At 38.5% G+C, this 67,500-nt stretch overlaps 3 protein-coding genes and 2 pseudogenes across 4 annotated transcripts in view; 1 reads left to right on the top strand and 4 right to left on the bottom strand.

Annotated features, from left to right (window-relative positions):
* The window catches only part of LOC149048758 (uncharacterized), a 9,592-nt gene extending 4,630 nt beyond the window's left edge, over positions 1 to 4,962 (bottom strand). The window contains exon 1 of the mRNA XM_089202138.1: positions 2,236 to 4,962. Coding sequence (XP_089058264.1) covers positions 3,963 to 4,814 — 852 coding nt within the window. The 5' untranslated portion in view covers positions 4,815 to 4,962 and the 3' untranslated portion in view covers positions 2,236 to 3,962. The remainder of the gene's footprint in view (positions 1 to 2,235) is intronic.
* Positions 639 to 1,679, bottom strand: LOC149048759 (uncharacterized). The gene has a single exon (XM_089199546.1). It carries the CDS (start codon positions 1,677 to 1,679, stop codon positions 639 to 641), a length of 1,041 nt encoding a protein of 346 aa, XP_089055672.1.
* Positions 4,963 to 5,707: 745 nt separating the features above from the next.
* Positions 5,708 to 15,681, bottom strand: LOC149048757 (uncharacterized; annotated as a pseudogene). The gene has a single exon (XR_016185358.1). The product of XR_016185358.1 is annotated as an uncharacterized LOC149048757 (transcript).
* Positions 15,682 to 24,119: 8,438 nt separating this feature from the next.
* On the top strand, positions 24,120 to 28,334 carry LOC149048756 (uncharacterized; annotated as a pseudogene).
* Positions 28,335 to 33,988: 5,654 nt separating this feature from the next.
* Positions 33,989 to 44,708, bottom strand: LOC113667592 (uncharacterized). Its single transcript, XM_089199545.1, has 18 exons — positions 44,656 to 44,708; positions 43,903 to 43,974; positions 43,127 to 43,201; positions 42,237 to 42,308; positions 41,684 to 41,755; positions 41,436 to 41,507; positions 41,002 to 41,073; positions 40,404 to 40,475; positions 39,245 to 40,241; positions 38,946 to 39,027; positions 38,234 to 38,296; positions 38,016 to 38,096; positions 37,469 to 37,513; positions 37,079 to 37,114; positions 36,148 to 36,204; positions 35,878 to 35,940; positions 35,293 to 35,344; positions 33,989 to 34,895 (listed from the first exon to the last, which is right to left on the bottom strand). The coding sequence occupies exons 1-17, from the start codon at positions 44,706 to 44,708 to the stop codon at positions 35,313 to 35,315; spliced, it is 2,016 nt and encodes a 671-aa protein (XP_089055671.1). The 3' UTR covers positions 33,989 to 34,895; positions 35,293 to 35,312.
* Between the last annotated feature and the right edge of the window lie 22,792 nt (positions 44,709 to 67,500).

Here is a 67,500-nt window from a genome sequence, read left to right as displayed (position 1 = left end):
TAGGATATGCAGGGTTTTTTCGCTATGACGAACTTAGTAACATCGCGCCCGAGCATCTTGGATTTTTTCCTGATCATCTTAGGGTGTTTGTTCCTACGGCTAAAAATGATATTTATCGCGAAGGTAACTATGTTTATATTAAGAGGTTAGCTAGTAAGTATTGCCCGGTTGCACTTTTAGAGAGGTATATTTCCATGGGTAACGTTGAACTTTCCAGTTCGGTTGCCCTTTTCCGTCCAGTAAGATTGTTTAAATCCACCAATTCTTATAAGTTATATGGAGTTAAATTATCATATACCAGATGTAGGGAAATCTTTAAAGAGTGCCTTAAGACAATAGGGGTAGATCATAACTTGTACGGTCTTCATAGTTTAAGGTCTGGTGGAGCAACCTCTGCCGTTAGTTGTAATCCTAATCTTTCAGAAAGAATACTTAAGCTACTTACTTACTTACTTACTTACTTGGGGGGGTGCAAGAAAAATCTTCTTGGGGGGGGGGGTAAGGAAATGTAATGGAACTACACAATACTAAGAGGCAAGTTATAGTTTCAATATAGTGGCCCTCTAAAGTTTGTAAGAAGGCAGCAAATTGTCCATATTTGGTTTACTGAACCAGCCAACGAAAGTGGCAAAACTTTTTCAAAAATTTTGGTATTCTTTGATTTGTCTGATTGCTCGCTCGACGTGAATACGGAGGCGGGCAATTTGTTGTGTTTCTGTTACTTCTTTTGAGGTGAACTGCAAAGACTTTGTCTTAGACAGGAAAGGAGGGATTGTCAATGTAGCTTTTTGGGGTTGTAATAAATCTTGAATCAGAAAACCCTTATCTGCCATGACCTCGTTTCCTTCTTCCATAAGTGACAAAATTCCACTACGCCTTGTTATCTCTTTGTCTGATATACTTCCCTGATATAAAGAACTTACAAATGTTACTGCACCATTAGGAGCTATTCCCATGAGGCATTTAAGGGTGGTATGCGACTTGTATGCAGAGTAAAATTCTGAGTTCAGAACCTTAGAGCTAGGCCTTTGGACTTTGATCTCAGTGCAGTCTAGGATAACCCTTGTTTTAGGGTATGTGATTTTGAAGCACTGAGGCATACTATTTTTTATCTGAGCAGTTGTGGACCAAATTGGCACTTGGCCAAGCATTGTATACAGAAAATTTGCCCAAGTTAAAATGATTCTGCTGACAGTACTTGTGCTAATATTGAATCTTACTCCTAGGTCTGTCTCCAGCAATCCCAACCTTAGTCTGATCATAAATAAAAACAGTTCGTCATAGAGTGACAATGCAAAATTGCCACTGCTGCACCTCCGCTTGTAGTTTTCTTTGCCTCGTTCCCGCTGAATCTGGGACCATTTTATCATGGTTTTAGCATAAGGTTCAACCCAGCTATAAAAGCTGTCAAATCGTTCCTTTGATACAAAGCCTGTGTAAAATGTCAGCAATTCAGAATCTTTGGAAATGTTTTCAGCTCCAAACCTGGTCCCTTTTAGATCTTCCACCTGTTGCTCTAAATCACTGATTTGTGCTTTAAGGATTTCAATTTGTTTCACTGCACTCAATTCGGCGGGTTCTATGTTTTCGTTTTCCGGTTCGTCCGTAGCCATTTCTTCCATTTGCTCATCACTAGCAATGGTTCCCTGGCCTCCTGATCCAGTCTCCCCTTCCTCCATTTTGACATCCTGCTGGAATGAATCGACAAAAGATTGTCATCGCTCCTCTTGTTCTTGCTGTTCTGCCATAGTTTTTAACTCTTGTAGTTTATTTTGTGGGCGGTCTTGGCTGGACTTTGTCCATTGAAACTGCGAAGGCACAACTCCTGGTTTCAGACGTATAAGCCCTGTTATAGTTTTAAACATATCGCTTGGCTTGAAGTGAGCAGAACACACTAGAGTAGAGCCTTTCTTGATCTAGGAAACGAGTTTAACACTCTGAATTAAATCGCTGATAACAAGGGAGAATCTCATGGAATATTAATAATCATATTCGAGTCAATGAAAACAAACAAACCGGTGCCATGTGCGTTTGACAGTTTCGGCCAAAATCGACCAAAATCTAATGTAATGAGTCTATAGTTCCTCTGGATATGAATCGAGTACGCAATTCACGTGTAAGAAGCAAGTAAGACGGGAACTAACTGAGTCTTAAATCGAAAAACTTCCCGAACATATATATCAAAAGTGCACACGTGCGTTTGACAGCTCGCTGTAGTCACGACTCGACACTCACCTGAAAAAGCGTCCCTTCATCTCGCTTTATCGCGGCAATCCACTTCGATCTCTGTGAAGAATTTTTAGGAAAGTTGAAAAACGACAAATTCTGACCACTTTCGTTTCGTTTGTCGTTCGTACAGTAATTTACACAGCAATGATCGTGAGCCATATTTGCGAGTTATTTCCACTCAAACTCCATGTAACGCGACCCTCCAAATGACCGCATGCCCGTCCAGCCTTGTTTTGGTGCGGCACTCGATCCAAGATGGTGGTGCGTGATATCGGAGTATTAGATAATTACGTCATTTATAATACGCGAAATCTCCATAAAGGGTGGTTGGGTTGATACCTTTTAGGGAATGTAATCGTTCATCAACGACTTAATTTGTCCAACAATTCCAACATTTGACATATTTTACTCTGTAATACAGTAGCTCTTACACATTTCAAGGGGCCAGGATGTGTTCTTTAATTTATATTAAGTTTTGCACAGATTTTTACATGATAGAAGAAATTATGTGTGCACTAAAACTGGTCTGAAAAAAGATTATACATAGGTTTTATGTCAAGCCTGTGCATTAATAATCAAGTTATAAGAAAATAGTCCAAGGGTAGGGTGACTCCTGATGTAATTTTAATAAATTCATTTGAACCTGTTAGCCCTTTAACCAAACAAAAAATGACTAGTTTCCAAACCCTGGGCCTTTTAAAACACTTCAAAAAGTTGAATTCCAGCCCTTTCAAATACCTGAAGCCTGAAAAATGGTACCCCTAAGCAGATCCTCCAATTGTGTATAAAGCAGATATCGTTCATTTCTCCCCTGTCTGCTCCATTCCTTTATCAGAGGCAATTGGAGTATTGTTCTGGCACCCATCCACAATGCACGGAGTACATGCCACCCTTTTTCAGTTAAAATGTATGTGGGTTTATTTCATTCTTGACTGAAAATAGATTAATATGAGCAGGGTATTTTTTTTACCAAGATCACCTAATTGGATTTGAGTAAGATAGAAGCAAGCTAGGTTTCAAGAACTGAAAATCGTTCCAAACCCACAATTTAGCCACATCATCAGGCCAGGCAACTATAAACTATCCTTCCTGAAATGACCAACTGTTTCAAAATATTATTGTTACCCTTAAAGCTGCTTTTCGCTAACAGAGTCACAGTCAGAGTCATAATCAGAAGTGTGAAAACAGCGTTCTAATTCCACTTACGACTCCATCACTTACCAACTAGTGAAAACCCAATTGAGAGCAGAAGCAGAATTAAACTCATCACAATGCCTTTGAATGGATTGTTTTTTCACCAGATCGAGTCTTACATGATGTATGACTCTGATTATGACTCCGATTTTTGATTGTCACTGAGTCATAAGTGCTCTTACACGCCTATAAAAGTTTTTAAAAACTAAAGTTAAAAATACATTAATCATAAAAAGTTTATTTATAATGGTTCAAAAAGTGGAGTCCTTTTCCAGAAATGAAATTTAGCCACAAAATAGAAACACAGTCTTCGTTCAAAGGAGACTTTTCAATTACTCTGTTTAAATTTTTTTTTTTAAATTTCAAATTCTGTAACTCATTGCAGAGTCCAACATTTAACAGATTAAAAACGTTAACAGTGTAGTTTGCGTGGAAGAGGACAAACTACTAACACATGCTCCCATTGAATGACACCAAATACTGGCACAAACCTTCCATGTACTCTCTTAACAGGAATGAAAGTAGCCTCGCCTTCCAATTCAGAGATCCTTGCACCACACCTCCACTGGAGCACCTAAGGAGTACCGTGAAGGATGTGATTGAAACCAGCGCACAAAAGCAAGTATGCACGGAACAGGCTGTCCATTGACTTTGATTGTCTGTTCCATGAAAAACTGAATGATTCCAGGTAGTTTTGCTGTAAGTAGGTAATTCCTATTCCAGATAGGTTTAAAATGTTCATGAAACTTGCTAGGCAATGGCAAGTCTTTTACAAATTGATTGGAAATAAACTTTCGCATAAGCTGTATTTCAACTGACCTCTGGTTAGTCCCATAGTCTCCCACAATGCCATTATACCGTTCAAAACTGAACAACCAAAATGAATACACTGGTCCAAAGTCTAAGATACAGTCCACAAGGTGTGCGTGCAGATGCATGTTTGGAGTCACTCTGTGGTTGCCATACAATTGTTCAAAACCTTTACAGAAATTAAGCAAATAAGAGTGAGCGAGCAAGGCTCTTGTTTCAGAAATCACCGGAGAACAAATAAAAGAACACGCCAACACAAACTGACGCCACAGTTCTAAGTGTGGTTTGGGCAAAATGTCACTTAAGGCATAAATTGAGAAAAGTGTGGTAAAAGTCTTCCATTGATCAGCAGTAAAACCCCCGTAGCTGTTCAAAATCTTCCTTGGCATTCTACCAACGTCTGATGGTGCTTTAATTTTATCCAACTTTTCTTGGATGTTTATTAAATCATTTTTCTTGATCAAGGGATTTTCACCATCTAACCAAATGTTTTTCATTACATGCTTAGCTGTGCCAGTAAACAGGTTATGCATAGGGTCTATAATAGGAAATCGCACACAATCAAAGTAAGGAAGTGACATTAGTTCACTGAATCGTGTTCCAAACTGCTGTTCCAGTGATGCTCGATCTCCAGCACTGATTTGATTCAAAATCTCTTGGGCTTCCTCCCTGCGCTTATGATTGGTCCTTGGAGGAGACGGTAAATCAAATCCAGAAAAATCAATTCTAGTCGTCACTGTGCCGGGGAAATATTTTGTGCACTTTGAGCAACCTTTACAAGATGCATGTCCTGTAAAACCACATACCGTATTTACCCGCGGATAGGCCGCACCTTTTTTCCCGGAAAAATGGGACCGAAATTGGGGTTGCGGCTTATACGCGGGTACAAGCGTTTTCACACCTCATTAATATGCACGAGAACTCACGGTAGTACAGTAAGTTGGCGTTTTAATGTTCGCTTTAAATTGTTCCTAACTTACAACACATACAACTACCCGGTACTCGACCTCAACAATTTTTTTTTTTCCATGAAAACCATTGAAAGTTTGGGGTGCGGCCAATACGCGGGTGCGGCCTATCTGCGGGTAAATACGGTAAGTCAAAAGTAACAAATGTGTTCGCCTGCTTGTATTCATACAATTTCAGATGAGAAACATTTTTTCTTTTACTTGGCCTAAAAGTAGCTTTTTTATATTTTCACTTTTAGCTAGTATTTCTTACAACCTTTCTTAACCTTAATAATAATTTTTAAACAGGAGACTCAGTCACCACGGTGATTTACATAGAGGTCCTTAACGTATTATCATAGTTTTTGATGGAAAGGATTTTTTTGAATATGAAAAAAAATACTAGTGATTTAGAAATTTTCTCAACTTTGGCAAACAGACTGATTATCATTGTATATTAAAGAGGCTTGTATTCTATACTCTCTTGACATCGTACAATAAAAGAGGGAGTAAATGGTAAACTTAACGACAGAGAACATTGGTTTTAATGAACGTTTAGTTTCTGCTAGTTTGAAGGCAAACGCTAACTTTGAAAAATTTTATCCCCATTGAGAAAATCGACTTAAACGTATATTTCTGCATTTCTTTTCGACAACAAGGATTCGCGGCAAATACTCTCCTGCACGACGTATTTTGTACTGGATGTGTGAAGAAGAAGTAAAATTAAAATGATGAGCAAGAATTTTGACTGGATCAAACACGATCAAAGCGAAGCAAAAATCGTATTTGCCATCTCCGTAAATTCATCCTTTCAGGCCGTAAATTTACGCTTTTTCCTAGCATTTACTACCCCTGTAAAGTAGTCAAATGTGGATTTTTTGTCACATTTGCCACTCGGCGCAAATACGTAGTGAACGATATTTTTCACCATCTTTGCTTCAAATGTAATTACTGTACAAATATAACGTTTGCGTAGTATTTGCTACTTGGTAAATATAAATTGTCGACCGCCTATGCTTTACTTACAAATGTGATGCAAAAATGGGGTTTGCATTGCAGGTAAATGTAATCAAAACGACGTGCAGCGGAATGTTTGCTACAATTGTAAATTCATGTTTCGGTGCGGCAGATTTATCTATTTACCACATTTTTAGTTCATGTTAAATCTGATGCAAATGTGCAGTTTTTCTTCTCATTTGCTTTGGACTGTAAAGATTGAGTAAATGCGGTATTTACCATCTTTGCTTCGCGTGCAAATATTATCCAACGATGGAATTTGCCTCGGGGCAAATATAAACAAATTTGATCAAATGTGGTATTTACTTCATATTTGCATTGATTTTGCAGTTGTTGTAAATCCATTTTTCGTGCAGTGACAGGTACGTCACAAAACATCTCAAACTCCTTCACACAAACTCATTGAATTGATCCCCACAAGCTAACAACACCAATACAAGTTCCATGTCTCGCAAAATTCCAATGCCTTGTGAGGAAGGTACACATGTTCAAATTGAAATGGTCAACTAAAAGACAACAATGGCCATCGTGCCAGTTACAATTTGGTTAAACTTTGAAACAGTTGGTCACCAAGGTTATGCCAGATTCGCTGTTTTTCATTTTGTTGATCAGATACCCTGGCTTAGTAACAACATTGCCATCACCACCTCTTGATGCATGAGGTAATCTTTGTTCTCTAGCTTCTGATGCACTCTGCGCAGTCTGGAAGTCTATCTTCTTTCACATTTATCCCCACCATTGCCTCCTTAGATGATACTACCTGCCAATGCTGCAGCCATTACTGTTAGACTTTGCCTGATTGAGAACCTAGAGATCTTCCACATTGTCCTACTAGTATATCTTCCTCAGGGACCATGTGTTGCATTCCATCCCCTCGCCTTCATATTGCCTGTGACCACGGCTTCTTCCTTATGTCTTCAAGGTCATTCATTGCTTTCAGACCACTCAATGGCACCCAGAGGCTAACAAGACCACTACGAGTCTCATGCTACAACAGGTCCTCGCCTCATGAGGAGGCCACACCGAAAAAAAGAAATGCAGGCATTGCTTTCACACTTAAAAAAATGAAGTCAGTACAGACAATTACTCACTCGAGTATGCTGTTCTCTTTGAATTGTACAGAGAACTGCATTTTATTTATTTATCCCATATTACCAATGTGTCAAATATTCTCACCTGCCATGACCACTTTATCGACAGTTTAGGCTAACAGGGGCTACCAGCCTCAAAAATGGATCTGAAGAAAACAAAAGACAGAGCAGTTCAACATCCACCAAGTATGCTGTTGCTTTAGTATCGTACAGAGAACTGCATTCTACTTCTTTATCCCATATTACCAATGAGTCAGGTATTCTTAGCTGCCTCGACCACTCTATGGAAAGTCTGGGCTGACAGGGGCTAACAGGGGCTAATAGAGGCTAACATCCTCAGGAGAAAATCCAGGTTGTGAGGTCTTCCCATATCTTTCCTGCCTAGATAAAGATCTGAGGTGATGGCAGTTATCGTTGCACAAGCAATCAAAGCTTGTGCACTTTCATGTAGAGTGATGCTTCAAACCATGCCACTTTGAAGAAGTGACTTCCTGCCAGCTCCACTTCTTCTTTGATGCATCACAACTGGCTTACAGTGTTATCACCTATCTATGATTGGTTAACAACCAGGGCGATGTTCACTGCTCCTTTGTACTGGGAAAGTTTAGATTATCCCCTTAGAAAACTGTAACGATACCAAGAATAGAGTTGTCTGCTGCTGTGCTATTGACCAAATGTGGCAGACTGATTTGTGATGAAATCAAGTAACCTATAGACAGTGCTGTTTTCTCGCCTGATACTTCATATGTACTGCGTTATGTAGGAAAGATAAGAAGAGATATGAGACCTTTGCCGCTAACTGTGTATCGATGATACATGAGTAATTCTTGTCCTCTCAATGGAGGCATGTCCACACAAAGCTTAAATCTACAAATAATGCCCTGCATCGAATTTCCGCTGACCATATCATTTATTGTACGTGCTGGACACAAGGTTCTGATTTCCACTGGCTTGATGAAGCAACTTTCTCTCAGTGTTCTGGTGCTATGAATGAAGATTAGGGGAAAAAGGGCAATTTAGAACTAAACAGAGCTTCGTTTGTTAGCCTGATTCATGCTACTGCCATACCATTTAAGTTGACATTTGAACCATTCTCCAACTAGCACAAACTTAAAAGATTTGTGGGTGGATGTTAAGATTCAAGAATAGCACCCAAAATGCTGTTGCTAGGCAATAGCAAGGAGGACGTTCACCAACTTAAGGTGGGAAGAAAATCAGACCTATGGCTGTTGGACAGTTGAAGTCAGCCAAAAGAGCAATCATTGAAGTCGTTAAAGTTGGCAGCTTTCAGGATGAGCAGTAATCTTTAGAGGTTAAGAAATCAAGTCCCGAGATAAAACTTGATTCAGTCCACACATGGAGATGTGGGAACACTGTATCTGCACACTGCATAAAGTTATGAAGGCTGTCCTTAACAAGCAACTCTAAGATGAAGGTGTGGTCACCCTCGGGTGCGAAATAGAGGCTATTATAAACAGGCATCCCTTAACTAAAGTGTGCGACGACCCCAGAGATCCTGAGGCTTTGACTCCTAACCATCTTCTACTCCTGCATTTAGGATTTTCCCTTCCCCCAGCTATCTTCTTGAAAGAGGAATGCTGTTCCCAATGGAGGTGGAGACATTTTAATACCTGGATGAAGTGTACTGGTGACGGTGGATGCAGGAATACCTTCCCTCACTTCAACAAAGACAAAAGTGGTGTTACGCTACACAGAATTTTGCAGTTCACACCTAAAGGTTCCTGGCCTCTTGGAAACATACTGGAAGTTTTCCCATTCAGAGTAATGGTTTGGTGAGAGGCGTAAAGCTCAAAACTACAACTTTGTTTCTTGTGCATCCCATCAATAAGATTGAGCTGTTGACAGCTCCTTGAACAGTGATCTCCTGTTGACATTTGGCCTTTTAATCAGCTTCGCAGCATTTGATGAGCTGATGAGAGAACTTGAAATAAGAAGAGAGAAAACACCACAGAGATTTCCTGATTTTTGTAATCCTTATAATGGGAGTGGAGTTTTTTTCACAACCTTTTTATACTTCGTTATATAGTTCATGGTCAAAGAGTCATTGCCCAAAGATGTCAACTATATCTGCTTCCGTCTGGATAGGATTTCATTAGTGCCAGTCACTTTGACTTTGGTATTAGGCAACATTCATATGCCAGCCTTAAACGCACTTTGTGCTGTCTCTATGGCCCTCTTTCCAAAGCTGTGGATAGATGAGCCTGTCTTGCTTCTGGTGACAAGAGCCTCCAGTCTGTCTTGCACAGCCAACAAATAAATATCTTTTTCATTACTCTTGCCCCACGATCAAGAAGCTTCATAAAAATTAAATGAAATGTTGCAAAAGAATCAAATGGAACACAATGATCAACAATGAATTAGATTCAGAGAAGCACCCCCTTCTCTGAGTGGGAGTTGATTTTGCTGGGCCTTTTTATGTCACCTTGTTTACATGTTGCATGACCAGGGCAGTACACTTGGAACTAGTGGAGGACTTGTTGGCTGGCACATTTAGGTGTTGTTTGCGAAGGTTCTTCACTAGATATGAGGCCCCAGCTGATCGTATCAGACAATGCAAAGACCTTTCAAACGAAAGCATAAAATACGCTATTCAACCACCCCCAGATAAAAGGGGCTGAGAGTATGAGAGGATAGAGTGGAAGCTTAACCTAGAAAGGGCACTCTGGTGGGGAAGGTTTTTTGAAAGAATGGTAGCAAGTGTTAAAGATTGTTTAAGAAAGCACAACGTAACACGAGGTTGTCCTTTGACAAATTGTCGACTCTGCTCACAGGAGTGGAATCTACAACCAAGTCAAGGCCGCTCACATACAAATACAATGATATTCAAGAAGTATCAACGCCCTCACACGCCTTATGGGGGAGGGACTTCAGACAACTGGTGTTTGTGATTGAGGTACCAGAAAACCCACAAGGAATGTCCCCTGTGGATGGTTGGAAGAAATCAGAACTAATGCTTGACTCGTTATCGAGTCAAGGGGGGAATGTGTTGCCACAATCTTGTAAGCACATTGCGTGATACTTTATCTTTTAATTTAGTAATCAAGCTAAGGGTTTGATGACAGTTGCGTTACTTAAGATTTAGGTGTATAATTGAGCGTAGCACTATAATGACAAACTTGTAGCAAGAATGTTTGGATTGCGCACAGCAGAAGCGATCTAAAAAATCAATAATGGTCTGAAATAATTGGACAAGGAATTGTCTAAGGAAAGTGTGGGCATGCGTTTGGGTTAGAACATCTGGTAACATTGTAGGATGTCTCATTTAGCCAGAATTTCACAACTCTAGTTTCTGTTTGGGGAATATTCTTGGCTCTCGCTGCTCGAAAAATATATTTATTGTGAATTTTATGCATTGTGGCTGAGGGAAATAACCCATCTGTACCCAAACAATACATAGAACGAATCGAGGTCTCCAGTTCTCATTCAACATAGAAGTTCCTCAAACTCAAGAGAGCAGACTTCTTAGCATCAAAAACTGCATAAAGATGACCAAAGGGTCTTAGACTCTTAAGAAAGCAACCACAAGCACACAGAATGCAGATTTAGTGGCAGCTCTTCTGTTAGCTTTTGAAGAGAAAATTGAGGGGAAAGGACTAACATTGAGCGATCTGAGCTTATCATCAACCGGAAGTCCAAACCACTCTCTTGTTTCTACACCATCCACAACTGCATGGTTTTCAATTCTTTCAGCATTTCTTTGTCTTTCTCTGATCCTCTTTCTCTAATGTCTCCTCTACAAGCAGAGTGTATGCCACAAAGAAAGCAAATCACTGCACCTTCTGCAGGGAACATCTCTGCAGTGAAGAATCTTTGTGAACTCTGCAATCTTTTTTTTGGAATACGCTATCGACAAATTGTTGTTATTGTGGGAAACTCCTTGATTGCGAGTCAGTTGTCTTCAATTGACAGACTTATGTAGTGTCTGAGAAAATTTCATGCGTAGATGGAGATTCTTTCAATTTGCTCTCCTCCCCTAACATGAAAGAATCTCCTCCAAAGTACTACGTAAATTTGAGGTAAGCACTCTATTTTCTGCTTGAGATTTACTGAGATTTATTACCTTGGTATTCTAGACTATTTTTTTTTTGTAATTGGTCGCTTATCTATCGCTCTTTTTCATAGATTGATTATGGAGTATTGTCCTGTGACTTGACAGAGATACTGTTAAGGACACGAGCCAGAAGGCTCGTTTCTACTTAATTGGTTGTTTAGTAGTTGAAATATTTTAGAATGATCCTAGATAAGAACATAGTTACAATGTTATCTGTTTGTCTATATTTCTATTGAATTTGTAATCGGACCTTTCAGCATCACCACGCACGTATAAAAGTGAGTTTAGCAATCAGTTCTTCGCAAGTTTTTGATTGGTCTTAGTGAACTTTTGTCTTTTCATTTCTTAAACCTTTGGCACAAGCGGGACCGATATGTGAGTACCTTTGTTTTTCTAGATTAGTTTACCAGCATTAGGCGAAAGTATACAACCAGAAATTTCCTTGTATTGCCGTTCTTTCAATTGATTCGAGATTTAAAGGCCAAAATTGTTTCTTTTGCTAGTGAACGCCCACCATTTAGGTAAGAACGATAGGATGTTAACCAGTTACCAAATTCGTGTAACTTTTGTACTTTAACCTAGTTTGTATTGGTTTATTTGTATTGTTCATTGCCATTTTAATCTCGTTATTGGCGTTAAGGCCCAGCTTTTTACACGCGATTTTTGATTATGTATTTGCAACATTTCATCAGATTGATAGAACTTTGTTGCATTACTGTTTCATTTTACAATCGATCCATTGACTGATTGATTGAGAGGTTGATCGTTGATTGTGGTTCATGGATTGCTTGCAAGATTAAAGATTCGTGTAAACGGTCAACTTTGGTCTGTTATATTTCAATTTCGATCTGTAAATAGCCCCAAGCACCTCGTAAAAGGCATATTGGAGCAAAACTGCTTGGAATCTTGTGAATTAGATTTTTGGTTGCCGCAAGCGCTATTAATGGTTTTTTTTGTTTATTTTCAGGTGCAAAGTCTGTGACTATGGCAATAGATCCTTTTCAGTCACGTGATCTCATTTTAATTGGTCGCCATATCGGTGCAAACCACTTCCTGTAAACATGGAACAGCGACCACTTCCTGTAAACAGGAACAGTGACTCAAACAGAAGAGATTGAATACTTATTTTGCACCCCAGCTGTGAAACAGCCATTCAATGAAGCTTATTTTGCCCATGACAATGACAAGATCCGGTTTTACACAGGATTGCCTGCCTATGACGTGCTATCAAAGTTTCAAGAGATTGTTCTCACGCTGATGAAACTTAAGTTAAACATGCCAATGCAGGATCTTGCCTACTGCTTTGGAATTTCACTATCAACTGTTTCCAGAATATTTTGCGCTTGAATTGTGGTTCTGTCTGTTTGTTTAGCACCTTTAATAAGGTGGCCAAAATATGAGGATTCATGGAGAACCATGCCTCAATGTTTCCAGGCTGTTTTTGGCAACAAAAGTATGGTAATTATCAAATGTTATGAGGTGTTTATCACTAGACCTTCAAATCTCATGGCCCAGGCACAAACCTTCTCCACCTACAAAAATTTTGGTTGGAATAACTCCACAAGGGAGTATTTCATTCCTCTCAGACGCTTGGGGAGGAAGTACCCCAGATAAGTATTTAACTGAGAGGTGTGGCATTTAGAAAAGCTAGTACCTGGTGATGGCAGACCGTGGCTTTACTTTTCAGGAAAGCCTTATGTACCACAGAGCTGAGCTTGCTATACCGGCATTCACAAAAGGAAAAGATCAGCTAGACCCAATACATGTTGAGGGAACCTGTGGAATTGCAAATGTCCGAATACAAGTGGAAAGGATGATTGGCTTACTAAGCAGAAAGTACTCCATTCTTTCTGGAATTTTACCTATTTATTTCTTACAGTGTGACCCTAATGGTTCCCACGAGGCTCAAATTCCAATGATTGACAGAATTATTACCATGAGTGCAACTTTGACAAACCTTTCCAATCGTATTGTACCTTTGGATTAAAGTATCAGTGTATTTAGAGATCTTTCTTGTTATGTGTTGTCATTGTTGTTATTGAGTGCCGTAAGGTGAACAGTGTGAAAAGTTTTTCCAGGATGATTGACAAACTTTCTTGTACCTTGGTTGGGACCACTGACTTTGCCAATATATATCACATTATAAGAGGTTTTTACCTAAGGAATGTTATCAGTTAGGTAAAATCATTAATTATAACTTTAAACATTGATCAGAGAGGACCGTACATTGTAGATATTTATTTTACGTTCATACATTCAATTGGATTTTCAGCCTTATTTTAAAACTATTGTCTATGCAACTATCCTTTCATTTATCTATTTGTACATGACCCCACAAGCTGCAAAGCTAAAATCCTTATCTTGTATAAAGAGAGGTAATTATTACTATTATTATTATTGTTAGAAACTCTTTATGCTTAACAAAGTTAGCAAGGGTCATTGTCCTGAGTATTTCACCTCACATTTGAAACATGTTACCTCTACACATGGTTATCGAACTAGATCTGCTCTCTGTAATGACGTTTTGACACCATCATGTAAAAGAAACTCAGGGCTTAGGACTTTCCACTTAAGTGCAAGTTGTCTATGGAATAATCTAGGTGACCATATGGAAACATAATTTTTATCAAAGAAAACTCTTCACAAGAACATTTAAGATTAGTAGGACTTTTTGATTTTTATGATAAATTCTAATAATTTAGTTGGAAGTGTAATAATTAGTAGGATCAGTAAGATTTCTTTTTTTGTGTTTTGTTTTTGTTGAGGGCCACTATGTAAACTACCGGGCTATCGGTAATAATGTATTTCACCCTTGATAAATAAAGTATTTGTATTTGTATTATTGTCACTACAACCCACTACTGAGTGTAGAGAGAATGACATGGTACTTAACATTTACTTGTTTTCTGACATTTTGTATGTAAGTCTGATAAGACAGACTCTGTATGATTGCAAAGGATTTTACTGTACAGTCCATGTCCTAAAAAATTGAGTATTTTTGTCTAACAACTTCGGTCATGCCACGATTATGTCCCAACCATGCCACATATTTTTTCCCCTCTAATCATGACATTGCTCTGTAAAAGAAGTTCAAGTGGTAGGGAAAGGATTCATAACTCCTCCTCTTAGACAGTGCAGTAAATGTGGATGCATCTGACTGATAATGTATGTTACATTCGCAAGATTTTGTCCATAAACCAAGCTTGTTGCAAAAGCTATTGAAAATAAACCACAGTCAGAACCATTTGCCTGTTGTTGCACTGGAACACAATGAATTCCCTTAAAGGCTGGTCCAGTCAAATCAAAAGCTATTTCCCTTAACTCTTGAATCACAGGAGATGAGAGACAGACATCAACCTAACCAGGAGGACTATATATGTAACCAGTACATACCCAGTGATTGTTATTAATGTGGACTATTTGAATAAATGGTGCAGTCACAATATTAAATTGCCGAACTGAGCCAAGAGTAGGCCGCTGAAATCCTTATATGAGTTTACTGATTCTCCTCAGTATTATGTGGGCCTCGTGTATAATTACACAGTCTAGCCATCCATTTGGGGAAGCAATTAGGCCATATTCATGATGTCCCAGTTTTCCTTCTGGCTCATGCTTGTCACAAGGAGGCCTGTACATAATGACAGTTTTCAGAGTTGTTACTTCTTCAGCGCCAGAACTGACTGGGTTTAGTGACTGTTTTGTTGGTGTTTGTTGTGACATGTGTGACTGTTTGGTTGTTTTTTGTTGTAACATGTGTGACTGTTGGCCTGGTGTTGGTTGAGATGTGTGTGGTTGTTTGCTTGGTGTGTACTGTGTTATGTGTGACTGTTTGCTTAGAGTGTGATGTGACATGTGTGACTGATTGGTGTTTGTGGTGACATGTGTGACGGTTTGACTTAATGTTTGTTGAGGTTTGTGTGATTCTTTGCTTGGTGTGTGTTGAGACATGTGTGAGTTTTGGCTTAGTATTTGCTGAGTAGTGCTTAGAGCCTCTTTTCTTAGATTTCTGGTAAAGCTTTACATCTGGGGCAATACCAGGTTTTGGGAATAGTGTTGATACCCAAACAAGACAAGTGAAATTGCTGAATAGCACAACTCGGATTACAACACTTGACAGTATCCTCATCAGTTTCTTGTCTGCAATAGCACACTGCATCAGCCAGTGGAGCCCCATTCTCTGCAAGACTCTCTCTTCTTGTGTACCATCGAGCAAGTACTTCAGGCACAACACAAATTCTCCAAAATTTTTGTGGCCTGGGTACAACTTTACTTCAGTGGTCTCTATCTGGAAGAATTCTTTGTGATAGTAGCCTAAGTTCATTTGAGGAAACAGCACAAACAACAAAGTAACAGTAGTTCAACTTAGTTGAAAACAGTTGTTGCTGAGCCTGCTAATAATATTCGTGTGTGCTGAGCAGTATGAATTCCCCAGCACTGTTCTTTTTTAAACAAGAGGAGGGCTTTAAAATGTAAGAATTAAAATCACTGTTCTCTAAACAGAGGGGAGCACCTAATCTCTCCACAACCTTTCCCACAGCAACCACATGAGCATACAAAATCTGAGGTAGCACGCAACCAAGGATACTCTTGACTAACAAAGAGACCACATTTGAATTTGGAACTCTGTGTTAATAGATAGCAGTCAGTTTTGTAAGTGCGCCAGTATTCTTCGTAAGCATTAAAAATCGAATTATCAAGTCTTTAGAACATAACCAAGGAAAGGTATCGGAAAGACTTACACAAGCCCCTCTACATCACATGAAACTCCAAAAAGTACTCTAACTCCACAGTTTGGCCACAGTTTAAAGTATCTTACTGACTGCTTCATTTTCACAAACACCCGAAAAGAGGGCTGTCTGACAAAATCTACATATTCCCAGCAGCTTTACCCACTTAGATCCAAAACAGACAGCTGGTAAAGAGAATTGGGTGGATCTTCGTAAAGACAGACTCACAAAGAAAACTCTTCAAGCTAAGTACTGGCCTGACAAGAAAGGGAAACAAAAGATAGAAAGCAGCAAGAAGGTGAAATTCAAACTGGTTTTACTTGTAATATCTTTAAGCCAAGGAACAAATTGAAACCACAACATGTAATAGGCTCAAAGAAAGTGGATACCTCTCCCTGAAGGCCTAAATGAGTTGTTTCCTATTACCTCATGCCATGTATCAGCCAAGTTGTAGGTAGTCTTATCTCAGTGATCTCAAGACAATTATAACCTTCAAAATTATACTTGTAATAGTCAGTTTTATTTTTCACTTCTTTGCTCAGCCCAGTAATGTGATTACACTTCTAGTTTCAAAGTTCTTACAATGAATTTCAATATCTCATTTCTTTTTAACTGACTGACTGACTTTAACTGCAACCACTGACTGACAAATCAAGACGTAAACTACAATCAACTGAGAACTTTATTGACGCTATCAAAGACGTACAGATACCTGACGACTACAAACTTGTGTCTTTTGATGTGAAATCACTGTTCACCAGTATTCCAATTCAATTGGCTCTACAGTGTACTGAAACCGCCATCCAACAGTCTACTGATGCACTACCATTACCGACAGAAGACGTTATGGACCTACTTAACCTCTGCCTTACATCGACTTACTTTCAGTACAACGGGAAACACTACAAGCAGTTGCACGGAACAGCTATGGGGTCGCCGGTCTCCGTTGTTGTCGCAGAAATTGTGATGCAAAACATCGAGGAACGCGCCCTTGCAACTTGCCGACAAACCATACCGCTTTGGTTACGCTACGTAGACGACACATTTACCGCCGTACACAAAGACGAAATTGACGCTTTTCACAATCACCTTCACGAACAAAACACCGACATTCAGTTTACCAGGGAGATCGAAGAAGACGGCAAGCTTCCTTTTCTCCACTGTTTGGTAGGCCGAAACAACAACGAACTACGAACAACAATATACAGAAAATCGACGCATACCGACAGACTTCTTGACGAATCATCCTACAACCCGACTTCCCACAAAGCTACGACTATCAAGACATTGACAAGACGAGCGCAACTTGTTTGCAACACACCGGACAGTTTATCTGACGAAAACAAGTACCTTGACCGTGTTTTTGACAAAAACAACTACAACACTGACTTCATTAGACGAAACACTCACAGGGTGACCGACACTACAGAAACTAACAGGGACTCCACATCTATCACGACTACAGCTACTATACCCTACATCAAAGGCACTTCTGAGGCTATCGCGCGGATCCTACAACCTTACAACATTCGCGTAGCTCACAGGCCTATAACTACTTTACGACATTTGCTGACCAACGTTAAAGACAAAGACGAACCCAACAACAGACAGGGAGCGATTTATAAGATCGAATGCTCCGACTGCCAGGTCTCCTACATTGGTGAGACTGGTAGAAACCTTAACACGCGACTAACTGAACACAAACGATCTACTAGAAATGGCGATGTAAACAATCACATTTCTGAACATCACCGACAAACTAATCACAGAATCGACTGGGACTCTGCTAAATGCTTAACCTACAGTACAAACTATTTTCAACGACTGACTCTGGAAAGCTGGTTCACTAACTTAGAACAGACGCCTCTCAACAGATGTCAACAATTACCAGCACCTTACAAACAACTCATTAACGACGTTAACAAACCGACAAACAGACCGACAAACAACAGACGGATCGAAACCGACCAATGACTGTTAACAAACTCTACATGAGTCTTCCAGCCAATCACATCACGGCTAAACAGACCAATCACGTTCAACAGACCAGACTTTATAACATCATCGACTGACAACTACTCCTTACTTGACTCTGAAGATGACTATCGCACAGATAGTCGAAACGTCAGTCACCAACAACAGTTCTTTTCAGAACTACACTCACCCGGACGATCACACTACACAAACTACTTTTTAAACACTGCTAGAGTAACAGCAGTGTGTTCATTAAGCTTAGTGAATTCTTCTTCTAAATACCAGAATAATCTCAATTCTCAAAATTAACTTTCCTAGCCTTAGCTTTACTATTTCAGATTATATTACTGTTACTCTACTCTTTTACTATACAATTGTCTTTAATGAACAAACTGAATGCAGTCTTAGAACTGAGAAATAATCCAAAAAATACAGTAAAATAATCAAGCTAGTGAAATAAATCTTTAGGTCAACAGCTCCAGCATCATAAAGGTTTTGTAAAATGCAGTCAATCTTTGTACGATTGCTTTCCAAAAGGCACCATCAAACTCCACCTCAGTCATTAAGATTCCCTTACTTGTGCATATCGTCACATTCTCAGGGCTCTCTCGCCAATAAAAAATAGCCTTATATACAAAAAGCCATTTACAAAGGATCATTATCTGGGCATAGAGAGATTATGACATTATTGAAAACAAAGACATGAAGGTCGTGTTGAAAATGGCTATATGAATCTCTCACATGTACAGTGTATTTGGAAGTGTCAAAAGTTACTTCACTAAACATCATACATCTTTACAAAAGTTTAATTGATTGTCTCATGGAGCAGTAAGAAATTAAGAATACCACATTTTTTAAAAAAACATTGAAAAATATTCCAATCTTTAGAGCAACATGACTTTAAGAAACATTTTGTAATATTTGAGCAATTAAAAAACGCAATTTTTGTTTAAAACGTGTCCATTTTTATTTCATATTCAATTTCACCCCTAAAGGCTTTTGTTTAATCACTCCAAATGCCTTCTTGTGAATAATTTGTCAGGAAATAGTGATAAAGTGCAATTTCTAAGGCACTGTTGTTCTGTTGCCATGGAAATACATTTTATAATGCATCTTTTAGAACCTGGAAGTGTAATTTTACTCAAGCCAAAGCAAGCTGTTTGTATCTTAAGTAACCTATTAGGAGACTGGGGGCCAACATTAACTTTAAGCCCCATTCTGATGTGTTTCAGTCAACAGCCATTACTTTCGATCATTTAGTTAGGAATCTTCACAAGTGAGAGAGGTTCAATCACCAAAATGCTGAAATTTTTGTCTCAGAGATCCAAGAAGCCACAATTTTATGGGAATCGCTTAACAGATAGCCAAAGAATTTACAAAGAAGAGTTGATTGCTGTCGAAAGTACTTCAAGTGGGATATTTGAATCCTCAGACAACATTCCACATGATCAGAGCAAAGCTAAGGAATATACTACTTCATATCAACAGCTTCAATCAACTTCCCAAGAAAACAAACCCAAACGTAAGCTAATGGAGGTAGATACCGAGGAAACCAGACCATCCCTTAGAGGGTTCAGGTTCTGTGATATGAAGGTACTATTGCCCATTTTTTCTGTGTTACCTTGTGGCAAATGCGGTAATTTCAGTCTTTTGTTGAAGGAAGGTAATGAAACAGAAGGGATGTGCATCAACTTTGCATTTGCTGTGCAAGCAGTGTGGATGGAAACATTCATTTTGCATATCAAAGAAGCAAGGAAAGAGTTTTGAAGTAAATTGGCAATTTTGTTTATGGCATGAGAACTCTTGAAAAGGGTTGTGCTGGTGCAAGGAAATTCTGCACAATTGAGGACATGCCTCCAACTCTAACTGAGAAAGCTTTCCTCAGCCACTTCAGCATAATCGGTGGTCACATGAAAGTGACTGGAAAGGAAACAATGAAAAAGGCGGGATAAGAAGTCTTATCTCTCAAGAAGGATAGAAACTCTTCATGTGGCTAAAATGTAATTTAGGCAAAGTTAAATTGCAAACCAATGCAGCGGCGGTCTCCTCCTCAAGCGTACGTGATCTGTGGGGTGACCACGAAGGACTTTTGCTTATCTTGTGACTTACATTGCATGCCACGCTAGTATTTTTTAGCTATCTTTGCAGATCTATTGCTTAAGCGAATGTTTGAAGATTCTGGCTTTTAATTGCAAGACACATCTAGCTCTCGAGGCACTCAAAGCACCTGTATGGGCCACAATGCTACCTTTTTTCGTGGCCAGTGCAATAGATAGTTTGTTCACATCGGCAATTTCTTTGCATCCTGCTGTCAGCTCTTCACAACCTGTGACTGGTTCCACACACAGTGCATCAACTGCTGTTGCAGGTACCACCACTCCATCATCTCCTGAATTTCTTAACGCTGTGGTTCAAGCTGTCAAACCTCCGTTAGCTGCAAATCAAGCCTCCATTTCTCACCTAGATTCAAGATTCATGATTCAAGGATTTAAGTTTCTCAAGCTTCAGCTTTGTGGACTGCAAGGACTGGATTTCAATGCATTCTTCCCTGGCCCAGGTATCTTTATCACAGGGTAGGCCTGCCTTTATTGTGCTGTCATTTGTTTGTATATTTGTTTGGAGGTCTACCTGTGAACTGTGGTGTTCTACTTGTGATGTACAGGGAAAAAGAGAGGTTACTTATCAAACAGTGGCTGTGTCACGGCCATGTCCATGGACACAGGAAAGGTTCTTTATGAAAGGGCCCTAAATCATGGATGCAAACAGTGTGAAATGGATAAGACTTTTTTTGAATATCAGATGTGAGAACTGATCACACTACACACAAGTCAAATTTCCAGGGATCAGCACACCTGCTGTAGAACCGGAGGGAGCAGAGCACAAATTTCAAAGGTCTGTTGAGCTGCACAATCTCAAGTACACTGAATTTTATGGGGACGGAGACAGCAAGAGTTTTTCCATGATAAAGAAAGTTTATCAAGATGCTGGAATTTCAGAGGAAAAGAAAGAATGCATCAGTCACTTACAGAAGAGGGTTAGAGCTGCACTTCATAAATTAAAGCATGACAATCAAGGCCTTGGAGGTAGAGGTATACCTACCAACAGTCTAATTGATTAACTGCAGAACTATTATGGCATTGCCATAAGGTCCAATGTTGGAAATTTTGCTGGATGAAGAAAGCCATCTATGCTAGCCTCATGCATCATGCCTCAAATGAGGCACACCTAGTACAAAGTTTTTTTAGAAGCCGGGTCCTAGGTGCGGCCATCCACTTACTTTGAACAGAGTACCTAGGTACTTAAAGTAAAAAATTTAAAAAAAGAAATCATCTAGAAAAAAAATTATCAACCTCTTCCCTGTAAGTTTAAAAATCATCAGATTGTGTAGATAAAATTTACTTCATAGAGGAAGGTGCTGCGCAACAATCATGTTCTTGGTATCTTAGCAAGCAAACAAAAAAACTCTAGGCATCCTGGATTCTTTCTAGCTATTTGCATAAAAGAAGTCAAAAGGTTAGTTTCTAGCTTTTTTACACTTATATTATTTACACATTCCTTGGAACGAGACAGGCAAGCACTCATTTGCACATGAAAAGTCAAGTGCAATGACCCAGAAAACTAAATTTATGTTTCTGGTTTTAATTGGACTACAGCTGATGAAATGGATTTTTGAAAACTTACATACACTTTCTGTGCTTTCCATTATTTAAGTGTTCATAAAACACTGACCAAAAGTAGTTTTCCTCACTACACTAATACAATGATTTTAATCTAACTGCCTGGCTTTTGAATAGATGTTTCAAATGAAGCCACATCAGGTGATTTTCACACAATGGCAGACACAGATGATTCACATACAGCCACAGTGGATGATTCACACATGGCCACAGATGATTCAAACATGGCCACAGTTTCAGCACTGCTTGAGCCTGAGAGAGAAAATTTGGCAAAAACAGGTGTGCCAAAAAGGCACTATCAGATGTGATGTTTGCTGAAATAGAACAACTGAAGTTAGAGAACCTCCATAATTTCTATAACTGCAAAGATAAAAGCTGTAGAGAGTTTTCTGAAGGGGAAAAGGCCAGACCGAAGTTATTAAAGAAGACGAGGATGCATCACAAATGGTTAAAAGGGAAAGATCTTGTGTACTGCAAAACCATAGGGATTTGGTGGTTGCTGTTCTCAGAAAACTATCCTGGTTGGCAGCTAAACCTCATTGCAAGTGCCCTTCAAAGATTTCCAAGACAGTACCACCACCTTTGGCTAGTTCAGGATCAACAAAATGGAATAACTGGGTGTCATCACCAGTTGCCTGTACACTGACATCAAGTACAATTACCACAGGAACACCCTCACTTGCAGACAAAGAAGTAGAGGAAACCTCCAAAGCCTTAGAGCTGCCAGATTTAGATGCTGAAGATTCTGATTATGGCTCTGACTTCGAGTTTTCATAAATGACAAAAAGTGTTGTCAGTTTCACTCTTTATCAGTTTGTAAGTTAAAGTTAACTAGCAACTGTAAGCTTAGGAGATTCTGAGAACAACAGCAGTGTTTTGATGTAGCTATAGCTGTGTAGTGAAATAAACAAACTCTCCCAGAGTACCATTCTATTTTACTCTAATTAGATTAAATATGTGTCTTTGCAAGAAGACTTATTTTCCAGATTGCAGGAAAATGCACTTCTGGGAGACTTTGAGTTTTAATAAAATTCCCAGAGGAGCATGCCCCTGTACACCTGCTTACTCACAAGGCAGTGCCCTTCTACTTCTAAAGTTAATGAAAACCCTGCCAGTAGTGCAAGTTGATGCAAGTATCAAAAGGACAAAGCCAACCATACAAATCTCTTTAAGTATGGACCTGGCCTTCCTCTAGCTGTTATTGTCAAGCTAAAGCTAAACATACCCAACTTAGTGAGAAAACTTGCCGCAGAAGTGCTTGCATGGCAAGATGTAAAATCAAAATGAGTCTTTGAATAGGATGGTGTGACAAAGGATTCCAAAGAAATTTACAATGAAAGGAAGATGGAATTAGAACTGCATAATGCTATTTCTAATTTTGACATTGGTGCAGTTACTATTATTAAGTAAATATACCCAAGAGGCTTGCAGACTTCAAGATCAGCATAGAGTTGATATTGTGCAACTTACAAGCAAATCAAGTACCAGAAGGAGATGCCAAGTGATCAGGGCCCTTAAAAAGGAAAAAGATGATCAAAATAAGCAAGCTGAAGGTTTCAACTACGGCCCTGGTCAGTTTTGAACAGTTCAATTCTTGGAAACTATTTTAAAGTCTTGAAAAAAATCAGTTTAGAAACTTTCAACCAGTTTTCTATCAATTTGCAATTTTATGAAACTACCAACATGCTAGCAAAGATAACTTTCCAGGGTTTTATTCCATTCTTCTCATTTTTGGAGAGAGATATTTCGGTATATTTTTGCATTCAATGAACTAGAAACATACACCTTAATGAACCTTTTTGTTGTTAAATAACAAAAATGAGATTGCTAATCTCATCCATTTCTGAAAGTTATTGTGTATTCTCTAAGATTTTCCAGTCTATTTGACTGAGAGGTGTTTCTATAGTTTATTACATGCAGGTACATGTGAAGATTATAGTCTTTAAATTTTGTAAACTTTTAATCTAATGTTAGAGATATAACTGTTCTTGTTTGGATGCCCATCAGAGGGCATTATTTGCCCAGTCTTGGTGGCAATAGTAAAATATCAAGTCAAAAACTGCAAAAATATAGTTGTCTTCAAGTGTTACTTCAGGTGACATCGATAACCTTTTTTAAAACAACATGAAGAAATATTGATTTTTTGAAGGTTATACCACTTATTTAATGACCATCTAATAATTTTCCCTTTGAAATTTTTTTGCCTCAAATGTAAAGAATAAATCATGATCGTATTATCATCAACTGCAGCAGTAACATTAAATATCACCTGAGTTGGAAAAAGAGCAATGACCATTACTCCCCCTTCAGGCCTAGATCTGTGAAGACATTTTTGACCACTGGCAACCACAATGCTATCAGAGCAGCTGCCAGATGCCTTCATTCTGGGGAGAGGTGGCCTCTCCCATAAGCCCTATGGTTTCTTGAGGGTCTCCTCCCCTTTAAATTATGCTGTACACTGCCAGGGGTCCATTACTTGGAGTGTTTCACTCTCGTGGTGAGCAGAATTTTCACAGAACAGTTTATGTCTAGCCTATCTTTTCTCAAAAATAGGCGACTCGAGTTCAATAAGGTAATACAATCCATGGAACCCAAAGATAAAAATTTACACAAAACCACAAAAATTCCATCTTTCTTTTTCTGTATTCCAGTCTTCCATTCCTCCTTTCTTTGCCTTGCCTATCCCACTATCTTTTGCAACTTTTTCACCCTTTCAGCTTGCAGAGTTAAAGCAAAAAATTAGCAGGGGAGGAGAGAATTGCTATATTTTTTTAAAATTTTGTGTCTATCAAAGGTTGTCCATCTTCTGATTCTGTCCCTTGTGAAAAGATTTTATGAAAAGAGTTTTAAAACAATGAAGAGGTGCAATCCAAGCAATGGTAGAGAATGTGGAAACACAAAATTGCATGAGCAAGTCATCTTCATCTCAACAATCTTCATTCACACTGTCCATAAAGGAAATTTGCAATGCAGGATTGAACAGAAGCAGTCCCAAGAGAATAAAGAGCTTGTTTCTGGATCGCAAGATAATACTACCCTTTTTTTCCTTCATCGTTTTTGTGAGGTGCAGTCAAAGGAGAGTGCTTTATTGCTGCATTGGGCAGAATTCATGGTGCCTTCTATCACTTTGAATATTGAACTGTCAAAAAAATTCAGTTTTCCTTACGAGGCTGATAATTTATGCAGAAGGTCGGTGGTGGCTGAACAGCCCAATTTTGGAACATCAGAAAATAGCAGATGGATGATTGAGCTGTCTGGTTGACTCCACAGAACCAGTGAATTTAACCCAGATATGGCTTTCAGGAACAAGACTTGCAGAAAGACCAAGGTGACATTCCCAAAAACACTCACACTTTAAATGGCATTTGCTTGAACTCAAGAAGCTGCAAAATGTGGCATGTCCCTGACAGTCATTACTGCAAGTCAGAATTAGACCAAAAGCACAGAATGTGCAAGGATTGTCTTGTCTATGAACAATATGTGGAAAGTGCACTCAACAATAAACAATCCTTGGATGCCACGAAACGAGAGCAGCAAACCTCCAGTAACAATAACCCAATCCAATATTTGTAGCCCAAAAGCAAGTCTCTTTGTCTTATCATAAGTCGCCAATTTTGATTGCATATAACCAAGAAGGTGAGAAAATTGTATACACAGAAAAGAATTCCAAATGGCCAATGTGGGGAAATTTTATAAATGGACTAGAATTTAACTGCCTCAAGAACAGCTTTACCAACTCAAAGAGGCCACTGAAAAATCCAATGAAGAGCTTTGTAGGATTTTTAAAGAATGGAACCAGGAAAAAGATAGAAAAGAAAGAAAAAAAGCTGGAAACTCCATGAAAGACAAATGGGAGAATGATGGAAGGAAGGAGTTTACTGAAGATCAGAGGAAGAATGGTGAGCTTTGTTATAACTGGAGCCCATCACTCCTGACTGAAGGCAATTTTTAAGGCATGTTAGCCAATATATGTATAAACATGCAAATATCCTGTACATGGAGACTTCAGAGCCTCTTGCTTAAAATGAAGTCTTATGCCAATTTTGAATTCTTCAGTGAAGTCTTGCTCCAGTCAACAATAATTTCCACTGGCAAACTGTCTTTTTTTTTTCAATTTTGATAGTGAATGGAAATAATGGCGATCACTGGTTTTCAGTTACTGTTTGTGTTGGTAGGTAAAATTTTTAGACCAAACAAAAGATATGGCAGCAATGGTCTCTTAGTATGCATTACAGCCCTTCAACTAAGACAATTGTTGGTAGTAAGGAAGATGAAAACTCAGGACTTCTGTGAATTTGACAAAGTTTCAATATAGAATGTTATATTTGTACTAGTGACACTGATATAGTCCCAATCAAATGCCTTTTCTTTTACCAAATTTCTGTTGGTTGTATCATTTAGGGTTAGATTCAAAGTTTCTTGGTATTTATTATTCAATAACTGTGAACATGCCATCTGTTCTAGTTCAATTACTCAAAAGAAAGTTCATGTATTAAATGTTATACATGTACTTGTGACACTGATGTAGTCCTGATTAAAACAGATGCCTTTTCTTACCAAATTTCTGTTGGTTGCATCAGTTAGGGTTAGATTCAAAGTTTCTTGGTATTTATTATTTAATAACTGTGGACATGCCATCTATTTCAGTTCAAATACTTAAAATACAATAATTCTCTTTGTCCAATCATTGAGCACCTCTCACTGTGTACAACAGAAGCCCATCAGATTATGAAGCTTTACATGGCTTGAGGATTTTACAGCTGCCAAATTCCAAAAGCCTGAGGCAGGCAATCAAAGACGACTCAGTAAATCCTAGTATTGATGAAGAGTACCTCCTTGGCCAAAGTAAAATCTATGCCAACTTCCAAAAGAACAGAGAAGAAGAAGGACACCACAAATCATTAGCACTTCAAGTCCTGATGTGGAATGAAGTCAAGGTGAACACGTAATTGGAAATTAGTGTAACATCTTGAAGTTAAGAGTAAGTAAATGTTTATCTGTGAAAGAATAACTTTAACCACAGTGTGTTAAATCAATATATTAGAGATCCTTAGTGGAATGATGGACTCCTAACACAAGATAATAACTTCACTAATAATGACTTATTTAGTTGCTTATGAGCATTATTCTCTTAAACATTAGAACCTTCAGAAATAAGGTACATGACTCTTATGAGTAATTTAAAATTTCTATTTGTTATAATATAGATTCAAATGAAAGTTACACAGAACCTGAAAGGAGCTGGCATATGACTGGCCTCAGTGCACCTGAAGATGAGTTAAAGGTGCCCCATGATGTATTCAGTGCAACAGTCCAGCCTGGTGCACAAAAAGCTTCATTTATAGTTCAATTTCTTTGGTAAGACCTAACATCAGGCTGTGATGTGATTGGACCTCACTTTGCTATAGGAAGCTCAATGAATTCCAATGTCCTGCAAAAATTTTGTAATGCTTACACTGAAAGCATTAACAAGTTACAGTTTGAAAGTCTCATTACTTCTGTGTGATGAAGCATCATCAAACCTTACCCTGCTGAAGCTTCTTTCTGAGCACCCCAGAACACAGTTTCCTTCAATACCTTACACTGAAACACTTAGGGAATGTTATTTTGTTGATGTGTCACTAATCTTGAGGACCCACCTGGCAACCCTATTTTCCCACCAGGTAATGTTTTGATAATCCAGGTTCATTTAGTAATGAGTTCATGAATAATCTGGTATTGATGTATGTTAGGTACAAAATGTATTTTACATGTTTACCACAGATTTATTTCATTTTTGTTTGAATATTTCTAATGCACACCATTAATTTTTCTCTTTTGAAATTATATTTTTAATTTGTTAAAATTTTGTTTAGACAGCTTAAGAACATGATAGCTGCCCTCTATGGCTCCAGGCAACTGGGTACAAAGGAGCTCACATAAGACAACCACCAATTTGGTTGGAAATCAATTGAGGAGATATTTGCACAAGAAATAGAACAAGCAGTAAATGGGCTCAGTCAAAGGTGCCAGGACTGAAACATGGTTTTGTTTATCAGGACAACTAAACCAGTCTGAGTGGGTGGCCAGCCAAAATAATGCAGTATCACATTGCCCTTCTGATGGTATTATGAACATGTATAGCCACATTACAGGTTTGCACTCACTAACAGTGCTTCATTATTTGCCACAACACTGAATTATCTTTTAAAAAACCAGCGTCTTCTCTCTTTCTTTTTAGCAACAATTTGCTGCTATTGAAGACCTTGCCAGAGAGCCCAACCATTTTGTTGGAAATTAACTACAGGTTAATTGTGATTGGTCAATGGGCTTCAGTGGGGAATCCCATATTGTGGTAAATTCAATGGTAGACGTCTGTGAAAACACCGTGGCATGAATACAGGGTAGCTGAACACTCCAAGTAATAGGCTCCACACTCTGTAAATTTATTTATCGTTATTGTTTAAAAAAGGCAAATTAATGATGATGATGACACAATTTTTCTTAAAGGCAACCCAAGTGTAAGAGCTGAAAGGGGACGGGTCCAACCTCCAATTCTTCTTTTTCTTTGAATAACCAAGAGAGGAGATGGGAGGTCTCTACCAACACCAGTAACTAAAGAGGGGATCTGAGAACCAAGAGTAAGTTTTAAAGGCCAAATAAAATCCAAATTTTTAAGCATCCATTCCATTGAGTATTGCACCCATTAGCAATGAAATAGACTTGTTTTCCTATTGTTAGGGCAAGATTCAGAGCAGTGCTTTCTCACTGAGAATTGGTATACTTTGATTTCCTTTGGGTGGAAAATTCAGAGAAATATCCAGTTATTTAGTTACTTCCCATGCATTTTCTTTTCCTTACAATTCCAATTTCAGCATACATGTAATTCATTTATCATTGGATTGCAGGAGATTAATACAATTGATTTTTCTTTGAACAACAAAAGCTTACTTAATAAAAGCAAAATAATGTAAGTAGCTCACTGTACTAATATATCCATCCTCCTCATGAATATTAATTCAAGTGCAAAACCCTTACATCTAGAAATCAATTTTAATTTGCATTGTCTGCTCAGTTTGCTTTGATCACCTGTAGTAAACAACTGTAAAATCATTCATAAATACTGTATATACAACTGAAAATTATGCTTAAATATCTTATTATGTCTTTCATATAGAGTTTACACATTTTAATCCTTTTATAGAGAGCCCCATGGTCAACAGTTTTATTGCAGGCATTTGCTACCCTCTTAAAATTTATAGCATTGTTTTTCTTCTGATTTGCATTGTATCTCAGTTCATATTTTCATAAATAATTTTGAGTAAATTAGTTGTAAGATGAATTCACCAAGGTTTATTATTGGTTTATATTAGTGCATCTATCATGTTCAACATTCTATATGCTTTTTAACATGTACCATATCTGCATTATTTCACAGTGGACTTTTTCCTCACAGGAAAAATACCAGACATCCTTAGATCATATTTTCTTCCCAAAATTCAGTTTGAAATTATAAGTATCATTCTTAGTATATTCACAGTGTAATTTCTTAGTTATTGAATCACTTTTCTGTATTGACATATATTTGTGATATATCAATGCTATGAGTATTATTTTATCTTTAGTGTAACCATGTTCCTTACAGAAAACTCCTTCAAAAGTCACTGAAAATCAAGACATCCATTCAACAAAAGACTTCAGAGAAATTATGCAGACACTGACAATGAAAGATTGCTTGCTGATACATGGGAAGAGGCAAGCTTTCATTCTATATTCAGTGTATTCTGAAAGCTGTGAATTCATCCCAGTGCTGAGGAATGCCCAGATGACTCTGATTTAAAGGCAGAAAATAGGATGGAAATGATAAATTAAGTAACCAACAGTGAAGGTGTCTCTTTTTCTGATGTTGAGGACTGGTTCATTGTTGATGATCAAGATTTGAGAATATGCATTAATTCTTGCATTATACAAGCATTAATGAAATGATATGCATTCTCTTTTTAGTTATTCAGGTTAATTTTTTGCTCATTTATATTTATAATTATTATTATTATTTACAGTAGTCCAGATGATTGAGGCTCAACTGTATTAATGTTGCTCTTTTTTAACAACAGAGAATCCCTTAATACATTTTGAAACTTGGCAGGACCATCATTTGATATTTTAAGAACATCCTCAAACTCGAGAACCCCAAGAAAATATGTCCTACCTTGAATTCAATAAAATATCATATATCTGTAAGCACTGTCAGTTCTTACATGTACTTTGTGCTTGGTGAGTGTCCTCATCTCACATAGCAAGGGATATCATGGGCTTCAGCTCCACTATGCAACAATGCAATTCATATTGTGGTTTTTAGGATGCCATTCAAAGCAGTCCTGGTGGCACTATGTGCACAACATGCTTGTTAACATCACCTGGAGAGAAGCAAAGAGAATGGCCAAAAATGGAGTCTGGTGGAGGTCTATGGATGATACCCGGGGCTTCTTGGCAGGAGCAAGGATAGTCTAATCAGTCAATCTTGTGCCTCAGACCAATGGCAGGAAAGAATGTGCCACACTAATTTTGCAGACTACAATATAACAAATGCTGTAAAACATGACACCCTAAGACATGAGAAACCAAAAGAAATTAAGTAGAAAACTGTAGCACTATGCAGTGCCTCACAACCTTCAGGGTTCCACCTGTATCTGGTTTCAAACAAATTTTTATGAAAATATATTCAAAGTAAAATAAACCAGTATTTTGATTAAAAGTGTGTTGCAGGCCAAGCATACTCCACTGCTCAACAAACCAGACCTTTGTAAACAATGAGGTACTCATCTTATCACCCAATTCTATCAGTCATACCAGAGCCCTCCTATTTTCTTGCTTTAGAACTTTCCATTTCTACCAAATTAATTCACTCAAACCACCTGAAATGGTACATTTAACCTCTTCACAGCTAGATGTAAAATCCATTTGGAATGTTTTGGTTAGTTTAAGTCCGCAACAATACTAAACATTGGAACTTTTAAGATAAAAACATCACACAACAGCCTATAATAAGATCAATTGTGACAAAAAATTTGACAATGCCTCTAAAAATACCTTTCAGGCATGCCAGTGGTGTTACTGAGAACAAAAGCTGCACTGTTATAAGTGCCACATACAGTGTATATATAAGTGAAAGTCAAGTCCTTCAAGTATTTTGTGTGATATCTTGACGTATTATTAGAAGCAGATTACTTTTTGAGAGCTGACAAGCATGACCCATTACTCCTAATTTACTACCAGAGTATGATTGCTTTTAAGCAGAGATCAATATTACACCTTGCTCAAAATTCTCTCATATCCTGAGCTTTTTTGGAAAACATACCAATCAACCAGTCAAGATAACTGTGGCTGATTTGTTTCAAAAACAAAATAATTTAAATTATTGATTCAGCTCTGTTAGTTTAGTTTATCTTTCATGTCTTTTGGGAAAAAGGAAAGAAAAATGCATGAAGAGCATAGCCTTTTTGTCTTGTTATAATCAAATTCATACCCAAGTTTGAAATCTTGATACAGGACTAGTACCCACCCCTTCATTATTCTACCTTAGTGTTAAATGTCAATATTTTGGGTATTTTCTTCAACAAAAAACCAAGAATTAAATTTTCACAGCCTTTCTAGTTACACTGCAAGCTAATTTTCCTTAATTACTTGTCCAAAGAACCATTAACCCTTTAACTCCCAAGTTCTGATTGTTCTGTCCTCTCTACATGTAAATGCTACACATTTCTGTGTCAATTAGAAACAGGAATTTGGTGTTACATCACAATAACAACTTCTATCTGATAAGTTTGAGCGTTCTCGTTACCCGTTTATTGGATAACATGAGGATACCACAGTGAGAAGTTACATGTTCATCAGTAGTTCTGAGAGTTAAAGGGTAATTTCTCATCTTAGTTATTCAAGTAACACTTCATCTGGTTTTGAATTAACTTCAGCGGTGAAATAAAGGCACAATTTGACCTTAAAATCAGTTAAACAGCTAAACAAGACTTTCTATTAGTCCACGGTACACTTATAAAACTAACACATATCCATGACTCGACTTTACACCGATAGATAAATTTAAAACGACAACCCAAACTGTCACATGTTCTGAACGCGACTTCTCTTCGACTGATCGCAATTCAATGCGGCGGAAAACAAAAATAGGATACGAGAACTGAAGCTACAAGCTTTAATTTCTCTGAACTAGGCAGAAAAAATTAGCGAGCGTACATCTGAAACCTTTAGTATCAAAACTCCATTCGGCGGTCCTGTTCTTTGCAAACACACGTTCGGTGAAACACATACGGAGTTTATCTAATGTACGATTCGAAACCGTCAACATCTACTCTCTACTCTTATAGCATGGAGCTCTTTGTTCATAGAAATTAGAAAGAAAGAATCCTTTACCTTGAATAAAAGTGAGTCTTTTCTTGCGTTCCACAAGAGCGCACCATCTTGAAGCTCGCTTGCGTAGTTTCAGACCGCTGATCACGTTGAGTGCCTGCACAGACAACTCACGTGACACAAAGCTTGCCCATTCTGGCGGGACGGCGAGACTCCCTCATAAACGTACCCCTCTCGCGATTACTATCGTAGTTAGAGAAGGAGTGGGAAATTAAATGAGATTCTCAGCTTATATGTCTTCATTTCTCTCGTGTTCTTTAGAGTAACTAAAGAATGTTTCCTAGCCTCCCGGAAATATATATTGGTAACCCCTTATTTCACATCGGCGGTGACCAAAACCCCTCAAGACAGTCGCGTAAAGAAGAAACATTACGGTGACAAAAGAAAACGGCTCCCTGTTTGGGAAAAATGCGAACTGAATAGTTCATCAAAACAAAAAGTTCAACATTAAGTAATTCAAGGCCATTTCAAGGCCATTAACCTACCCTTCCCCCACCCCTCCCCCCCCCTGCGTACGATCAAGGCTCGTGTAAGACGAGAGACAAAGAAAGCAAGTATCAGTTCACTTGACAGAGGTCTTGTGGCACATAATCCACATTGTGGATGAAGTTGAAGCGAGACTTAGAAACCTTTACAGATTAAACTGAGAACGGACTCATGTGTAAGGTCTTAAAGATGTTTTATTGAAGTCTTCGTTTTACAGTAGATCTGGAACCCTTGTTTGTAACTCTGTGTGACTTTCCACAAAAAGCCACTTACACATTCAAGTTATTCTTACTGTAGAAGCCATGTTGATGAGTACGTGTGAACAAAGTTATCAAAAAATACCACATACTACAATGAACTAGAATTCTCGATTTGAGTTGAAAAAAATTTAGAGATGAGCTACAGAATTAGACTTAAACACTACCAAATATCTAAGTTAGTGGTATTCTAAGACCTTTTTTTTTCCTTATTTTTCTATTTTCAGGTTAATGTTAATAATAATGACGAATTATGTAGAGAATAGGCTTCAGTCATGACATAAGTCACGAGTGACTATAATGCTCGCAAACGAGTTATAAAAACTCTAAGAAATGACCTACTTAGATCGTTTGCGTTCTACAAAATCTCTAACAAACGAATTGTGACCCAGAGTATTTTCCTCTAACAATTTTAAACGCAGTCTGCGTGCAAAGCAATCGCAAGCTTGTTGTAGAAGTGAAATACTCAAATTGTTGTTGTACCACTTAACGTCCTTTATCTGTCTTGCTACTCTTTATCACAACATCTTTCTAATTTTTTTTGTCATGTAATTTGCGCTGATAACGTATGTAGTACCATAGTGAAAATAGATGTCACTCCACCTCTCATACGACGTTGTAAAAATTCTAGAAATGAGCTACCCAGGTCATTCAACATACTGTTAAATCTCTAGTAAGTGGCTTCTTATCCAGCAATAGTTTCTTTTTTTGTATATGTGACATTTTTACCCTTTCTTTCAACTAGAGATACTAACGAAATTAAACAACTCGACAAGTACTCTGAATACTTGCTGGACGAGTTGTGCGATTGAACTCTTCAGATTTTTCTGTATTGCCTAATGTCTAGTAACTGAGATCCTAACTGTAAGTCCAAGCTCTTTGATATAAAATGCAACCCAAAATTAACGTCACTTTAACTCCTTGTGACTTCAATGCTCGCGGATGAGTTTAAAATGTTACGAAATGAATTACTTAGTTACCAGCTTACTACCAAATATCTAGTAAGTGGACTTCTTATACCCGTACATTCGTCTACGTTTTTCTTGTCAAATTTTGGATGATTTTTCGAGTTTAAACAAATTTTAGAAATGAGAAATGCTGTCTAAATAGTTGTCACACAAAACAATCTCTGATAATTCTTATTAAAACTCGTTAGTGTTCTATTGTTATTATCACATTATTAACCTTTTTGCTCTTTCCTATATTATGAACTCTAAAAGGAAGTTATTCATGGAAATCAAATCTCTCTTAACTACGAGTTAGTTCTGAATAATCTCAACAATTTCCGTGGAAATGAGCTTAAACAGTACTTTTAAAACCAGTGAGGCATTCCAAATCAAGGCATTCACTCAGTTATATTGTAATTAATGATGGCAAGATCAGCATGTAGACTAAAGTGTCTTATCATATAAGAAGCCAGCTTTTCGACTTGTCATGGGCCTATACCCTAAGAAAGTTCTCTCACAAATAATCTTTTATTCTCCCCATTGAATTTGGAGAAATTTTGGCTCATTTCCATTACCACGGCACTTCAATCTTTGTATCCATAAGAGTGACTTCGCAATTAGCCTCGTCCTCGCGTCGTAATTTCGGCAACTTCGCACTTAGCCGCGTTCTCGCGCCGTAATTTCGGCATAGGATCACTGAACCGCGAGTCTTTGGAAGTGGTCTAATTACAAAAAAACAAATAGGCAAACAAAACCGGAGAAGACAAAACAAAAGGAAGATAAACTGCCGCTACATCCCTACTCAGATACAGCGCAATATGTTCTACTCCAACTATAGCTTGTTACCACATAATGATTCAGTCAACAAGTTTACTAAGTAATGTTGACATTAAATTTAAGAAAAAGAAATTAAAATCAGATTTTTCTGACTAAGATGATATCATTGACAGTGTGTATTGATTACTAGAATTATTTTTCTCCTCTTCCTTGAACTTTTTTTAGTTATTCTCTAACCCTCACGGTCTTCATACTAACGGCAATGTTTTTGGCTCTTGAAATCTGTCTGAGGTAAAGGAAAAACGCACGCTAATCAGTGAATGCAAAAATTACTTATCGATTAGTTGTTTGTTTGATTTACCGACCCTACTGAGTTACCAAGGGGTTAAAAAATTTAGGATAGAGCGACGCTGTGTGAATGACATCACAAAAGTCGCTCTTGATTCAGAATATTTCACAGGTTCAAGAAACTAATAGTTGAAGTGATCAGGAGTCAGCTATTCATGCATCAACACGGTATTTCATCAGAGATTTTCAACCTTCATCTCAAATCTTACACTAATTCTATAAAATTAGAAAGATACATGTGACAATCAAAACACAAGTTCTTCAGAGGGATTTGCTTTCCCTCACCCCTTTAGTCGGCGGTATTTAGTATAAAAGCAAACATAATAAGCATTTACCTTGGTTCGAAAACAAAGAACTAAAGCCTGGTATCAAACACCTCTTCTTCCCCTGGATGGAATAAGAAAAGAGAAAGAAATACAACGCGATCATTTTTTTTAAGCGATACAGTAATAATTTGCACAAATACAGAAAACAGAGGTGCCACTTATTAGAGCTCATTGAATTTTTGCATATCTGTGTTGAAGTGTTTTGAAAACTGAGGTACACAACATTACAGTCACTATTTCCATCCAATGAGCTGTGGTAAGTGGCGGCTATGTTTTCTGTATTTGAGAAAATTATTAGTGTGTCGCTTTAAAAAAACAAACAAAAAAACACGTAAAACGGCTTCATAAACTCATAAATTTTGGATTTTAGCATTGTATAAAAAGTTATGGCTCTTCGTTACGAGAAGGTGTAATAATTCTCAAGTGGTATGGTTTTTTTTCAATAACGTCACCTCCCGATGTGAATCGCGACCTTTCGACTGAGCACTTCAAGTGTTCTTCTAGTGATAGAGCGGAATAATTATGCGTCACCTTATGAAGCATTGTGTGGACCAATTTAAGTTTATCTCTTCTGATTTGTAAAAAAAAAATTACCTTCTTCTGCGACATCCGTGCCAGGCTCATGCACCTTCTCTTCTTCTTCAGCTTTTCTAGCTTCTTTATAAAATGATTCATTTGATATAAAAAAAGTTTGTATTCAGTCATTAAATCTTGTCTTTGTACCTAGGAATTAAAATCGTTAATGTTTCCCCAATTTCTAAACCAGAATTTTTCCAGTGACTACCAAGGTAAAACAGATGTTTTACTATTCATAAAATGCCTTAATCTCTTCAGTAACTAATCAAAAACTATTATCTCCTTTACCTTTGTTACTAGGAACTGAAATCTCTTCAATCTCCACCTGCTCCTCAGATTCACCAGCTTTGTGAAATCAGATTCATTGTTAAAATCTATGAGGTTAGATAACGCAGCCCACTGCCCGCTATCAAGCCAGCAAATTAGTCCAGGTGCTACTTACACTGTAGTCTGAAATAAATGAGACCCTTGGGGGACAAATTTTCAGTTCCTAAAAAGCATTTCATTGTTTTTACCTTTCTCAGTTGGCTTTTTAGGTTCAGGCTTACTTCCTCCTTCTTGATCTGCACCCAGATATTTAAGATATATTGTATTCAATTTTTGTCCTTGCATTGGACAAAGTGATTGATATTTTGGAAGGATCACCAGGGACAGGGCACAACTTGAATATGCGAGATTTTTGAAACAGTCAGCCGTGCACTTTTATCACCTCTTAAAAACCTTGGTTGGAGGCCACCAATTTACCCTATCATTAGCTTCTTTTTTTCCTCCGTTACCTTACAGGATGAGTGAGTCCCTATAGCTTACAAGTAGCTACCCCTGAACTTTACAAAAATGTAATTCTATCAAAGCAATGAACCAAAAATGATTAAAATCAGGCTGGTGCTGGCTTTGTATCAGAAATGTTTCACAAGTTTCCATTAAATGTATCTTGACGATAAAGAAAGTGAAATATTGTACATATTGAAATCTGCAACAATCGCTCTATATTTCAACTATTGTATCAGAAGCTATAAGTTACACTGAAGAGGAGTGTCCATTGTTACAAAGGTTCTTGTAAGTACCTAAATCTTCGATCAATACCGGTAATTTTTTAGACCTGTTTTCAAGTCAATTTCAATTGGAACTAATGGTTTCATAAAACTAGGCAATTCTCAACACAAGAAACTTCTATTAGTGTGTAGAGATACTCCTACTTACACAAGATGTCAACTATTACCTTCTTTTTGCTGGCTCTCGCCCTGATCAACAGTTACTGCAATGAAGAATACTATTCATTTAAATAAACTACTAAATTTCTCTACAAACCTACTTTACTTACATTAGATGTCCATATGTATTCAATTATTCATTGATTGATGAAATATCTCTGAGTTATAAAGCTCACATTTAAATCTGCAAGCTAATTTATGCGCTTGAAAATCTACCAAATACAATTATTAAGATGCATTGCCTTTCTTCCTTTTGGCGATTCTTATGACCGGTTGTAAAGTGCAATATGTAGTTGAAGTCACATGGTATAACTGTGACTTTTGCAGTACTACTCTTGTAAATAAAGCGGTTGTCTCTGCCTTCTTTTTGTTTTTCGTTCATAAATAGATTTTTTTACCTGAGGAAGATGAACTCGCATCCCTTCCACAGGCTTGTTCAATTGCTGTCAACAGAGCAAAGAGTTATTATTCATACAATATAACTGAAAACTGGAAACAATGAATGATCATTGTCAATATATACGCTTCATTTATTTACTACAATCTTGTCATATGGGAGATGGTGGTATCTACCTTCCATAATACACTGTACAAGTTTCTAATGTAAAGGAATGGGGATCTTATGAGTGGAGGTGGTAAAAGTGCATAAGGCAATTTATCACCAGAATGTCTGAAATAACTTATCAACCAAAAGTAATACAACCGAATATCATCACATTTGTGGCATATGGAAAACCCTTCCTAAATCTCTCCTTTCTCAAAATGCAGCTTCAGAAACTATCAGAGCAGAAAATGAATGCTGAGGTTTCCAGGTATTTTAATTTGAAAGAGCTAATATGTGGTAGATTTATTGATTAGGCTATACATACCTGGCAAGAGAGTTGAATTACAAAGTCAATTACAGCATTGCCGCTAGCATCTAAAATTCTATATTTATTTTCTGACCTGGTTGCTGAGCAGGCAACTCAGGGGCTTCCACTTCTGGTATTTCGTTGTGTTCTATTACCTGCATTTCAATTTGTTCTCCTATGGGGAAGGAAATGAAAAAAAGGAATTAAGAATGGAAAAAAGAAGGGAAAGAAAAGCATTACACACAGAACCCTACAGAGGCGTAGTGAAGATACTTTGCATGTGATTTACACTGAGAAGCACTATATTTTTACCCTCTTCGTCGTTAGCATGTTCATCTCCATTTCCAATCTGTCCCTCCCGATCATTGTCTGCTTCTTTTATATGAAAAAGAATCACCAATAAAAAATGTTTTGGCCATTGTAAGGTTTACCACAAAAAATACATTCTACAATTTAGATTGGGACCTTTACCTCATAATTTAAGACACAAGTATACCCTTCATATTTTGAGAATTGTTAACAAAATGAGATTTGGCTAATATCTTACTTTAAACAATTTGTTGCAAATGGCACCCGTTTAACTCAACGTTCCTACTGCATAGCTTTAGAGATAATAACTTTGAAAAAAATCGAACTGAAATCATGATTTCTGGTTGCGTCGTTGCCTTCATGAAACTTGATTATTTATAACATTGATCCCATCTCTATTTAGAATCACTCTCTTGATTACTTTTCTCTTTTACGTCTGCTACAACTCTACATATTGCCAGTTGCACCTTTGTGATTTCAATAATTTGCTCAGTTTCTTATCCTAAAAAATTAAAAGATACATGAAGTTATTAAAATTTCAAGCTAGTTCCACCCTTTCCCCCTTCAAAGCACTAGGAGTAAAATTGACATAAGCTACTTAAAGAAAAATGAGTCGCTAAAACTCAATTTGGTAAACCTTATAGTTTGTTCATTTCAAGGTTTGGGATATAATCAATGTTATCATGGTATTTTTGAATGGAGCTTAAAACTGTACCTTCCTGACCTTGTCCTCTGCTGAAAATGGATCGAGCATTGGACCACAGCTTCCTCAGTTTTGCTTTCAACACAGCCTGCACCTAGAAATTCGAAATATATGGGATAGTTTATTTCAGACTTTCAAGTAACGTCTTTCAAAGTCACTCTGGTTAAAGTCAACGATGAAGAAGCTAAAAAAATCTGTCCGACCATTTACTTTTTTCATGCTTGTTTTGTACGTCAATCGTTACAATTTCAAAATTAACAAAAATTCACATAGCAGTAGGTGCTATTCCAAAGGAAGAAAAAAACTGTTACCTGTGGAGTAGAAAGCGTATACAGCAATGGGTTGATAGCTGAGTTGATTGGCAGAGCGAACACTGCTATCCACACTGCCAGATCACCAGGAGGATCAAATGTTTTCTCGACGTGGGAACGGATGCCGATAGAAATGATTGGCATCCAACACAAGAAATCGGTCAGAATAATAAAAAAGACTCTTTTGGCAAGTGCTCTTTCTCTTTTGGCCTGTGCACTTTGTGCTCTTGCTCGTATTTCACGGATTGTTCCATGCCCACCGAGTCGTCTGCTCGACGACCATGATTTCCACAAAATGGCAACATAAGCAACCATGATGAAGATGAAAAGGAAAAAATTCAAAACGATAAAAATGGAAGTGGAGTATTCCCAGCCTTCTTCTAATCGCGGGGAAAGTTGCAGGGGCAGGCACACTACATTATTTCCATAATACCTCTCACTGAAATAGTGCATTCCAGACAAGGGAAGGAATGCCATAATGCCTCCCACCAGCCAGATAACTACGCACATTATGCAAGTCTGCCTTGGTGTAATTCTTGCAAAGGTGCAAGGAAACACGATGTTCTTGAGTCTGTCCCATGCGATCAGAGAAATCATCATCACTGATACCTCACTTGAAAAGACAGACATGGCACCATTTAAATGGCAAAACCAACCGGTGCGCCACTCATAGTCATGCAGGTAGTATTCCCCTGACCATTGCAGGTCTTTAATACCTATGATGATAAGGTATATACCTATGATGCCGTCAGATACACCCAGATTCACCAACATGATAGACTGGACCACATTGTTATCAGGGAAGAAATACTGCCACCCAACTACAAACAAAGACCCTAACAACGACAGAGGACCGACAACCCATAGAGTTCTCCTCGGGGCACGGTTGCGGAACATGGAGTGGCAGCTTGCGAAGTTGTCATTGAAGGTATATTCGCAATCAGCATCCTGCCTGAAAAGATCGAGATGGCAGCACATCAGGTTGGTGTCCAATGTTCTAGATTTCAAAAAAAAAGAAGAATTAAAGAAGAAGTAACACATTATTATTGCATAGTTGAAAGCTATTAATAATAATTAATTAATTAATTAATATTATAGACTGTCATTAAATGATTGTTTAAAGGGGTGATCGAAGGGAAGGATCGTTATGGAGTCTTACACTCTGATGATGTGCGTCAAATGCCTGAAAAAGCCTTTGGGGAGCTCAGCCATCAAGTTGTAATGCATGAACCTGTAATGTCAAATAATCATAATTTGATCATTTAGTTGGTGTATATCATAATTGACTTGACAAAAAGAACTTGATTTATTCCAAAAAATGAGTTTCCATGCGCAAGATTCATCTAGCTATTGTTAATGTTCAAACAAACTGTCAAAAAAATATAATTAGGAACCCTAACTGAGGATCCTAAATACGGACCTTAGCTTGATATTTTCTCAAATATTTAATAAAATTAATCAGTTAGCCTGTGATAAGTTTCGTCGTGCTCTCTTAGGAATTTTTGACGGCCACTGATTTTGTAGACGTGGCAGCCCATTCAGTTGTGTTCGTTCGTTGTATAAAAGCCTCTTTCTGGACTCATCCAGGGAAAAATTACTTCGATATATTTATATTAACTTCCAAAATTACTATTCACGAGTCTTTCCTTTCACTTCCACAAAATCAGAAGAATACTCGCCTACATGTTATCTGATTTCAATATATACAACTAAGTTTAGTTGCCCAGATGAACATCTGTCATTTGCGTTGAACTTACAAAAATCGCAGTTCGTGGGCATAGCTGAAGGTCGTGCTGCTAACGTTTTGTATCTTATTGCCGAAGATATTGCTGAAACGAAGAACGCAATCGTTTGCAATTAGCTCCTAAACGAGGGCTTGCAGTTGTCATATTACTCATCCTAATAAATTTACATAGAGTTTCATTACAACTACATAGATCTCCATGATGTTTGTTTCCGTTTCAATGATATCCACCTTGGCTCACTAAAAGTATGCTAAATAAAAAGGCACATTTTTAGTGCAACATGAATTCAAACAACATTGCTTCGTTGAGCAAGGTAATTTGCACCAGGTCTGTTCTACATCATCTTAAATTTGTAAACTAAAATCTCAGAATTTGAACGCCTATTATATTCATTCCATGACTTAAAATATTCTAGAACGTGTTTGTATGAGTTGAACTGTACTCACAGAGCTTTAAGGCTTTTGACACCCTTGAAAATTTTGTCAGGCAGAGCGTCTATTTTGTTCTCCGAGAGATATCTTAAACATGCGAAATGGATAATAAAATAAATATTAACATACAGTAAGATAACATGATTGGGTAGGACAACTTTAATTTAGGCGATAACGGAGTTAACATTAAAAAAAAACATTACTATATACCTTTTACGATCCAGATCATCATGGAAAAAGGTTTAAACTCAAAATGTACTTACAAATCGAATAGCTCTACCAAGCCCTTGAACTGGTCTTCGTGAAGCTTCTCAATTTTGTTGTAGTCCATTTTCCTGCAGAAAGCATCGTGGGCAGTTTTATCTTTAACTCTGCTGTTTTTTAGGTAACTTCTGCAGTTAAGGCAGGGAATGACAATGTTTTCCAGTAAAGCAGCTTCCAATTTTTATATGTAATCTTCAAAGAACACATCAGACATATCTATAATGCACGTAAGATTAAGCACGAAAACTCTCAATTTATCCCCATGGGCTTCGAGCGAGGTCTATTGTTTAAAGCTGGATTTGAAAAATCGTTTGTGGCTCACTTCTTGTTACAAATTACAAAATTAGTGACAGGGTAGTTTAATCTTGCAATACAATAAATTCTTAGATATTGGCAACTCGGATAACAAAGAAACCTTTGCCTTCCAGAAGTAAATTATAATGTAAGTTGTCATTAATTAGGAAGTTTTTATAGTCACCAAGTGTTGTTATTTTCAAGAAAATCCTCTAAGAATAATTCTTAATCGTTTGTGCCGATATAAATCTTACTTACAGAAATTCTACTGCTGTAATGTTCCTGAAAATGTACGGCGGCAGAGTTCCAAGTTCATTGTCGGACAAATCACTGAAAACAATTATTACCACAGTTACAAAGATTTCGCCTGTGACAGAACTACCAACTGAACTCATAAAAAATTATAATCGGAGGTTTTTGGCGAAAAACGTTCAGAAAATATCGTTTGCTTGCGCAGTTGTTTCCACTTATTAGTTTATTTCCCATAAATCCCTGATAAATTTTCCCACGAAAAAGGTTAATGTTTTAAAATCCAACTCAAGAAGATCCTAACATATTATGTTGGCTAAGAACGCTATGATAAAAAAATCTGTTTACATTCTCTGGGGAAAACACAAAATAAAATATGTTTCATTAATACAAAATCGAAAAACAGGCTAATCAAGGAAATATCCATCCCCAACATTTTTGGGACGGAAACCTCTCACCGCAATAAGAAAGCAAACAAGTCAAAAAAAGAAAAAAAGCGGTCCAAAAAAAAAAAACGTCTTGGAAATATATTCATAACCGACTTTCTTGAGGGAGAAACCTCTCACCGCGATTAAAAAAAACAAACAAGCAAAAAAAAGAAAAAGAAAAAGAAAAAAACCGGTACAATAAAAAAAAGAAAACAAAAAAGAAATCTGGGAATTGTTATGGTTGCTATTTTAACAGAAGCTTTTAAACTTTTACACCTCACCAAGTACCTTAAAATTGCTAACATAAAATAGCATCCTCAGTTTCAACTGATCAGAGTTATAAATGCAAGCTGGAAAACTTCATGATTTTTGAGCTATGACGGCTGTGCCTTTGTTGACAATATTTTAAAAATGATCATTTAGTTCTGCCCAATAATTCTCTTGCTTAAAATTAACAACTATTTCATTTACAGATGTGTCAGCTTGGAAAGGCTGTTAAAAAGTCCGTCTGGAAGACTCTTCAACTTGTTGTTTGACAGATAGCTGAAAAGAATGACAGGAAAAGAAAATTAATTGTTATTAAGTATGCAATCTGAAATTTGTTAGTAAAAATACGTAAAAATGCTAGTCATCAAAAACAACCAAAGAGCATTATATAATCACAGACATAGATTATGTGTCTTATGGTACGGAGAATATTCAAGAGCTACTTCATTCATTTAGTTTTGTCAATATCTATAATAAAAAGAAATTACAGGTCGCCGACAGCTTGAAATTTGCGTGCACACTGAACTCTTTTCCCAAAACATAGCCCATGGCTGACTCCCGTGGATTAAGAAAAGAAATCATTAAGCTTGCTATCTAAGGAAATGCCCACATGGTTCAAAACAAAGAAAGATATCCCATGAAAACAACTGCAACATTCATTCGTCAACATTTCGTCATTGTATGTATGATCGTTGTCAATGAAAATTTCAATACAGTAACAAAACATAATAAAGAATGTCTCAATTTTAAAATATGTTATCGGTGCGGATGGGAAGATCATAAAATCTTCAATTGGAAAAAATATTTTCTTTTTAATCGCTTTAATTAGTGAAAGAAAAGAAGAGTATAATACTGGCAGAATCTTTGTAAAAATACACTAACAATCACGAGCTGTGATTTTACAAAAGAGGGGGAAATTCTAATTCATGCTGGAACAATTTATGCCGTTAAAGGGGAAAGCTTGGTATGAATTAACTTACAGCTTTGTCAGGTTTTCTAGGTCTTGGAATAGATCAGGAGGCAATTCAGTGAAGTTGTTGTCTTGCAACCATCTGTGTTGAAATTTGAAAAAAACATGATCTGTACGTAAAATCTATTTAGTTTTATTAATACAGTTATTTACCGCTTTGTTTTATGATCACTGACGGGAAAGGAAGAAAAGAGAAAAGAAAAAAAGTAAATGCAAAAACAAGTATAGACGGGGTGGTAGGAAAGAGGAATGCTGCTGCGTTATGAAAACAGCTTTTTTTGGTGGCTGCATGATTTGATGCACAACAACCACATATTATCTCTGACTATACAATACAACTAAATGGGTGCAATGCAATAGGCAAAAATTCGATCCAGCATACTACCATATCAAACACAATAAAAACTTAGTCAAACGACTCCTATTCCAAAACTCGATGCAGTGCTATAAACCAAAAGGGGCTTTTCTCAGTTCTGAAATTTTTAAAAGTGCAATGTACTTTGCGTCAGAAGACAAAGCCTTTAATGTCTCGTACAGATTTAATCAGAATTAAGACCGTTTGGCAACTTTACAGTTTGAATAACTATTTTCAAACTTTTTTAGTACTCTCTGTTTATGTATCTCTGTTTTATTTTCACAAGATAATTCAGTAGACCTCGATATGTCCTGATCCAGACAAAGGAATTAATCAATTTTTACCATACATAATTTTGTCTCTGGGATAAGGAATTCCTTACACAATAGTATTGATACATTAACTTACAGTTCCTTTAGCCTTGTCAAGTTTTTGAAGGCACTTCCATTCAATCCTTTCATGTCGTTGTCATTCAAGCGTCTGCGTTATTTACCACATAAAACTGATCAATATTTTTAAGATCCACCATAAGTTTATCTATCTAGATAGGGGTGTTAATGAAATCTTTCAGGGCTGTTGTCGAAGACAGTTACGGATGTTTTGAAATGTGAGCAAAAGCATCGATCTCACTCAGTGAAAAGTTGTTTGTGCTAGGTTCACCCGTAATACTCATCTTACAACATTACAATATATTTGCATTTGACATAGATATGGAAATTTGTTACTGACGGAAATTTGAATGATTTTTTTATTTAAGGAAGGCACTCCGCGATGCCTTTTATACAGTATGAAATCTCATAAACGGTCAGTCCTGGACAAAGATCCAGAATGCAACAGTCGATGCATGATTTTTCATAATGTTTGATATAAATTCTTGATTTTCGAAACTAAACGAATAATCTTATAAAACCTGAAAAAGACAAAGACAACAACAAAAAGCAGTTGGAAGCCTTTAGTACTGTTTTGCAGCTGTTCTGAGATCGGCCAGCCAGCAGGTGCGAAAGTTGACCAGTGGTATTAACTGTAGGTGAATTGTTTATGTGCTTAAATAGCTACATATTATGAATAAAAGATTTGTAAATTTTGTTGATGTTATTAAGCTTACGATCCTGAATTATCTTTACCTGCGTATCACTCAGAAAAAAAAGTTTTACTCACAATTTGATTAGCTGCGTGTTCTTGCCAAAGATTCCTGGTGGTAGGTGGTGCAATTGCATTTCAGACAGGTACCTATCAATTCAACGAAAATTTAGCATAGGATAGTACAGGGCTAGAATGCATATAAAGTAATAAACCAGATGACTAGTGGAATGAATTCAGTTTAAAATGCAACCTGAGGAGTATAGAAAACTCAAACTGGTAATTATTAAGATATTTTTACGTGAGATATTTTGGCTTAAAATCAAAATGGTGCGGCCATGTAGATGTCTTGATATTCTCGCCTTTCAAGACGAACAAGTTTTTTTCCTAACTCATTTATGAACCCTCTGGCGGAGGACCAAGCCACTCATAAGGCCTCTACAAGAATTCGCTAGCTACACCGGTCTCCCTGCCACCTTTCGGGCCTTATCTCATGACAGATGAACTTAACCAGGCTTTTTTTTTCTCGGCGGTTCTTCCTCTGATGATTTGTGGTTTCCCTGTTTCCTTTCCGAACAAATATGTAGGGGCTATTATGTTATCTTTCCCAATTATTCGCTAATTTTAATTCTCGAATACATCATCGTAATTTCCTCCGCAGAAGAACCCTCCAAAATCTTCCCTGCTCTCAACGAGTGGCCTCTCAGCTCGATTGGTAGAGGCACCCTTCAGGGAGGCACTGGTTCGAATCCTGCGGAAGCATTAATTTTCCTTCAGGATTCTCTGTCTGTGCAATTGCGTAAATTGCAATTCAACTACGAGGATCATTGCTCAGTGTTTCTTATTGTAAGTTCTTTTCTGCAGGCTTCTTAATGTCGCCACAAGATCTGTAAGTCTCAGCGTATAGTCATAACGTCAAAGGGGAATTTGTTTTGTTTTTCAAGCTAAAAATGGTACTCACACAGGTCACGTTACAGTTCAATGAGTTTTAAACTACAAAGACAAATATCGCTTGATCTCTGTCAATAGAGGAAAAATCTACTTACAACCCCTTCAATTCAGTATTTTTAGCGAAAATATCTGATGGCAAAATCTTCAACCGGTTTTCAGACAACTCTCTAAAATATAAAAACCAAGAATTATTAGAAGTGCAACTAGGAACTTGCTAATATTGATCTTTTTTAAGCCGTCAGTCTGGGATTGTCAAGTAAAACATCTACATACATGAATAATTTTGTCATGCTCAAACCATATTCAATGAATGAATTAATAGAGGAATAAAAAAATTAATGGTTGTAGATAGCTACTAACTTAAATCGCTTTCTTCGTATGTCAGAATGTATCACTTTATATATGTGAATTACCTACACCTTACGCTTACACACGGTCAATCCCTCACGAATTACAAGATTATGATTATAAATATAATTATTGACACTGAGTCTACCAAATAAAACGTCGTAATTCTGCCTCTTCTAAAAGATTAAAATATATTAAATAATGATACAGATTTACATGAATGCCGTGCCACAGATATAATAAAATGAAAACTGATTGAAGAAGAGTGGCGCTTTATTAGAGTTAAAACTCCGTCAGCGATGGCGCTTTACGCAAGTGGCAACGCAAGCTATTTCACAGCACTGCATCACTTAAACTTGAGCTTCTCTTGAAAAATTCTGTATGGAGAAGTGGAATTATGATCTAACTCTCAGCATTTCTCAGATTATAAGAAGTAAGGTCGTTCCTTTCAATGAAATTGGATCTTAAATCTTCTCAAGGCTTGCTTTTTCCTCTTTCAGTTCCTTATAGTGGCTTTGTATAATGTCAATTTGCTCTCCACCTTCGTCAGCTTAAATTCGAGAACCACCAATCAGATGGGTTGGTTGGGTCAGTTGATTCTTGATGAGACTGATTTCCGACCGGATTTTTTGGACCTTAGCAATATTTCACTATTCGACGAAGCTGTCGGTTGCCCGGGGCCACGCAAAAATTTCTCGTCGTCCTTTTTCCCTTTTTTGGATACCACCTGAACGTTGCAACTGTCGTTTCTATTTCTTGAAGTTCTGTAGACTTAATGTGTACTAAACTATGAGCGATTTCTTGAAAATAGCTAGGTGTTACAGAGAGAGACGAGGACCTTCTTGATACAGGAAGGAAGTGATTGGCATGAATGTAATCGACTTCTTCTTCTGCCGGGGAACGCTCAAATTTCCACTGCGGCTTTGTTTAGCTGTTTAGTTACTGATTGATCCTCTGCTAACGGAGCTGCTTGAGGCTTGTCTGAAGTGGATAGCCATTCAAGATTGTGTTTTTCAAACTCTGAAGCGCTGAAGCACAAGTCGTCTCTCTCTCTTTCTCTGGATTTCCTTGAGTTAGTAGTCTGAAACAGGAAGGAAGTGATTGGCATGAATGTGATCGACTTCGTCTTCTGCCGGAGAACGCTCACAGTCCTCTATGTAAGCTCTTGACAAAGTGTTGGCTGTCAGCATACATTTCCCGAGCTTGAAGCGTATCTTGTAGCCATACCGCTAAAGTCGCGACAAAAGCAGTCCACAGGATGACTTTCTTACCGAACACATACTGGTGGTTACGCTCTTTGCCAATGACGAAGGCCAAAAATTCTTTCCCGATCTGTGAGTACTCCCTCTCTGCCACCGGGAGTGCCCCACTTCTAGATGTCACTGGTTGACCATACTGCAATACTGAAAAGCCAAGCCCATCCTTGGACGCATCTCCTTGGCCCTCTGCTGGTCCACTCTTACTGAAGTACTTGAGTACTGGTGGTTTTTTGGCAGCGTTTTTGATCTTTTAGAAGGCGTCTTTCAACTCCTTTCTGAAAGGTTTTGTGGGAATTTAGAAGGGTACCGCACTAGCCCTAATAATCTCTGCGCTGCTGATACTCTGCTGGTCGCTCTATCTTGACTGTTGCATTCAATTTCCTGTGACCTGCCTTCAATCTATTCTTCGTCATCACAGGTCCAATGAATGGCACTTTGCTTCATTTGAATTCGGACTTCTCCTTTTTCAGCTTGATGAATTTTGTCCATCAATGGTTTTGCTCTTTTATGACTAAAATTTGTTTAGCACTCGTAAATTTTGTTCGTTTTGTCCTACGCAGTAATTAGCACACATCTCTAAGACTTTATCGATCCTACCTTTATCTTCCTTGGAGGTAAATGGTAAACCAGGATGGATATCAAGGGCTTCTAACCCGATAAATGTGATGAAAGACGCTACTTACTGGTTGTCTAGCTTCGACCGTAAATCGAAGGTAAATTTCATGTTTTGAAGCCAACTTTTCCAATTCTTTTCTAGATCTCCATAAAGAACTGAAATATCAGAAGTGAAGATTTCCTGCGGTGTTTGAGGCTTGGAAGGGATGCACTGCCCCTGCCATCTGCTTGCAACGTCATATTTGTCAAGGTTCTGTCGCCGTGTCTCGGGTCAGAATCAGCTTAAATTCGACTAAAGCACAGGTTAAAAGCTGGTATATGTCTTGCTGAGAGTTTCACGCGCCCCCATGTAGCGTTAGCGGCCCGAAATATCAGAAAAGACAGAGAACACAGAACTTTGAAAAGGTTCCTGGCTTACCAGTTCAAAAGCACATGGTTCTACTTGGTCAGGAGATCTCGCACCACATTCCTACCATTACAAGACCCCCTTACAATGTAGGAGGGAAAACAACAAAACAAGCACAATTTTGTGTAATTCCAGGTTCAAACTCTGCATTAGATGTTTTTTCCGTGATAGTATATTACAAATATCCTTTTCAGATTTTCTTTAATTGAGAATTGAAACTTGCGACCGGTATCCACACATGATTACAAACAGTTATAATGTAAATGAAGAAAATGTTCCCAATCCCACCGTGTGGCGTTAGTGGCCAAAAATATTAAAAAATACAGGGTAAACCGAACTTTGAACAGGTTCGATAGCCTACCAGCTAAAAAGCACTTTTTTTTGGTTTTACGAGGTCACGATAGGACTTTTAGAGAGCCTTATTGAGAAACTCGAATAAACGTTATCATGCCTGAGTTTTCTTGTTCTCCACCCCAGGCCTTGTGCATTCATGGAAATTAAGCACCTTTCTTGCGCTTTACTTCGTATGGTGAGTACCAACGTTTTAACCGGTGAGTACTTTTAAACTTTAGAGCCTTAAAAACTGGTCATGTTGAGATAAGTTTTGGACGCAACAAGGTGCAACTCGGATGCTATGATAAATTAGTAACCTGCGTACTTAAAATAAGACCAGACCTTGCTTTGATTTGTCACATGGTGGCTTGAGACTTTGTGATGTTGCTGTATTGATGGTCTTTTGTCTATCATCTGGCGTAACTCATGGAGTCATTCTTGCCAGCAGATTCAAAATCAAGCTCGATGGAACGAGATAACGAGACGCACTTACCTTTGAGGAGCAAAACAGGCCTTTAGAGGCCATTCCCTCCCCCACTCCCCCCTTTTCCTACCTTGACGCTCTAAATGAAATCAGGCTGAGAGGTGCTTGAATGGATTACTATATATTAATTATCAATGATTAATCTGATTTTATAGGGGTAAATAATCATCAAGTAGTAAAAACTACATCCTCCCTGCATGTTAGAAGGATTTCAAGCTTAGCTTTGTAAATTGGAGGCTGACGGTAACTATGGTAACTACATGCCAAATATGAACAAATGATTAAATCGTACTGAACAAACTAAGTACTTCATAATATTTTGACGCCCCTTCCTGTGCCAGTTAAATACCACAATTGTCACTAGAGATGTAACTCAGGGGTATGAGGGTGGAGTCCATGGGTGCATTTGCCCCACACCCCTACCCCATTTTACTTGAAGAGGAAATAAATTCCATGTGCACGAAAAGAGCCCATTCCTACTTCGTAGCTGATTTCATTTGGAGCCATGACAACTCTTCTTGTATCTGCTGGTATTTTTTACCAATGCACGATGGATTTGACGCGTTCCTTACACACAAATAATATTTAGTAATATCTAATATTCATTGATTCGTTTTGCGCAAATATCAATACAGGAAAAGAAATTTTCATCTGCGCAGTACATTGTTTCAGCAAATCCTAAAATCCTAGTACACAGTTATTCCAATTCAAAAACAATTCCGAAAACAATAACTAATTTTTAAAATTCTTGATAAATGAGATAGACTCCAAACTTACAGCCATTCCAGCTGGGTGTTGTTACTAAAAATGCGTGATGGTAATTTCTTCAACAGGTTGTTGTTCAAATTCCTACCAAAAGTAAGGAAAAGGGGTGTTGATTACATTGTGCTTTTCACAATGGTGCGGGCACTGTGTATGCGCGAAAATGTCGTATTTATTAATGTTATAATCTGCTGACAAAGTACTAGCGGAGCTCGCAGGGCGTAGCCCCATAACTATACAAAATAGTAGTAGCCCATCAAGCCGAAAAAAATTGGATGTACGACCGTACGACCGTAAAACCGTAAAAGGTGCTACTTTTAACTTGCGTGGTGAACTATACCGCGGGCACGCCAACGCCACGGTTTTGTTCAGGGGCTTTTGGTCAGCCCGCAGGATGACTTTATTTATGCGAACACATGTTGGTGGTTTCGCTACATGCCAAGGACCGGGGCATAGTCCTGCAAGTAACCTGATGGCTTTGACAACCGTTCAGATCCAATGGTTCTGGCGTTCACTACTTGGGGATTGTCAGGTGTTACAGACAGATACTGCGCCTTACTTAGTACTGACATTGTGGTTTTGCCTAGTTGTTTAGGTCTGCTAACGGAGGTGCTTGAGGCTTGCCTGCAGTTTCTCGGAAGGACGGCTGCTGGGAGATCATCTTTTGCACCGGGGAGCCGTCCAAGATTATTTTTTCAACCTCTGTAGAGTTGGGTCACTAATCCTCTCTCTATGGCCATGGGTTTCATTGAGTTGGTGATCTAGAACGGGAAGGATGTGGTTGGCATGAATGCGTTCGACTGCTCCAGCGAGGGAAAGCTCACAGTCCTTTATGACAGCTCCTGATAGAGAGCCGGCTAGAAGCATGCCTTTCCCAGGCTTGTAGCGTATCTCGTAGTCATACTACTGAAGTCGCGACAAGGCACTCTGGTCTCTTGGGTGCTGATGCCAGTGGCTTCTGCCTAATGAAGACCAGGGCTTTTTGATCAGTCCGCAGGATGACTTTCTTACCGAACACAGATTGGTGGTTATGCTCCATGCCAAAACCGGGGACCAAAAATTACTTCTCGACCTGTGAATAGTTCCTCTCTTCCAAAAGAAGTGCTCCACTTCTAGATATCACTGGCTGACCATGATGCATTAGTAAAAAGCCAAGCCCATCCTTGGATGCATCTCCTTGGCCCTCTGTTATCCCACTCTCGCTGAAGTACTTAAGTACTGGTGGTTTTTTAACAGCTTCGTTGATCTTTTGGAAGGCATCGTTTTACTCATGAGTCCAGATCCACTCGCATTCCCGCGTTTCAGGCGGCGAAGTGGCTCTCGTATTTCTGAAAGCTTTTGTAGGAATCTGTAAAGGAACTCCACTAGCCCTATAAATCTTTGCACTGCTGGCACATCTTTATTATCACATGTCCAATGAATGGCACTTCGCTTCATTTGAATTCGAACTTCTTTAGTTTACTCGAAAATTGTTTTTTTGTCCTGCCTATGCACCAATTGTTCCATATCTCGAAGACCTGATCTTACCATAACTTGCACTGGAGGCAAAGGGTAAACCAGAGTGGAGATCGAGGCCTTCTGTCCCGAAAGTCGCCGCTCGATGGTCGTCCAGTTACGAGAGTAAATTGAGGGTAAATTCCATGTTTGACACCAATTTTTCCAAATCTTTTCTAGATACCACCAAGATCTAGCTTCGGGAGAACTTGGACATTAGAAGTGAATATTTTTAATATGCATTTGAGGGTTGGAACTGATGCGCTGCTGCTGCTATCTGCTTGCGACGTCATATTTGTCAAGGTTCTGTCGCCGTGTCTCGGTGCAAAGTCAGCTTAACCTAGACCAAAACAGGTTAAAAGGTGCTATATGTCTTGGTGATAGTTTCCCATACCACCACGTAGCGTTACCGGCCCGAAATATCAGAAACGACAGGGTAAACAGAACTTTGAAAAGGTTTGATAGCCTGCCTGCTCCTAAGCACATGGTTCTGCCAAGCCACGATACCTTGCAGCACAGTCCTACTACTACAAGACCCTCTTACAATTTGGGAAGGAAAACTAGCCAACAGCCACAATTTTATGTATAATTACTTTTCTAGCTTAAATAGCGTTGACCTTGTTTCATATACGTTGTAGTTTTATCGTAGAATTGAACCTTGCAACCCGTATTCAAATCCGATGATCACATTCTCTGGATCAAATGCATAGTGAATGAGACTCCTAGAGAGCCTTATTGAGAGACTCCAATAACTGATATCGTGCCTGAGTTTTCTTGTTTTCCCCCCAGACCTCGTCGATTAATCGGAAATAAGCACCTTCGATGCGCTTAATTTCGTACGCTAAGTACTACAGACTTAACCGATGAGTGTATTTGACCTTCAGAGCCTTAAAAACCGGTCACATTAAGAGAAATTTTGGACTAAAAAAGATGCAACTCGGATGCCAGGATCAATTAGTAACCTGCGTACTTAAAATGTGAGCACACTTTGCTTCGATTTGTAACATGGTGGCTTAAGACTATGTAATGTTACATCATTGAGGACCATTTTTCATTTTCCCTCGTAGCTCACAAACTCCTCCTTGTCAGCAGATTCCAAATCAAGCGCGATAGAACGACACAACAAGACGCGCGGTAAAAGAAAGGTCTCTAGTGGCTATTCTCTTCCTCCACTTCCCCCTTTTCCCACCTCGACGCTCTAAAGGGAATCAGGCTGAGAAGTGCACGAATGGATTACTATATCTTAATCATTAAAGATTAATCTGATATTACTTTGAATAACCACCAAGTAATTGAAAACTACATTCTTCCTGTATATAAGATAGATTCCAACTTAGCTTTTTATATCTAGGGCTGACGGGTATATTAAGACTGATCTATCACACGATAATGCAAATTTATAACTTTGGCGACAAAGTCTGATTATTTTTATACTTTTAAATGCTTACAACTGTTCCTAATATTATCTGTTTATGTCCTCTTGTCTTCCTTTACAAAGTCATTAGGCCTGGAGTAAAACCATTGAAAATACTCTTCACTCTTTTACTTACAGTTGTATTAGGTTGATATTGTTATTGAATATGTCTTTTGGCAAGTCCTCCAACTGGTTGTTGTTCAAGAACCTGTCAGCGACAATGACGACAGTTAGTGTAGGTAACAAGTATTCAGCTGCTTAATCAATCTAAACACATTATCATTATCATTAATACTTTTAACCAGCTAGATATGTTTTGGAAAGAACCAATCAAATCCAATTCTAAATCTCGCTCTTCTTTTGTTGATGTCTGCAACAACATCCGTCTATGACTTCTCCAATTACGTCCTTCCCATGGGGATCCCGATAAACTTGTTTGATACCCTTTTTACCGTTTACGACTAATGTGTGGTAAGACTACTTAGGGAAAGGCTAATTTCCCATGGTCACAGCAGAATGAAAAAGCTGCGAATATTGGGTCATTTTAGAACTGAGACCATCTTTGAAAAGAGTCTTCTGAGCTCTGAAGCTAATAAAGTTTCACATGCCTTATCCTCACCTATCCACCAAGTGAGGACAAGGTACTTTTTTTTGTCTTGGTAATGAATAACATCAAAGGTAGTTGTTCACAATGGAATAAAGACACTGTGTTGAATGAAGCTGGTTCTTTATTCTTTTCCAAAGCATTTGGAATGAAAATACACGTGGATATTTAACCACAAAATCTCTGCAAAAAATTCTCTCAGGCTCAGTTTTGTACAACTTTCTAATCCTGTTAATAGCCAAACAGCCCTCACAAATTAAACAAACTTCACTGAAAAAAAAAACTCCGGAAAAGGACGTGTGGCATTTTATTTTCTATTGAGTGTGGTCGCTTCGTAGGTTTAAAGCTGCCCGTATCCCAAAGTCTACTTGATCAGAAATATTATCGATGGTGGGCCTGAACCTTTTAAGCAAACATTGGAAAAGAAACCTTGAAAGTCTTCGAGTGTGTAAACTGACGTGATGAGCGTACATAGGTATCTACCAATTTATCCCTACGCCCTCAGAAAAATAACAAAGACGTTTTAAAAACACAAAAAAAAAACCAGATACAAAAAAACCGGAGAGATCATGGTAGTCACAGCTTTGATCAGGTTTCGTGGCCTAACAGCTCAAAAGCACAGGATCTACTTGGTCACGTGACCGCAAACCACAAGCTTACCATTATTTCTCTTTTCTCTCAGAAAGTAACAAAAAAACCATAATATTAGCAATTTTGAAGTAGCTTGAGTTAGAGAACTAACTGTGAACGTTTCGCACGAGTAAAGTTAGGCTCTGTGTGTTCAATGTCTTCTTCTTTTTTGAACTGCGGATGGTCTGTAGTCAGCAATTCGATTATTATTATGCATAGTCCTGCAAGTAAGTTGATGGCTTTGACAACGGTCCAGATTTAGTTTTTCCGGCTTCCACTACCTGGGGCTCGTCAGGCGTTACAGAAGGAGAGTGGGCCTCACTTAATATTGCCACTGTGAGTTTGTGTAGCTGTTTAGGTAATATTTGAGCTTATTCTTAATGGAGATGCTTGAGGCTTCTCCGGAGTAGCTCGGATGGATTGCCTCTAGGACATCATCTTTTGCGACAAGGAAGCCTTCCAAGGTTGTGTCTTTCAAGCTCTGAAGCATTGAGGGACAAGTCGTCTCTCTTTCTCTGGATTTCCTTGAGTTAGTGGTATGAAACAGGAAGGAGGTGATTGGCATTAATGGGTTGGACCTCCGCCTCTGCGGGGGAACGCTCACAGTCCTCTATGTAAGCTGTTGACAAAGTGTTGCCTGTCAGCGTACCTTTCCTGGGCTTGTAGCGTATCTCGTAGTCATACTGCTGAAGTCGCCACAATAGAGTGCTCTAGCCTTGGAAGCTGATGCTTGGGGCTCATGGGTGAAAAAGACCAGGGGCTTTTGATCAGTCCCCAGGATGACTTTCTTACCTAACACATATTGCTGGTTACGCTCCATACCAAGGACCGGGCAAAAAAATTGCTTCTCGATTTGTGAGTGCTTCCTCTCTGCTACCGGGAGCGCCCTACTTATTGATGTGACTGGTTTACCATGCTGCATCTAAAAAAAGCCAAGCGCATCCTTGGACGCATCTTGTAGGTTTTCGCTTAGATCAATCTCGCAAGTTGAGTGCTGGTGCTTTGGATACAGCGTCTTTGATTTCTTCGAAGGCATTTTTCTGCTCGTGAGTCAAGATCCACACGCATTCTTGTGATTCAGGCGGCGTAGTGGCTCTCACATTCCTGAAAGGTTTTGTAGGAATTTAGAAAGTTATTTTGCTAGCCCAAATAATCTCTGCAATGCTCATAAATTTGTTGGTCTCTCCACGTTGACTAATGCGTCCGATTTCCTTTGATGTGCCTTAATTCCATTCTTCATTGTCACATGTTCAATCAATGGCACTTCTGCTTTGCAAACTTCTCCTTGCTCAGTTTGATCTGTTATGATCAACGAAAGTCGCTCGCTCTATTAAGACTGAAATTTGTTTAGCGCTCGAAAATTGTGTTCGTCTTGCCCAGCAGTAATTATTCCACATTTTTAAGACTTTATCTATCATACCTTTCTCTTCATTTCAGGCAGAGAGTACACCAGGGTGGATATCGGAGACTTCTTACCCGATACATGTGATGAAAGACGTCACTTGATAGCCGTCCAGCTTCGAGTGTAAATCGATGATAAATTCCATGTTTGAAGTTATATATTCCAATATTTTTCTAAATCTCCACGAACATTCAGCCTCGGAAGAACTGGAAGTGAATATTTGCTCAGGTGTTTGTGGCTTAGAAATGATGCGCTGCTGCTGCTATCTTCTTGGGACGTCATATTTGTCTAGGTGCTATCGTAGTCAATTTAAATTCGACTAAAACACAGGTTAAAAGCTGCTATATGTCTTAGAGTGTTTCCCATACCACCATGTAGCGTTAGCGGCCCGAATTATCAGAAAAGACAGGGTAAACAGAACTTTGAACAAGTTTGATGGCCTACCAGCTTCAAAGCACATAGTTCTACCAGGGTAAGATACCCCGCAGCTCAATCCCAGCATTACAAGACCTCCTTGCCATTTTTAAAGAAAAAAACATAACAAGCATGATTTTATGCTAGTCGAGGTCCGTACTCTGCATTGTATGTTTTTCTATGACGGTATATCACAAAAATCCCTTCCGGATTTTCTTCAATTGAGAATATGAAACTTATAAGCGGTATGCACATCTGATTACAAGCAGTTATATTAAAATTGACGAAAATATATGAGTAATGGTATACCACTCGACAGCTTCGCATAATTAGAATTCTAGTATAAATAACGTTGACCTTGTTGTAAACAGATTGTCGTTTTATCGTGGAATTGAAACTTGCAACCCGCATTCAAAACCTCTGGATCAAATGCACAGTGAAAGTAGGGCTCTCAAAGACTCGTACACTAAGCACGAAAGGTTTCACCAGTGAGTACTTTTGACTTAAAAGCCGGTCACATTGAGACACCTTTTTGATGCAGTAAGGTGACACTCGAATAGATTAGTAACCTGCGCACTTAAAATGTGACCAGACTTTGCTTTGATTTGTTGCATAGTGGCTAGAGGCTATGTAATGTTGCTTCATTAATGGTGTTTTGTTCATTTTCCAGCATAACTAACGAACTCATTCTTGTCAGCAGATTCAAAATCAAGCTCGATTGAACGGGACAACGAGATGCCCTTTCCTTTGGGTAGGAAACCTGCCTCTATTGGCCGATGATTAAGGAAATTCTAGTTCAGAGCACTAACTTCAGAACATATTAACTTCGAAATACACTTCACAAGTTTTCTTTGATAATTTGTATGGCGAGTAAAACTTAAAGATATGTAAATGAAAATGCATGTAGTGTAACACATGGGTAGGAGGGTACTGTCCATGGATACATTTGACCCACACCCCTACCGCATTTTACTTGCAGAGGAAATAAATTCCATGTTCACGAAAAAAGAACATTCCTCATTCGTAGCTGATTCCATTTGAAGCTATGACACATTGCTAGTATCTGCTGGGAGTATTTTTTAACAATGCGCGATTGATTTGACGCTTTCCTTACACAAGAAGGACAGACTCCAAACTTACAGCCATAACAGCTGCGCGTTGTTACTGAAAGTTCCCGATGGTAATTTCTTCAACTGGTTGTTGTTCAAATTCCTACAAAAGGAATAGAAAGGGGTATTGTTTACATTGTGCTTTTCAGCATGGTGCGGGCATTATGTATGCTCGAAAAAGTTTGTTTATGTTATAATCTGCTAACAAAGTCATATTGTCCAAGAATCGATGTCTTCTTTTCGAGTTTACAGATAGAGACATAGGGTAGCACTACGATTTATAATCTGGTACAAAACTGATTTAGGCTTTGCTTTTTTACTGTTAAGTAGTGAAAACAACTAGTTACCCTCCCATTACCCATTGTTGTAATACGTAAGGCTTAACATTACACATTATTATTCAGAATAATGTTCATTATAAGCCAGGCGACATTGATTGCAGGAAGGGGGGGTGATATACCAAAATATCTAGATATTTTTGTTTAAATTTACATACACAGTGTCTTCACTTGTACCAGCACAAATGATAGAGCCGTGTTTAAACTTAACTCGCTAATCAAAGTTTAGATGTAAAGTCCTTTTCTGTTTAAGTAGCTTGTTCAAACTTTCAAAATGTTGGAGATAAACCTCTTAGATTGTTGTCGTTTAGACCTCTAACACAAAAAAACAAATCAAGGCGTTGAGTAAGTGAAAACTTCTTCATGTAAATGTCATCATTTGTCATATTGTTAAGTATTTTCACTAAGTGAAACAAGAATCTTACTGAGACACTTACAAACTTTTTTTATATAATTATAGTTGAAAATATTTATCCACGTGATTGCCACATGAGGGAAGCCCGTAAAAAGTGAGATGTGTAGGGTTAGAAACCAAATTTCCTCAGAAAGTGGATGGAATGCGGAAAAAGTCTACCTCAAAAAAATAATGAATAATGTATGTAATGGACTGCTATCGGTCGCGGCGGACTGTTGTAGAAAAGAGAGATGGTGAAATCTTTTTCAGTCACCCAAAGCCAAATATTTGTCACCTTACCTATTTGTCGACCGAACGCCGACATTTTTACGGAAATATCTGTTTTAGTGGAAATTGTTTTGTATTATGTGTTGATAAAACTTTCTTCAATACTGTCCGGTCATATCTGTTTTAATATAATCCTGCTTCAAGCAAAAACATTTGAAAGTTATAGCATAACAAGCTTCATTTGGTTTAAAGATATGCTCGTTTTGTATTCCAAAATGAAATTATTTCACCGTATTAGGGCACTGGAAAGCAAAAATGTGCACAATCACCGGAGATTTTGCATTCTTGGGAGCTGATGCTTTAGGCTTCTTCATAAATAGCATCTGGGGCTTTCGATCAGCCCGCAGGATGACTTAATTAGGCGAACCCATGGTGGTTACGCTACATGCCAAGGACCGGGACCAAAATTCACTTCCGATCTGCGAGTACTTCCCCTCTGCCAACCGGATCGGCCCACTTCTACATGTCACTGGTTAACCATGCAGCATCAGTACAAAGCCAAGCGCATCCTTGGACGCTTCTCCTTGGTTCTCTGTTAGGTCACTCTCGCTGAAGTACTTGAGTACTGGTGCTTTGGAAACGGTGTCTTTAATCTTTTCGAAAACATCTTTTCTGCGCGTGAGTCCAGATCTACTTACTGCACTATGCAAAGTCCTACAAGTAACTTGATGGCTTTGACAACCGTTCAGATCTAGTGGTTCTGGCGTCCACTATTTGGGGCTTTTCGGGTGTTACAGACAGATACTGCGTCTTTCTTGTTACTGTCACTGTGGTTTTGCGTAGTTATTTAGGTCTGCTAACGGAGGTGCTTGAGGCTTGTCTGCAGTTTCTCGGAAAGAAGGCTGCTGGAAGATCATCTTTTGCATCGGGTAGCCGTCCAAGATTGTTTTTTCAACCTCTTAGAGTTGGGTCACAAATCGTCTTTCTCTATGGCCATGGGTTTCATTGAGTTGGTGGTCTGGAATGGGAAGGACGTGGTTGGCATGAATGAGTTCGACCGCGCCAGCGAGGGAAAGCTCACAGTCCTTCATGACAGCTCCTGATAGAAAGCCGGCTAGAAGCTTGCCCTTCCCAGGCTTGTGGCGTATCTCGTAGTCATACTACTGAAGTCGCATTTGGCATTGTAGTGTCTTGGGCGCTAATGCCAGTGGCTTCTGCATAATAAAGACCAGGGCTTTTTGATCAGTCCGCAGGATGACTTTCTTACCGAACACATATTGGTGGATATGCTCCATGCCAAAACCTGGGACCAAAATTTACTTCTCGACCGGGAATAGTTCCTCCCTGCCAGCAGAAGTGCCCCACTTCTTGATATCACTGGCTGACAATGGTGTATCAGTAAAAAGCCAAGCCCTTCCTTGGGCGCATCTCCTTGGCCCTCTGTTATCCCACTCTAGCTGAAGTACTTAAGTACTGGTGGGTTTTTAACAGCGTCTTTGATCTTTTGGAAGGCTTCGTTTCACTCATGAGTCCAGTCGCATTCCTGCGTGTCAGGCGGCGTAGTGGCTCTCGCATTTCTGAAAGCTTTTATAAGAGTTTAGAGAGGAACTCCACTGGCCCTATAAATCTTTGCACCACTGGCACATCTTTGTTATCACAACAACAGTCTCGCTCCATTATGACTAAAATTTGTTTAGTGCTTGAAAATTATATTTTTGTCCTGCCTATGCAGCAACTGTTCCACATCTCGAAGACTTTATCGATCCTACTATTATTTTCCCTAAAGGCAACGGGTAAACCAGAGCGGAGATCGAGGGCTTCTGTCCCGATGTATGTCATGAAAGTTGGCAATCGATAGTCGTCCAGCTACAAGTGTAAATTGAGGGTAAATTCCATGTTTGAAGCCAATTTTTCCAATTCTACTCTAGATACCACTAAGATCTAGCCTCGGAAGAACTTGGACATTAGATTTTTCTGCGGTGTTCAAGACGTGGAACTGATGCGCTGCTGCTGCTATCTGCTTATGACGTCATATTTCTCAAGGTTCTGTCGCCGTGTCTCGGTCCAAAACACAGGTTAAAAGCTGCTATATGTCTTGCTAAGAGTTTCCCATGCCACCACGTAACAGGTTTGATAGCCCACCTGCTCCAAAGCATATGATTCTACCAGGCCACGATACCTCACAGCACAGTCTTACCACTATAAGATCCTCTTAAAATTTGGGAAGGAAAACAATCCAACAGCCACAATTTCATGCAAGTGGAGGTTCATACTCAGCATTGGATGTTTTCTTGTGATAGTATATGACAAAAATCATTTTCTACATGAAACCTGCGATCGGTATCCACGCCTGATTACAAACAGTTATAATGTAAATGACGAAAATATGTGACTAGTGGGTATACCACTCGACAGCTTTGCATAATTACTATTCAAGCATAAATAGCGTTGACCTTGTTTCATGTAAATTGCAGTTTTATCGCAGAATTGAACCTTGCAACCCGTATTCAAATCCGATGATCACATCCTCTGGATCAAATGCCCAGTAAATGGGACTCCTAGAGAGCCCTATAGAGAGAATCCAATTAATGATATCGTGCCTGACTTTTCTTGTTGCCCCCCCAGACCTCGTTGATTAATCGACAACAGGCTCCTTGAATGCGCTTTATTTCGAACGCTAAGTACTACAAGTTTAACCGGTGAGTATATTTGACCTTCAGAGCCTTAAAAACCGGAGAGAAATTTTAAGAGAATTTTGGACGCAAAAAGATGCAACTCGGATGCCAGCATAAATTAGTAACCTACGTACTTAAAATGTAACCAGACTTTGCTTTGATTTGTCTCAGAGTGGCTCAAGACTTTGTAATGTTGCATCATTGATGGTCTTCCTTTATCTTCCCTCGTAACTTACGAACTCCTCCTTGTCAGCAGATTCCAAATCAAGCGCGATTGAACGACACAACGAGACGCACTTCCCTTTGGGTGGGAAAAAGAAAGGCCTCTAGTGGCCATTCCCTTCCTTCACTCCCCTCTTTTCCCACCTCGAGGCTCTAAAGAGAATAAGGCTGGGAAGTGCACAAATGGATCACTCTACCTTATTTATTAAGGGTTAATCTGATATTAGGGTAAATAATCACCAAGTAATTGAAAACTACACTCACCCTGTATGTAAGATAGATTTCAAGCTTAGCTTTTTATATCGAGGGCTGACGGGTATATTAACACTGATCTATCACACAATAATACAAATTTATAACTTTGGCGACAAAGTCTAATTATTTTTATACTTAAAATGCTTACAGCTGTTCCCAATATTATCTGTTTATGTCCTCTTTTCTTCCTTTACAAAGTCATTAAGCCTGGAGTAAATCGATTGAAAATAATCTTTACCCTTTTACTTACAGTTGTCTTAGGTTGATATTGTAATTGAATACGTCTTTTGGCAAGTCCTCAAACTGGTTGTTATTCAGCCACCTGTCAGCAAATGACGACAGTTAGCGTATGTTACAAGTATTCAGCTGCTTTATCAATCTAAACGCATTATCATTATCATGAATACTTTGAACCAGCTAGAGATGTTTTGAAAATAACCAATCAAATTCAATTCTAAATCTCGCTGTTCTTTTACTGATGTCTGCAACACCATCCATCTATGATTTCTTCAATTACATCCTTCCCATGGGGATCCCGATAAACTTGTTTGATACCCTTTTTACCGTTTACGACTAATTTGTGGTAAGACTGGCTAGGAAAAGGTTAATTTCCTACGGTCACAGCAAAATAAAAGAGCCGCAAGTATTGTGTCATTTTTCTACATTAGAACCGCCATCTTTGAAGAGAGTCCTCTGAGCTCTGAAGCTAAAAAAGTTTCACATAGATATCATTATATCAGTATCATCGATGAAGAACAACCGTAGCTGTGGTTTAAGTTGTCTCCAACATGAGTACCATCATCGCAAACGCAGAACTTTATCTTGCACAGGACCTTACCTAAAGGATTAGTAATCTTTGGGGACGTAGAAGTACACCGATGCTTTGAACTTTCATGAAAACGGTAACCTTATCTGTTTCGGTTTGGGTTTATCCCCGCGAAATGAAAACAAACGATGGAAATTTTAAAAATGCGCCATTTTGCCTCGATAGTGACACTATGGAAATATTATCATTCCCATCCCTATTCGCGCCTAAAATTTCTAGCGTGTTAGAAGCATTTGCATGCATTCTGTCGCTATGTCCACACCTTGTGTTCAGTTGCGCAAATTAAAACGCTATGCTTATATTGACAGGTATAGTCATGATATAAAATCTATATCCTGTTTAAAATAATTTGTCTAAGACTTTAGAATAGATAATCAAAAGGGAACCGGCGTGTTAGTCCTCTGTTCAGGCTTTATGAAGCATAATTTGCATTCTTTATAGTCAGTGATATATACTCTGTGGTTTTGAACTCTCAAGTTGTTGATAGGTAAAGGAAAGACACAAATTTTTTTTCTCGGTAAGGAATAGCATTAAATGGAGTTGTCCACAATGGAATAAAGAGACTGTGTTGAATGAAGCTGGTTCTACATTCGTTTTCAGAGTATTTGAAATGAAAATACTCGAGGATATTTTACCACAAATTCTCTCATGCTCAATTTAGTACACCTTTCTAATCCTGTTAATAGCCTGTCAGCCCACACAAACTATAGAAATTTCTCGAAAAAAGCTCAGGGAAAGGACGTATGGCTTCTAATTTTTCATTATGTGTGGTGGCTTCGTAGGTTTAAAGCTTCCCGTATTCCAAAGTCTACCTGATCAGAAATATCATCGATAGTGGTTCTGAACTTTGTAAGCAAACATTAAAAAAGAAACCTTGAAAGTCTTCAAGTGTGTAAACTGACGTGATGAGTTTACGTAGGCATCTTTACTAATCTAGCCCTAAGCCCTCGGAAAAAAAATTAATTTTAAAAACACAGGAAAGTTAGGGATTGGTGATAAGATCTTTCTTATATCATGAAAAAATATATCCTATGATTTATTATGAGCCGCTTGCAAAATCTGTCTTTAACAGAAAAATACTATGGGTTTACTCTTTTCTCAAGGGGATTTCAAATGGGAGATCTTAAACATAGTTTGAATTCTGCTGAACGTTAAATGATGTTTGGTTGGTCAGAATCATTAAGTCATTACTTTAAGTATGATGGTCATTTCAATTCAACTTTCAACTCTCTCTCTCTCTCTCTGGAGTTCCACAAGTTAGTGGTCTGGAACAGGAAAGAAGTGATTGGCATGAATGGGTTCCACTTCTACTTCAGCGGGGGAACGCTCACAGTCCTCTACATAAGCTCTTGACAAAGTGTTGGCTGTCAGCATACCTTTCCTAAGCTTAAAGCGTATCTCGTGGTCATATTACAGAAATCGCGACAAAAGGGTGCTCTAGCCTTGGGAGCTGATGCTTGGGGCTCATGCATGAAAAAGACCAGGGGCTTTTGATCAGTCACCAGGATGACTTTCTTAGCTAACACATATTGCTGGTGACGCTCCACACCAAGGATCGGGGCAAAAAAATTCCTTCTCGATCTGTGAATACTTTCTCTCTGCCACCGGGAGGGCCCTCCTTATAGATGTCACTGGTTTACCATGCTGCATCTAAACAAAGCCAAGCGCATCCTTGGACGCATTTCCTAAGTTCTCTGGTAGATCACTCTCGTTAAAGTAGTTAAGTACTGGTGCTTCATTTCAATTCAAACTTCTCCTTGTTCAGTTTGATCTGCTTCGCTCGACGACAGTCTCACTCTATTGAAAGTTGTTTAGCGCTCGAAAATTGTGTTCGTCTTGCCTAGCAGTAATTATTCCATATCTGTAAGACTTTATTTATCCTACCCTTCTCTTCCTTGCAGGCAACTGGCAAACCAGAGTGGATATCGAAGACTTCTTACCCGACACATGCGATGAAGGACGCTACTCGTTAGCCGTCCAGCTTCGAGTGTAAATCGAGGATAAATTCCATGTTTGAAGTTATTTTTTCTAATATTTTTCTAGATCTCCACGAACATTCAGCCTCGGAAGAATTGGAACATAGAGGTGAAGATTTGCCCAGTTTTTTGTGGCTTGAAACTGATGCGCTGCTGCTGCTATCTGCTTGGGACGTCATTTTTGTCTCTGTGTCGGTACAAAGTCAGCTTAAATATTACTGAAACACAGGTTAAAAGCTGCTATATATCTTTCTGAGAGTTTCCTATGCCACCTTAGAGCGTTAGCAGCCCGAATCAGAAAAGACAGGGTAAACAGAAATTTGAACAGGTTTGATGGCCTACGAGCTCCAAAGCACATGGCTCTACCAGGTCACGATAATTCGCAGCGCAGTCCTACCATTACAAGACCCCTCACAATTGTGGAGGAAAACAACATAACACGCATGATTTTATGAATCGAGGTTCATACTCTGTATTAGATGTTTTTCTGTGATAGTAATACCCCTTTTCGGATTTTACTTCAACTGAGAAATTGAAACTTGCGGCTGCTCCACATCTGGGCCCGTTTGTTCAAAAGAGGGTTAAGTCTTAACCCAGGATTAAGTCAGCCTAACCTTGGGGTAAAATTTTAGTCGTGTTGTTCGAAAGAAGGTTAACACTAACCTCAGGTTAAACAACGGGTTAAATTTAACTCACCGCGCGAGTAGGGTTAAATAGCTAACCTCCGGTTAAATAAAGAATAAAAATGGCGAACTTGTTGTTTTGTGATTCACGCCGGCGGCGAAGGGAAAGAAAATTCAGAACCGGCACTCAGTTTGAAATCAACGATTTCACAGACGAAGAGCTGCGTGCACGTTATCGCTTTAAAAAATAATTCCATTTTATTTATTACAAATCATGTTGCCGGTGATATAACTCGCAACACTCGACGAAACCACGCCTTATCACCGCTCCACCAAGTTTTAATTGCCCTCCAGTTTTATGCAAGTGGAGGTTTCCTTCAAGTTATTGGCGACACCTTCGTTGTGGATAAGTCTACCCTTTCCCGTGCCATTACGGATGTGTCTCGAGCTCTTGCGGCAAAACAGCCCCGCTTTATCAAGTGGCCTTTGACGAATGTGCAAAAAAAATTAAAAACGAATTTTATATTCGCGGAGGATTTCCTGGTGTTGTTGGATGTGTGTACGGAACTCACGTGAGATTACAAGCCCCTACACAGAATGTAAACAACTGTGTCAACAGAAAAGGTTTTCATTCAATCAATGTACAAGGTGTCTGCAATGTTGTTGCCCACTGGCTAGGAAGTACTCATGATAGCTGCGTCTTTCGGACCAGTAAGATTTGTAGTTATTTGCAAAACAACCATCGCTCCCTCGATGATGGCGTTCTTCCCGGGGACAGTGGGTACGCCTGCAGTCCATTCCTAATGACACCCTTCGCAACAACAAGAACTCCATCCCAAGAAGCCTACAATAGTGCACACACAAAAACTAGAATGGTGATCGAGCAAACGTTCGGCCGATGGAAAATTACTTGTCATCGGTTCAAAGGTTCAAAGTAAATCATGACTGAAATGACTGATCTAAGTACTGGCTGTTCAGTTCGAGACAGGTCTCTTTCTGGGAGGCTTCGAGGGAGTCTTGAAGAAATGGTAAGTCTAAAAGCTTTTACTAAAAGCTCCTGCAGTTTTAGGAATATTTGTTATTTTTGTGCTCACCGTGGGTTGCGTGACAAATAGTGTAACAAATATGATAATCAAAGCTAATAAAGAAAGCGACTTCTGAAGCTGTCGTTCATGTGGCGGAAATTATGAATCGCAAATTTGTCTTGTTTCCTATAAACAATCAAAAAACTTATGCATTCTTAAGGTAATAAGAAGTTCAAGTTTTAAACAACGAAACTCGAAACCCTCGAGGCCGGTGAATGATGGGGTTTATTTGAAAAGGTTAACGCTGTTCGTAAGTTTACTTGGTATAATAGAAAGGTTTTCCTCTACTGTTTCCGTTAAGATGGCTATTTCGGACGCGCTGAAATTTTGTTTACGGGCTTTGCGTGAGACCGCAGGTGAAGCCATTCTGTAGCTCGCAACTTGCTCCCCATAGCAACAATTTACGAAAAGAAATTTACGGGTTGCTAACCTCAGGTTAGCCGCGTCTAACAAGTGGTGAACTAACCGGGCATTTAACCGCGCTTTGAGAAACGCCATTTTAACCCTGTGTTAACAAACCTGCGGTTAAGAAATTTAACCCTCGGTTAGCCCTAACTTCAGGTTAGTTTAACCTTCTTTTGAACAACCGGGCCCTGGTTACCAGCAGTTATATTAAAAATGATGAAAATATGTGACTAATGAGTTTACCATTACAGAATTTTATAATTCTAAGACACATAACGTTGACCTTGTTGAATACATAATGTCGTTTTATCGTGGAATTGAAACTTGCAACCGCATTCAAATCCGATGATCACATCCTTTGAATCAAATGCAGACTGAAAACAGGGCTCTTAGAGACTTGTACGCTAAATACTATAGGTTTCACTGGTGAGTACTTTTGAGTTTCAGAGCCTTAAAAACCGGTCACATTGAGACACCTTTTTGATGTAGCGAGGTGATACTAGGATGCTAGAATAAATTAGTTACCTACGCACATAAAATGTGACCAGACTTTACTTTGATTTGTTAAATAGTGGTTAGAGACTATGTAATGTTGCTTCATTGATCGTCTTTTGAACTGATCCTTTTCAGCAGAGTCAAAATCAAGCTCGATTGTACGAGAAAACGAAACACCCTTTCCTCTGGGTAGCAAACTCTTTCCTTTGGGCAGGGGCCATTCCCTTAGCCCACTTCCCCTTTTTTCCATCTCGACGCTCTAAAGAGAATCACGCTGAGAGGTGTTCGAATGGATTACTATACCTTAATTAATAATGATTAATCTGATTTATTGGGGTAAATAATTACCAAGTAATTAAAACTATATTTATCCCTCATGCAGGATGAATTCCAAGCTTAGCTTTTTGTATCGGGGGCTGAAAGGTC

This window comes from Pocillopora damicornis, chromosome 3 (genome assembly GCF_964200805.1).
Source record: "Pocillopora damicornis chromosome 3, jaPocDami1.2, whole genome shotgun sequence".
Lineage (NCBI taxonomy): Eukaryota > Metazoa > Cnidaria > Anthozoa > Scleractinia > Pocilloporidae > Pocillopora > Pocillopora damicornis.
This window is presented reverse-complemented; position numbering and strand designations above follow the sequence as displayed.

Excerpts from the sequence above, each read along its gene's own strand:
- LOC149048759 (XM_089199546.1), bottom strand. The coding sequence starts at position 1,679 with ATGGAGGAAGGGGAGACTGGATCAGGAGGCCAGGGAACCATTGCTAGT.
- LOC113667592 (XM_089199545.1), bottom strand. The coding sequence starts at position 44,708 with ATGAAAGGATTGAATGGAAGTGCCTTCAAAAACTTGACAAGGCTAAAG. Across the intron at positions 41,756-42,236 it reads ATTACAGCAGTAGAATTTCT|GAAAATGGACTACAACAAAA; the intron begins GTAAGTAAGATT and ends TGCTTTCTGCAG. Across the intron at positions 41,074-41,435 it reads GTCAAAAGCCTTAAAGCTCT|CAATATCTTCGGCAATAAGA; the intron begins GTGAGTACAGTT and ends TCTTCGTTTCAG.